Genomic DNA, 64,737 nt, shown 5'->3' with positions numbered 1-64,737 from the left:
AGCTGAGGCGTCTCAAACTGAGGACCATTATCAAACACCATAGACATGGGTACCCCGTACCGGGTGATAACGTTCTTCCAGATGAAGGAAATGACGTCTGAGGTCTTGATGTTTTTAACCGCCTCAGCCTCAACCCACTTGGTGAAATAATCCACAGCCACTAAGAAATAGCGCTTTCCGCCTGGAGCAGGCGTGTAGGGACCCAGAATGTCCATACCCCACTTTGCAAACGGGATTGGACTGTGGATGGCCGTCAGATCAGTAGCCGGACGATGAATAAGTTTTCCAAACTTTTGGCACTTGTCACTTTTTTTCACCAATTCCTTGGCGTCTGCCTCAAGAGTGGGCCAAAAGTAATGTCGTCTGGCTCTGACGGCTAGGGACCTGCCGCCTATGTGGGAGGCGCAGAATCCCGAGTGCAAGTCTTCGAGAACTTCTTTCCCTTTTTCTGGGGTGACACACTTCAACAAAGGCTTCAGAAACCCCGCCTTGAAGAGTTCTCCATTTTTCAACTCGAAGCTTGCAGCTCGCTTCTTCAGGACGGCTGCTTCCTGTGGCGAATCAGGAAGTGTGCCGTCTGAGAGATAAGCCCGGATGCCATCCATCCAGGTAGAGCTTCGGTCCAAAACTCCAATGGGATCTTCATTGATGCTTCTCTTTTCCAGAACTTCCCAAAAGACAAACCGAGGCGTATCATGGCAGGCGGAAGATGCCAGTTTTGACAACGCATCCGCCCGGTTATTTTCAGACCTAGGCACTTGGTTCAGCCGGAATTCCTCAAGTGCCCCGGCCTCCTCTTTGACTGCCTGAAGATATTTGATCATAGCCGGATGGGTAGCCTCATAACTTCCCTCATACTGGCTAACAACCAATTGAGAATCAGAGTAGGCGTCAATTTTCATGGCCCCCGCCGCCTTACACATACGCATGCCGGCTAGCAGGGCTTCATATTCCGCCTCATTGTTAGAGGCCTGAAACTTGAAGCGTAGTGCATACTCAAATCTGTCTCCTTCAGGAGACTCATAAATTACGCCTGCACCACAGCCGTTCTTTGTAGAGCTCCCGTCTACATACACTTTCCAAACCTGATCAAGATTATCCGGAGCCACCGGACGAGTCATTTCTACAATGAAGTCGGCAAACGCCTGACCCTTCACTGCCTTTCTTGGTTCGTAAGTGATTTCAAGACTTTGCATTTCAATAGCCCATTTCAACATTCTCCCGGATGAGTCCAAGGTAGACATTGGCCGCTTGAGTGGCTGGTCCGTGTAGATCACCACCGGATGTGCCAAAAAGTAAGGCTTTAATTTTTTAAATGCCATATACAAAGCAAGACCAAATTTTTCAACCATGGGGTACCGGAGTTCAGCATTTTTAAGAACATGGCTAATGAAGTAAACCGGGAGTTGCACGCCGTCTCGCTCAGCAAGGAGAACGGCACTAAGGGCATGGTCTGAGACGGCTAAGTACATGTACAACGTCTCCCTAGGCAAAGGACTGACCAACCTAGGCAGAGAGTGTAAATGCTCTTTCAGCCTCTGGAACACCGTCTCAGCATCATCCCCCCATTCAAATCTGGTCTTCTTCCTGATTGCTTGGAAGAAGTAGAGGCATTTGTCGCCTGACCGGCTGAGGAATCTTCCCAAGGCGGCCAGGCAACCGGTGAGTCTCTGGACTTCCTTGACAGAACGGGGTGACTTCATGTCAATCACCGCCTGTATCTTCTCAGGGTTAGCCTCTATCCCCCTTTGATCAATCAGGAATCCGAGAAACTTCCCAGACTCAACACCAAAGACGCATTTCTTAGGATTTAACATAACCTTATGCCGCCTGAGTGTGGTGAAGGTTTCTCGGAGATCAGCAAGGTGATCCGCCTGCTGCTTGGATTTGACTATCATGTCATCAATGTACGCCTCCACATTCCTCCCAATTTGATTAACAAAGACCGTATTAATCATCCGTTGGAAAGTGGCAGGCGCATTTTTCAAGCCAAACGGCATCACAGTATAACAGAATAACCCCTGATCAGTGACGAAGGCCGTCTTCTCTTGATTTTTTTTCCACAGGGGTATTTGATGGAAGCCGGAATAGGCATCCATAAAACTCATCAAGGCGTGGCCGGCTGTAGAGTCGACCAGACTGTCGATCTTTGGAAGCGGATAACTGTCCTTTGGACACGCCTTGTTGAGGTCTGTGTAATCAACACACATGCGCCAGGTCCCATTCGGTTTCTTAACAAGGACCACATTGGCCACCCAGTCGGGAAAATTACAAGGCCGAATGAACCTGGCGTCTAGCAGCTTTTTAACTTCGGCAGCTGCCACATGACTTCTTTCCTCGCCGTGGTTTCTTTTCTTTTGCCGGATGGGCTTCTTTTTGGGGTCCACGGCGAGTTTGTGGACAGCGAGATCCGGGCTGACGCCTGGCATCTCTTCCACTTCAAAGGCAAAAATGTCTTTGAATTCTTTCAGCAGAAGGTGCAAGCTTGCACCCAAAGTAGCATGAGCAACCGTCCCAACCTTACAGTACGTTCTGGACGGCTGTCATCCAGAACGAGATCAATGCATTCGCCAGCCGGTTGGGGACGGAGCTCATCTGACTGCTCACCGGTCAGTGATTGCTATTTTTTCTCCTTCTTCACCTCCACCAGCAGAGGTGCCTTTCTTTTCTTACCGGCTGCTGGTGGGGCGGGAGCTGGGTCGGCATCCTTGACATTGTCAAGGTCTATTGGTTCCTGACCACCTGGGGCCACGGTATCTCGAACGGCTGAGAGATAGCACTCTCGGGCCGTCTTCTGATCCCCATTTAAGGAACCAACAGAGCCGTCATCCCTCTCATACTTGATGAGCATGAGGGAAGGGATGATTACCGCCTTGGCTACGTTGAGGGTTGGCCTGCCAAGAATGATGTTATAGGCGGTCAACTCCTCAACGACCAAAAATCTGACGACAATGTGTCGTCCCTGGCCTTTCTCCCCCAGCCGGATGGGTAAGTCAATTCTCCCGGCTGGGTAGACCATCCCACCCCCAAAACCAACCAAGGGGTGGGTGACCGGATGCATGCTGCTGACATTGTATTTCAGCTTTTGCAGGCACCGGAGGCTGATGATGTCTGATGAGCTGCCGGTGTCTATAAGGATCCGTCCAACCAACTGGTTGACAACCTTACATTCAATGACCACCGGGTCATCATGCGGGCGGCGGACGCTGCCCCTGTCCTTCTCAGTGATCAGGACGTCTGGGAAGGAGGAGCTGGCTTCCGCCTGCTCATCATCATCTTTGTCCATCTTTCGAAGATGGCTCTTGGTGCCCCGGATGGTAGGGCCACCACATGAGAACCCGCCTGCTATAGTGTAGACCGGCTCCTTGTCGGTATCCGAACTACTAGCAGGATGGGGGGTAGTCTTGGAGGACTGACCCTTGTTTTTCTTTTTTGCCCCGGCTGGGGACTTAGAAATGTAAGACTTCAACAGCCCTTTGTCAGCCAAACGGTCCAAAGCACGCTGAAGACTGAAGCAGTCGTTGGTGTCATGGCCAACTTCCTCATGGAACTGACAGAATTTATTCTTGTTCCGTGACTGGACAGAACTCTTCATAGGATTCGGCTTCTCAATGGACAACCGGTCCTTTACCTCCATGAGGATGGAGTTGGAGTCTTTGTTAAACTCGTACTTAGGGACGTACGGTTTAAACTCTTTCTTTTTCTTCTGGGACGGCTGGTCAGAGTCAGTAACCGCCCAGACTTCTTTTCTCTTCTTGCTCTCTTCTTTCTTTTTTGCCGGCTGAGCAGACCTGTTGTCTTTCTGCTTGTCAGACTTCTTAGAGTCCGACTGGCTACCAGGCGAGCAGAGGTCGGTAGCTTGAATATAGCTTTCCGCCTCCCTCAGGGCCGCCTGTAAGGTGAAAGCCCCTTTTCTGACGAGGTCGAACTTAAAGGTCGACCCGTCTCTCAGACCCTTAAAAAATTCTGTAAAAGCTACCTCGTCAGACAGTCCTTGAATCTGGATTCTTATCAGATTGAACCGTCTGACATATGAGCGCAGCCCTTCTCTCTCTCCCTGCTTAACAGTGCTCAAATCAAGGCTCGTTTTCTTAGCAGGGATGTTCATTGAGAAGTTGGAAGCAAACAGGAAGGCGAACTTCCTGAAGCTATCGATGGATCCGGCTGGAAGATTGCCAAACCATTGTTGGGCAATGCCCTTCAATGTAGCCGGGAAACACCGACACCACGTGGCATCATCCAACCCCTGCAAATACATGAGGTTGGTGTAAGCCATGAGGTGGTCTTCCGGGTTGGAGGTACCGTCATAGGTACCAACCAACACATTCTTAACCTTGGCCGGCTGAGCCGCCTCGGTTATCTCCCGAGTGAACGCTGAAGGTTGTTCACCCAAGCGCAGCAGGCGAAGCTGCCAGTCCAATGGTTGGACGTTTGGGTATGCCGCCTGACCCCCAAAGAAGGCCGGCTGCATGAAGTGAGGAGGATACTGCCCGTAGGCCTGAGTAGGCACATACGGGACAGCTCCGATCATATGAGGGCCAGTATGGACGGTATTACCGCCCGTCTGACTCTCATGCAAGGAAGGTGCACTTCCTGCAGAAATGTTGTTGAAGCTGTCTGGGAAGTTCGACATTGAAGCCGACTCAGACAGCGATTGGTTTCTCTTCCGGTTAATAATTTCCCGGGCATCAAGAGGTGATTTTTTACTTCTCACCGGCTGCTGAGGCCGGCGAGTATTATTGGTGTTCCCCCCAGGAAGGAGAATTTTTTACCAATCAATGGTCCCGGCTGCCTTCTCCTTTGGATGGGGAGTGGGCTGCCGGTTTCTGACTGACTTCCCCTTCTCTGGAGGAGTCTTCTTCGCCGACTGACCTTTACTTGGGCCAGCCCTGCTTTTGGTGATCAGCTCTTTAATTTCACCCTTGAAACTCATCATGAACCTCATGAGTTCGTCTCGGGTGACAGGGGCTGATCCAGCTGCCGTTTGGGTTGCCCCTTCCGGCTGCCCAGGGGGTCTGCTCGGACCCGCATGGGAGGCGCCCCGCTCCAGAGTCTCTCTGGGCCGGATGCGTTTGACTCTAAGAGAGCCGTCTTCGGCTGTAGAGGTTTGGACCTGAGGATCCTCATCCTCCTCATGGTCTGTAAAAACTTCTGGGTCTTCACCCAGACGGTTAGGGGGTGGTATAGACTCTTGAACCATCTTCGAGGTACTATCCCCACAGACGGCGCCAAATGTTTTGGGTGTTTTTGTCCCTCGGGAGAGTTACAACACGAAGACTGATCCGGGATGAGCTGTACCTGCAAAACAAACGGAGACACCTGTTGGGTGGTGCTCCGCCTCCAACGATCAAGTTAGTAACTTGAAAAGGAATAAAGAGTACGGAAATTTAGGTGGGTATCTGCTCGGATTCCAAGCTCAGGTGTTTCCCTGATGTAAGAGAATGCAGGTGTAATAAAATGGTAAAACGTACCCTCGAAATGAGGGATATCTCCCTATTTATAGGGTCTTTGGGAATTGTGCCCCTAATTAGGTCGCTGAACCCTAATCATTGGTGGGCTGCGCCGTTTTGCGGCATTCTCGGGATTTGGGCCTGAAGGCCGTCTTTTCCCTTGATTTCTTGATTGACACGTGTCGAGCAGGGATTGGTCCATTTTGGACCAATTTGGGGCTGACACGTGTCACCCTCTGATTGGGCCACGTGGCAGAGTGAAATTACCCTAAACAAAAGGCATCCATGATTGAATTAATTTCTAATTTTCTAGCAATCTCTTTCTCAATATACACTAGCAAGCTAAGTAGTTGAAAAAAAAAGGTCATCTTCCGTCTAATTTTGAAGACTAGTTTTCACAAATTTCAGTGTTCTAAAAGCTCTTTTTTGTAGTTGTTGTATCAATTTGTCAACGAATGGTTAAACAATTGGCTTCCTAGTTTCCACAATACTTCTACACATGTCAGTAATGGTACTTGGTACTCAAGTTCGATTCTTTCATTTATGGGGTGCTTATGAACAAATATCTCAATAAAAATGTTCAAGCTATACTTTGTTAAGCCCAGGAACAATCCACATGTGAGCATTCTCTTGTCCTACACTAATTCACTAAAAAGGGAGAGTGTAGTGGTAATAGAATCCCACATTGAAAGAATTCAAGAGTTACCACCATAATATAAGGCTAATGGGCTACTCCTCTCATTGTCATATGGTCTTGAGGTGAAACTTCCTTGGTCTTGTAAAGTGGTGGACTTGTACTCTCCTGTGACGAATGCAGCCCAAACCCGTATTTAACATGGTATCAGAGTCAAGCCCACAATCTCACGATTAGGACCTTAATGGCTAAACAAGATTTTAGTATAATGTTTCTCTGCAAGGAGACAAATATTTTTTATATTGAAGTGATTATATCCATCGATAGGACTAAAAAATGCACTTAAAGTAAGTAACTTTGAAGTTCGTTCACTGGAACGACTATTTAGTTACTGCAAGTGATAATCTACGATTGCATTAAATACATCCACCCAACTACAATGAGATACTGTCATAATGCCTTTGTTGCATTGAACACATCCACCCAATAACAATGGTACACTCTCATGGTGCCTTTGCGTATCCCTTTTTTTTTAGTACCATGTTAAATGCAAAATGATTGTAATTTTTGTAAAACAGATTCCTAAAAATCATCTCTAAAATTTTGAATCAATGGCTTTGTACCAACAAATATAATGTCTTATGATCTATGCTACAAAATTCAAGAAGGACCATTTGTATATCCCATAAGATCTTTCATTAAGTGTTAATTTAAATAAATACGAAATCAAATGCTATCAACTTTTTAGAGCATATTTAGCATCTACACGTTGTGAATATGATTCTCGATGACCAATATCTATCTCCTCAACGACTAAGCAAATTGGATTAAACAATTACTGTAATTTATATTATAATGGGAGCTCCATCTAGGTATCGTAGGACGTTGCAACGTGTCAATTTGGTTCAATCATTTCCCTGTTTTAACCCCTTCCACGTCAATTAAATGCTTCATTTCAGTTACTTGGCTAGCTTGCAACTCATCATGACGCTTAGCAAAAGAACTAACAGTTATAACAATAAAAAATAATCTTTTAAAAATTCATGAACCTTAGCTACTTTTCCTTGATGTAGCAATTAGAGCTAGTTGTAACTAATGTGCTAGACAACATGCACAGCAAGTATAGCAATTTATTATATAAACAAAGTCCGTAAGCCATTTTATCATTCTCGCATATTATAAACGCCATCATAACCCAGACCTCTAACTGCTAAATGCTTAAATAAAAATAATTAAGGACAATCACTGGGTTTAATTAGGGATATTAAAATCAAGCACGTCATTAGAGAAGTGGAAAATGAATAAGAAGACCACCATTAGATTTACTCTTGATTTGTAATAAATAATGTTATGACCAAAAGATTTTGATTGTCCATTCAATAGGCATACTCTAGTTTTAAAAATATCAAACTTGTTTTTATTGCATGCATCTTCCATAGTATTTTAATAAATTTAATATTTTTTTTTTTCCCATAACATATGAACTACTCATACCCTACATCATACATGGTAATGCATACAGTTCAATTTAATTTTATTTTTATACAAAAGATAATAAAAAAAGAAACATTGTTATTATGCGAGATCGAGATGGCGTGATGTTCAATAGGTTTGTGTACTAAGGCCTTGTTTAGTTCAATTTATTTCAACTATTTTAGAAAAAGTAAGATTAGATTAGGAAAAAAAAAAAATCATATTAGACTATTATTTTATGTGCATTTTTTTATCACTAAATATCTTTTATTCCGTAATGAAAAATTTCATGAAAATTACATATTACTCTGTAATAAATGTATAACTAATACTAAAATAGCAACAGCTGATGTCATCTTTTCCAAAAGTTGTACACATGGCGCTACCTTATGAAAACTTTTTCCGCTCAAATGTTAAGCTCATCTATCTAATATCTATATACCTAAACTACATAAAAGTTTCTTTGGAGGGAATTTTCTCTCCTAAACTCTATTTTTTTTTTTCCGTTTAGATTTTAGAATTATTAATGTGTCTAAAAACTTTTTTACCATTTAATTATCTATTATGATGGACTTTTAGACCACATTTTTCATGAAACTTCTATATTTAATTTCAATTACCATTATTAAAACCGAGCGTAGCTCGAACATTATCTAGTACATATTAATAAAATACACATTATAACGAATTTGACCACACTTGATTTATTATCTTACCCACAAGGTCAAAGTTTGATCTAATCTTATAACAGATTGGATCATATCAGATCAGATTACACAAGTAAAGATAAGATAAACTAAATAAGCCATAATATGGAGTAAACACTAACAAGTCAAATCCAAAATATTCCGTGGGCATGTAGCTAGGGATGACAATTTAATTCGAGTTCGATTTGAATCTGATCCGATTCGAATCCGTTTAAAATTAGTTCGAATTCGAATCTGATAAAATATATCCGAATCCGAATAGGAGGTGGATCGGACTTGACTCCGCGCAAAGTCCGACGGAGTCCTATTTGAGTCCGAATTCGAGAGTATAAGCATATGCTCTATAACTTATTATTTGCTTGTTTTGTAGCAAAATTTTGTAATGTAACTTAGTTTATAATTTAAATATGGTATGTTTATACATTAATTGGTATGCCAATACAAGTAATTATAGGTATATGACATTAAAAAATAAATAAAAATAAAAAATATTCGGATCATTTCAGATAACACAGACCGGATTCGGATCCGAAAATTACGAGTCGGGTCGGATTCGGACTCGAATTCGGATCCGTGTACATAATCCGTTTACTAAACGGATCGGATTCGAATTTAGCCACATCTGACCCAAATCCGATCTGCGTAGCATAACAAAAGATTATCGAGTGGAGTTGAGTCGGGGAGAGCACGTGATATTAAAATCACGCAAATGTAATGTTTTCACTTTCTCTCTAGAACAAAAGGCGGGAGCACTACACTCGAACACTCCTCATTTTTCATTTTCCCCCTCACTCACTACTTTCTCTCTCCTGAATCACCATAACAAACTCTGCCAAAAACCCTTTACCCCCTTCTTCTTCTACTCTCAAACTTCACAGTTGGTTAACAATGGCGGAAAATCCAGAAAAAGTAATTTCCGATATCGGCAAAAAACTTGCTCAACAAACTCGTCTTTCTAAAGATTTTCTCATTAAATCACTTCGGGTAATCTTCACTGAAATTTCTCCCTCTTTTGATTTTTTTTTTGTTGTTCACAAAATTGTTTTCAGTTGTCTTATTTTTTCGATTTTTTCTTCCGCTGCAACCCTAGGTTTTGCGGCTTAGTGGGAATTTCTAGTTTATTGCATGAAGTTCTCAGTTATTAAGCTTTTTTTGCTACTTATTTTCCATGTTCAAGCTATTAATAGAGCTGTTATTGGTTGTGATATAGTTGTAGCTTGATGTTGAAAACCCTAATTTACGGGTGTACTCTTGGATAAAAGAATGGTTAGAATTGATGAAATGGGTTTGCGTTAAGATTAATATTGATGATTTTACTTGTGATTGGTGATATAACGAGAAGGAAGAGGAAGGAGGAGAATATTGAAGTGTGCTTGATTGGGTTTTTAAGTAGTCATGAAGTTGTATTTATTTATTTATTTTTTTATTGATGGAGATGAAAGTTACTTTTGAGTAATCCATGAGTTTTCCTTGATTTTATGGTAGTCTATTGCACTTGAATTTCTCTAGGAGTATGGGGATGAGGACTTGTTATAAGTGTCTGACGAAGGTATGATATGCTTTTATTACGATTTTCGAGTTTTTCGATGGAAGTCTGGAACTCACCCTAAGTGTTCATGCTTGTATGAGGTGTTTAATATACATTGGACACAGGTAAGTTACGGTAATTGGAGAATCGGAGTGATATACATGGTATTTGAGTTAGATTGTCTGTTTGTTACTAGATTACCTTTTAATCTTAAATTTAGGGAGAGGGATTGGGTATGTTATGGATGTGACTCATGTAAGTGACGAAAAAACTGGTTTTTATCTATTTTTATATGCTTGAATTGAAGTCTTTAAGTGTCATGTTGTGTCACTGTTCAATGATCTGATGAATTTTACTGCGTCTTTGAATTGAGTCCTACTGTCCAAGTAACATGAAACTTTTCCGATGTGCCAATTTTGGTGTTTTTTTTGCTGCTTTAGACCAAAATTAAAGTTTTGCTATATTCTTTACAGCAAGCTGCGAATGCTTTGCTGGACCTTGATCAGGTTCCCTCGCTTAAACCTTTCATAAGGCCATTCAGTCAGTCTCTTGTAAAGCATGGACTGGTTCATCATAAAGACAAAGATGTCCGGTTACTAGTTGCTGTTTGTTTCTGTGAAATTATTCGGGTCCTTGCGCCTGACCCTTCATTTGATGATAAAGTCTTTAAGGTATACTTTTGAGTTTTGACTCTGCTATCTTCTGTTTCTTAGTTGAGTGCCATACATCTGTTGATTATTTTGGATTTGCAGGATATTTTTGAGCTTTTTGTTAGTATGTTTATGGATCTTGCTGATACCACAAGCCCTTATTTTTCAAGAAGAGTTAAAATATTAGAGACCATTGCAACTCTGGAATGCTGTCGTCGGATGCTAGATCTGGACTGTGCTGATTTAATCTATAAAATGTTCAAAACATTCTTCTCTGTCGTAAGGTATCAACTCTTTTATCAGCTCAGAAACTAGAAAAGCTTTCGTTCCATCTTCCCCATGTATACTTTTTCCTCCCCTGCCTGCTAGTATTAAATTTAATTCCTAGCAAAACATTCTTGTAAAGATCTGAGATAAGGCTGTAACGTACTTGCTTAATTTGCTTACATTTTCTTTGGAAATGCTTAATTCTCAAGAAACTAAGTGACTCTTCTTGCTTGAGGCTTGTAGGTGACTTAAGGACATAATATTTTTTTGACTCTATTTACATCCTATTGGGCCCAATAAATATAGTGTGGATTTAATGTCTGTCTGTAGTCATCCTTTAGCACAGTCAAAATCTCTTGATTTATGTTTAATATTCCATATTATTCATCATCTTTTGTTTGCTGTGTGGTACTGTGACAATGTTTTCTAGGGAGGAGCACCCGCAGAGCTTGATTAGTGGTATGCTGTCCATCATGTCACTAATATTGAATGAAGAAGAGGCTCCTCAGCCTCTTCTGGAGCTGATTCTAAGGAATCTAAGAAACAAGGGAGAGGTAAATAATCAGTACTATACTCAATGGTGTTATGCAGCAAACTGATGTTAAGGAATTGGCAGAGGGGTACTTTTGGCATTATCTTTATAAGTTAGTTATGAGTAGCTTGGGAGTTGGGAGTTAAATCAAGAAATTCAATGTATAGAGAGGATTAGGAAGAGGGCAAGGATGTTAATTCTTGATGAGACTTTTGTTTATCATTAGGTTGCTATTGGGAGAGAATGAAACCTCTTGAAAGCTTGAATATCCTTCATATAGCTGCAATTCCAGTTTATTAATCAAATTGCCTTTTTTCTTCCGTTATTTTGACCTCTAAGGCTAAGCTATATGATTCATACCATGTTATACACAAGTAGCTATTATATATTAATTTCTGCTTAGTAAACTGCCCTGTGGCTCTGAGTGAAATTTATGATGATTTTATCAACTTCATAGGTCATTTGTCAAAAAGAGGGGGATCCTTTGCTTTTTTGAGTTGGTTTGATATTTGTGTTTTGACAAAGCCTGCTTTCCTGTTTTATGTTGATGAGAATTTATTCTAGGTTTCACTAAGGCTGTGCATTATTCTTGGTGCCTTTTCTCCTCTGTTTCAGGGTCCTGCTCCTGCTTCTTATCGTCTTGCCGTTGCTCTTATTCAAAATTGTGCAGAAGCTATCAAGCCTGCTGTCTGTGGACTTTTAATGTCTTGCATTTCAGATAGAGAGAGTGTGACAAGTGATCTGAAAGAATATTATCATGAAATGATATATGAAATCTTTCAGTGCACTCCACATATGCTTCTTGCAGTCATCCCAAATTTAGCTCAAGAATTAGTGGTGGGTTTACTGCCTATTTTTTGTCAGATTCAGAGGATCTTCTTTGTGTATTTTAGGTTACTTTTAACTGCCTTTTCTTATTTATGTAATATTCTGCAAGTAACTATCTGTCTCTAAGTGCAGACTGATCAAGTGGATGTCAGGATAAAATCTGTTAACTTAATTGGAAAACTTCTCGCACTGGTTGAAGATCATGGTATACAAGAACACCATTACCTATTTGTTGAACTTCTGAAAAGATTTTCTGACAAATCAGCTGAAGTCAGAATCAGTGCTCTACGCGCTGTTAAAACTTGCTACTTGGCTAACCCATCTGCAATCGAATCAGACAAAATTCTTTGTAAGTTTACAATTTTTACATTCTTCTGAATTCTTCTGCATTTGAAGATTTCTTCTTTTATGACAGTTCATCTGCTGTGTTGTTGTAGTCTTGATAGATGCATTCTTTAACAATATTTTTTTTATTATGAAGCTTCCCTTGAAGGCCGTCTGCTGGATTTTGATGCCAGTGTAAGGACAGAGGCAATAGCGATTGTTTGTGATTTGGCCAAGTTTAGCTTGAAAAACTTCCCGGAAGCTCTAATAGCTCGGGCTACTGACCGACTTCGTGACAAGATGGTGATTATTCTTTTCATATATATTGTCTCTCCTAGATTTCTTCACTCTGTTTATTATGCCCTCTTTAAACTTCTTTAAGCTCTTTGTGCTGCTAAACTATCCCTTTAACTTAAGCTTTGCCATCATCCTCTCGTTATATAGACCTCAGTTAGGAAGGAGGCCCTGAAGAAGTTGCTAGAAGTTTATCGTGAGTATTGCACCAAGTGTCATGCAGGGCAGATAGAACTTAATGAATCTTATGAGCGAATTCCCTGCAAAGTACTGGTGCTTTCTTTTGATAAAAATTTGAAGGAGTTCAGGTTAGTGTCCCCTTTGCTTAATCTGACCATATAATCTAACAAGTCATTATTTATTCAAATATCAACTTCTGCTGTGAAATTTGATAGGCCCCAAAACTTGGAGCTTCTTCTGGCAGTGGATTTCTTTCCAGCATCTCTTCCAGTGGATGATAAATTGAAACATTGGATCTACCTGTACTCAATTTTCACCTCTGCTCATGTTAATGCACTAAATCTGATATTATGTCAAAAAAGAAGGTACTGCTATTCACAATTTACTTTTTCTTCTGATTTAATTGGCCATCTCAGTTTTCATACTCACTATTGTGGTGAATTGGTTGATTATTGGGTTCCTAGTTTCTTTCTTTTACTAACTGTTTCCTCAAAAGTCAAGGAATAATATTTTTTACAATCACTTATATTTTGGATGGCATGCCTCTTGCTTGAAGTAGATGACTTATATTTGTTATATGAGTCTGTGTGGATGGGAAGGATCACAGATTTTGTATGCATGATTTTGTGAAGACATATACAATCAAATGAACAATACTTCTATTGGTCTTTTGAAACATTTCTTGTGCTAAGCTTTACTAGTTATGGTAATGTTGCTCAATGTTTGACCTTAACAATTCTTGCCAACTGTGGGATGAATACTTGTTCATGCTATTGATGCTGATACTTTATAGTGTGCTGGCAAACTTTATGACTTGGGAGATGTTAGTTTTTTTAACCTGTGGCTCAACAACTATTCACTGGTCCCTAATAATGTGAAATTTGGTCATTGTAAATTTGTAATGGCTGGTCTGGCCCTGATGATTTTATTTGACAATATTGGCTGATATTGTACATTAGTGAACAATGGGAGATGCAGAACTTTATTGATTTGAAGGAAGTATTTGTACATTTATAGTTAATTGGTGCCTTTTGAGATGTTTCTTGAAAGATGAAGGAGGATGTAATTCTATTCTCCTTTTATTTCTAGTGATTTTCCTTCTATTATCTGGTTTATTTGTTCTCTTACCCTCAAGCAAGAGTCATGACTGCATATTGAAATGGCTGATTTCTAAGGAAAGCCCTAGCATAATATGATTGCATCTTTGAAGCTCTTGTAAAAGGATAGAGATACTAATTCGATCTAAGAATCATCTTTCGTTCTTGGGAAGTGAGGGTTGTTACTTGTGCTTGCTTTGTGTTAATGAATTAAAGAATGATGTATGTTTTACCTTTTGTTGGTCTTCAGGTTTCAAACAGAGATGCAAAGCTATTTATCCCTTCGGTTAAATGCAGAGGTAAAAGGCTAATAGTTTCTGTAAATCACTACAAAAAAAATTATGTTGCTCTCTGCATATATAGCTCTTGTGTTTATCCTTTAGTTTGTTTATTATTCTGCTTCTACTTTGATAGTCTTAGATCTTTGTGGTTTGTAATAGTTCTAATGTATACATTATTGATTATTGAAGGATAATGTAAATTAACTGCGGAAATGTGATTATTAAATATTGATGCTACCCAAATACAGTCCTCAGCTTTTGTTGTTTATTAAGCTATTTCGATGCTGTAATTCAAACAGATATACAATGTTCCTTATTTTTTTTCATATCTCATGATAGAAATATTCTAGGGTGGAAAATGTTCTTTAACAACTTCTCTTGGTTTTTCTTTGTATTACTTTTGCATGTTTTCCTGTTCCATGGACTGTGTGTGTGTGTGTGTGTGGGTGGAAAAGGTTCTTTAATAACTTCTCTTGGTTTTTCTTTGTATTACTTTTGCATGTTTTCCTGTTCCATGGACTGTGTGTGTGTATGGGTGGAAAAGGTTCTTTAATAACTCCTCTTGGTTTTTCTTTGTATTACTTTTGCATGTTTTCCTGTTCCATGGACTCTCTGTGTGTGTGTGTGTGTGTGTGTGTGTGTGTGTGTGTGTGTGTGTGTGTTTGTGTGTGTTTGTGTGTGTGTGTGAGTGGGGGTCCTTCCTCATAAATATGGCTGATAGAAGCAACGGATGATGATTGTTTTTCTGTTGTCTGTTGCTTTTTTTATTTAACTTTGAATCATCTTCCTAATTTTATCTGGAATTGTTAAGTATTAACAATGATTTTGAAAAAATATTGACAATTAACTTCTGTAATTATATTCTAAACTTGTGTATGAGTCACTTCATAAAAATGGAAGAAATAATAGAGTCACTGAAATTAATCACTTACATGTCTCAGGCATCAAATGCTGTCCTCTTCTGTATGTCTTCCTTCATCCATAATCTAAAAGATGCCTGTTCCTATGTTTGGATTTTGCTTAGATGTTGGTACCTTGAATCATATATCTTTTTTTTATTTTTTTATTTTATTTTATTTTTATTTTTAATCTACTGCTAGGTTTAATCATTTGTCATCTTAGGTTCTATATGCTACAGTGTTTTTGTATAAGGGTTGAATGAGACTAGTAAGGCCTCTAAATTTGTTTATAATATTGTAGGGAAATGATACAAAAGAGGTGGATGCGAGAATAAAAAGTTCTTTCACACGAATGTCAGCAGCATGCCTTAATTCTGTCAAAGCAGAAGAATCATTTTCTAAGCTGAACCTACTGAAGGATGATAACCTTTTTTTTCATTTGTCCCGATTGTTGGAAGAACCAGAATTTTCAAGTGCAGAGGCTTTGAGGGTGTGTATCTTGAACTGCCTTATATATTTTGGATCCGATTGTGGTTATACAGTTTACATGGTTGACGTAGGACATATGTCTTTCTCTACGTCTTGTTCCTAGGCAATGTATAAATGGGCTGAAGGTGCATTAAGGTGATAGGGATCATTTTGTGCCCTTTTGTTCCTCATTGAAGTGAGGCGCACTTAATAAAATTATTCCCTCTGCTGTTAGTCCCATCTTCACTTTGTGCATAGACAATCATTCGTACGTGTCAGAGGTGTACTGTTTGCAGACAATACTTAATATCTACTGCAATGCACAGTAAAATACATCTGATAATGTTTTAACAAGCAATATGACGTTTGTTTTGTGATGTTAAGAACTCTGGTTCAAGTTAAGATCTCTTTAGTCATAGAAAAGTACAATCTTATTTTGTCTGTGTAATTATATATTAAAAGATAAATAATGGAATTTTAGGAAACTTTTCTCAAATATTAATCTCCAACCCATAGCACTCTCTCAATGCCTGTAGCCTAACACAACTCTCTTATCCTTTGTCCTGCTCTGAGTGTATTTCATTTGATAGCTTTTCCCCCCAAGTCACTCCCTGGCCCCTGCACATCTGTTTCTTGCAGATCCAAGGTTGTCAACCACTAACCAAAATTAGATAGATATAAGAACTTCTATTATTTACCACTTACCAGATTGAATCCTATTATGATTCATTTTTGTAGAATGGGGTGGTTATTTAATAAACTACTCGCGGTTGATGTCTTTTGATGGTGCTCCCTTGTCAGCTGCTAATACCCCCTTTATCTTTAAAGGAAAAAAAAAAATGTTACCCACTTGCCTGTTTCCTATACTAAACATCCTTGTGATATATCACAACTGGCTTTTAAATTTAGTAAATCTGGACAAATAAGTTGTTTTCCCTTCAATTCTCTTGCTATATGTCATACAATTCTATATTGATTATGAGTATCATTTTTTGTTCCGTGCAGGAGAATTTTTTGAAAAGCATTGGGGATAAGCATCCTCTTTTTGAATTTTTGGAACTGCTCTCTTTGAAATGTTCAAACAATATATTTTGTGCTGAGCATGTTCGATATATTTTGGATCATGTTTCTGGCAACAGATGCAGAGATAAACATCAGAAGGAATCTGCTTTTAACCTCCTGTCTGTAAGGCTCATTAATTTGAAATCCCCTCAGTGATGTGTGATTGGTGAACAAAAGAAACTCCTTAAATTTGATAAGATATAGTCATTACTCATTTTTTTTGTCTTACAATAACAAGTTTTGTTTGTTTTTATAGTTTGCATTCATGGTCATCTTTTTGAATCAGGATATTGTCAGAAACTTCCCAAAACTTATGAGAGGTTCAGAAGAACAATTTAAAATGCTGATACTAGAGGAGGATTCCTCATGGTGTGCGAGGTTACTTCAGATGTTAACAAAAGCTGGTCCATTTATAACCATGGAACTCAGGTTTGATCATTATAACACTTCCATATATTTAAAATTTTAGGTGGACAGTTTCTTAGAGAAATGCCTGTCAGTGACTATCATGAAGCAAGTTTATACTGAATTCATAACTCTTGCTCACAATGTGCAAATCGTTAACTCTTCCCCTGTCAGCCAATAAGCATATTATCTTTTGTTGCTCACTCCATGGCATCATTTTTTGTTATAAATTAATCTGTTCCCGGAACTTGAATCATGCACTTGAATTTTTGTGTTTTTCCCTAAAAGTGTGTTTTGAGAAACGGGCAGTGGTATGATGTGAGTATTCTTGTAAGGAGCAAGGTTGGCAACAAATCTACATGGAAGTTCAGTTTATCAGTTCATAATAGACGTTCTGATGAAAAACCTATAGCTCATGTAAAATTAAGGAAAATTTGTCAAGAATAAGCCAACCTTTACATGATTAACTCAAAATAAGTCAACTTTTCAATTAACTCAAAATAAGTCGATTTTCAAAGATATTTTCTTTTAATAGGTCCAATGACCAAAAACCTACTAAACAAGTCATTCTTTAACTAAAATACTTATTATTTTATTAAATGTAAAAATTACAATAATTTAAAAAAAAAAAAACCTCAGCAACCCCATCTCCACCAGCCCTCCTCTACCACCGTCAGCAATCCCCCGCCCCCCCTGCCGGCATGGTGCTTGTATCCCCTCCCTTTCCCCATCCATGTCAACACCCCACCTAAACCCAAACACCTATCCCTCCCAGCCTCCCTTTCCCCTTTCCTCTTTTCCCTTTCTCGCTTCCCCTACCGTGAGTTGACCCCCCTGCCCTTCTCCACCCCAAACCCTTAAACCAACCCCGAAACCAACCGTTGACCACGTTGAAGCAATAAAGAATTCGAAACCATTGGAATTGTACCAGAAAACAAATCGGCAGAAGAAATGTTAAGCTATTAGGCCTATTACCCACATTTTGTGCGGCGAATTTCTGGTGAACTACAGAGCGAAAGAAGAGTAGGTGTCGGGGTTTGGGTTTGAGTTTGGGTTTGGGTTTGGGGGAACGGGAAAGGGGTAACCGGGTAAGTAAGGCTGGGAGGGATATGTGTGTTCGTGGGTAGGGGTTGGTCGCGTGGGCCAGGGGAGGGGGTGACCGCCGTTCGGCGGCCGGTGGCAAGGGAGATGGTGGGGAGTGATGCTGGCAGTGGGTAAGTGGCTGAAATGTTTTTTAGTTTATTTTTTATTTGATATAATTGTTGATTGAACAAAAGGTTTTTTAACATAACTAATCAAAATTGAATGTTAATCAAATGTTTTTATATAAAAGGACCAATTACATAATGACATGTGGCATAATTAACCCAAACAACCGGTAATCTTAAAATTCAACAGGGTCATGACTTATTTTGAGAAGATACCCTATAAAGATCGACTTATTTTTAGTTAATCAAAAGGTTGACTTATTTTGAGTTAACCGGACAAAGGTTGGCTTATTCTTGACAAATTTTCCTAAAATTAATGGTCAAAGTAATGGTTAGGATGCTGACTTTCATTCACATTTCAACTTCATGTGAGTTTTGTACTCCCTTTTTTTTTTGTAAAGTTTTCTAATGCGGTTGTTTTTATTTAATAGTTACATTTCCTTTTTTTATTTTTTTTTTATTTTAATTTTTAATTTTTAATTTTGATATTATATCTTTCTCCTTTCATGATCCCCACATGTTATTTATCTTCTCTCACATCCCTTCTTTTCAATAAACTATTACCTCCACTATCTTTTCTTATAATTTTTAAAAAACCCAACTACCTTACAACATCAGAGTCCCTCCGTCCTTATTTTTTTGCCCAATTGTCAATATTTGGGTCAAACTTAAATAACTTAGACCTCACATTCCCATTAATCTTTAAGATATAATGTAGTTATGTGAGATCTTGTTGGATTTGCCACATTGTATATATTATTAAGATCAAGCTTTTCTAATTTTTATTCGTATAAAAAAAGAGATATATACATTTTAAGACGCGTATTGGGGTCGTGAAAAGTCAAATGGGGCAAAAAAAATAGGGACATAGGGGGTATTATATTAAAGTCAGTTAAATTACCTAAATGTATGTGTCGGTCAAAGTGTAACACTTAAAAAAAGGGGGTATTACCTTTTTCTCTTCTAGGCAATTTCCTCTCATCTGACATATTGGTGAGAGCATTGGTCTGTTCTTAATGTTTTTTGATGCTATTTGTATTGGTATGCTATATTCTGAAAGGAAAGAATGTTGACGCTATCTTATATTTTGCATGATTGTGTGTAGTGAAATCTACCCGCTGCTGGAGAGGTTATGCCTTGAGGGGACTCGTGCTCAGTCCAAGGCTGCTATATCAGTCGTTGCTGCATTACTTGATCCTTCTGAACAATATCTTTGGGCGGAGCTGTTCCAGGTATTACTTTCTTTATCTGTCTTTTAGTCAACATGTTTTCAGACTTTTATCTGTTTGCATCTAAACGTTTGTATCTGAAGCTGAGTCATTTTAAACCCGAGCTGTTACTTTTATTTCTTGTTTGATCAGATTTTAGTTACAAATTTAAATCAGATCTTTAATAAGTATTTTAGCTATTGAATCTCTTTATATTTGGTGCATTGTTGCCGTATATGTTTCTTACTGATGTCTTATCCAAATTGTACCATGTCATACATCCAAATTGTACTATTTCATGCATCCAAATTCATAATGCCCCTAAAGGTATAGAGATTTGGAGGCTGGGAAATATAGATTCTTTGATGATACATTTGATGGGTTGGTATATATGATCAGACACTCTTAGATTCTCAGCAATACTCTACTGATCTTGTTCTCCTGTGTATGCTTCCAGAAACTTGTGAAGTCACTTTATAGTGACTGTAACCTTCCCACTGTATTGCAGTCTCTGGGATGTCTATCACAACATGCTGTTGTGGTATTTCAGAAACAGGAAAATGAAATACTATCATACATACAGAAAAGAATTTTTGAGGCAAGTTATTTCCTTGATTGATCAGTTAGTGACTAGCTTTTTGTTCTTTTTCTTTTTCTTCTCTCTCTCTCTCTCCTGCTGAGATGATTCTGTGAATTTATGGTTATGCTTCATTTTTTTTCTCTCTAAGATATTGCGACTATATCTGTTGCAGAACAAAATGTATGGAGATGCTGTTGTGGTAGATGAGAAATCTGGAAGCAATGTCTCCTTCCATTGCATGTTGAAAGTAAGTTTCGTTATCTAAGTCCATCAGTGGAATGTTGATTGTCTTTTCTAAATATGAGTTCATGTTGTTCCTCCAAACTCACTTTTTTGTTTTATTAGGTATATACCATGGTTTTTGAGTCTTTAATTTTGATTCTATATATCGTGGTTTGGTTTTTGATTATTAAATTTAAACTGCAAGGTTGAAGGGTAAATAATTGTAATGAATTTTTACTACTACCTCCATTTCATATTATTTGCAATGATTAGACATTTTTCCTCTCTACTTTATGTCAAATCGTTGCAAATAATAAGAAACAGAGGTAGTATATCAATCCACTGCTTCTTGCTGCTTACCCCTCATGTTTATGCAAAACTAGGCAGATTTTACATTTCAAACGAAAAATGAAGGTTCTATGGCCATTGTGTTTGACTTGTACTTCAAGCCTCTTTCTTTTTCTTTCCTGGCTCCCGTTAACAGCTACTCCACCATATCTTCTCCACAACTACAACCCACAGCCACAATCCTAGAGGATATTTGCCTCTGTCATCTCTGTATCGAACTAATGGACATTTTGGACCCCAAATTCTTGCTGAATATATCAGAAGAAATAGGAGAATAAACAAGCTAATGCTAATTTGCCTGATCAATAAAGTTAGATGCACGAGAAGCTTAAATTATATAGCAGTGTTAATGTCGTGCATTGAAAATTGTTCATTAACAGGAGCTTTAAGTCCCCACATAACTTAAAGCTCCTGTTTGAGTTGGATTAATTTAGCAGTGAAATTCTTCATTGGGAGGAGCTTTTATGTTTCACAGCTGGGATAAGCAAGATGCTATGTGGACCCATGGTCCTAGGCTGCATCTATCTATCTATCTGATTGATGATTGTCCGCTAGTATGGAGGTAGGAATGTATGTATCGGCAAAGAATTAGGTGACTGATAAAGGTCTGCTGGGAGGAGAGAGAAACTGGTGTTGTTTGGGTGGACTGGTGGTGGTGGTTATTGCTTGGCAAGCTGAAATCAGGGTCAAAAATCATAATTTTATTCAACATAGAGGTTATTAATTGTTATTTATTGGCCCTGTTTGGTAGTTAGCTTATTGGGGGTACATTAGCTTATTTGACTAACTTTAGCTGATTGACTAGTCAAACAAGCTAATACAAGTGTTTGGTACTAAGCTTATTGAAAGAGCTTATTCCACTAAATAAGCTCTTTTTGAAAAAGCTCATTTTAGGAGCTTTTTCAATTAGCTTATTCATTAATTATTGTGAAATTACACTTATAACCTCATTTAATTTAAAATCCTATCTAAACTACCTACCCCACAATTAGCTTATTGGTCATTTCACATACTCAATCACCTTTAAGCTATCAGCTATTTACCAAACACTTTTATATAATCAGTTAATACAATAAGTTAGTCAAATCAGTTAATAAAATCAGCTAGTCAAAATCAGCTAACTCAATCAGCTTCAGCTTTCAGCTTTCTCCCAAACAGGGCCATTAATTTTAATATCAGTACACCTCACTCTCTCTCTTTCTCTCTGTTTTTTTTAAATTTTTTTTTTTATTTTTTTAAAAAACAATTATCTCAGCCAGATTTTCATAAGCTGGTAGTTTTGGAAGGGAAAACGACATGTGAACTATTATTTTAGTTATAACATGTGTGGATAATTGTTTTTTGATAACATGAGGTCATCTAATCATTTTTTAGATAACCAACTTAAGTCAATTAGGTGACAATTGCTTTTTATGATTTATCAAGACCAATGACATTGGCTAAATTTTATGCTCCCTGCCTCCCTCTGTCCCAAAATAATGGCAACACTTGCTTTTTCAAGGTCAAACCTCACAAACTTTGACCGTAAATTTTCACCAATATATACGAATTGGTGTCATGTGATTTTTTTCATCTCTATGCATTTTCAACATTGCCAACCTTAAAATTTGTATTTGTACATAACTATATGTATTAATAGTCAAAAACGTGTCTTGGAGACCTTGAAAAGGCTAGTGTTGTAACTATTTGGGACAAAGGGAGTATTTCTTTTAATTGGCTTAGCCAGAGAAGCTTGGTTTGCGTATGACCAGTTGCGGAGGATCTCTATTGGTCCCTATGACTATTTCATGATGATTACTTAGTGACATGGTCTTTTTATTTAAACATTTGGGGTTACATACTAGGCCAGGTCATTTGTACTTTGTTCATGTAGGCGTAAGCATGCATCTATTATAATGCTTTACTTATCAATAATGCTTTACTTATTATAAAAAAAATCATCAGTTATCACCAAAAAAATTTATAATGCTCTACTTATCAGTTGTCACCTTATGTGTAAAAATTTGTCTTCTGATTTTAACTTTGGTCAAATCACTTATGCTTCTTTAGTCATTTGTAGTTTGTTCATATTGGTCCTTTTACAACAACAATAAACAAATCCGTCAAGCGTATTGTTATTTTTTTGCTATTAAGGCTTGTAGGTCATAAAAGATAGCACAGTATTGAAAAAAACTTTTAAATCCAGCTAACCATTAGCATTAGCTGGAGTGATGGAGTTACTTTTAGACATAAAGACAATGTGAATGTGAGACTTAAGGGTTTGGAATCATTTCACTTTGCATTACTAATAAATTGGTTAGAGATAAGAACATATGAATTGTTGACATATGGATCTAGAATGAATGAGCACTAATTTTTTTATACATGTGAGAGAGATATGGACCCATGTATATTCTTCTAAGTCTCTTTTATGAAGTCAATCAAAATGATACCGGGCTGTATTATCCACTTTTCTCCTTATATCTCGAAATATTAATGCATCATGGTACTGTATGAGTTTTCTTAATGTTTATTTTGTCTTTGCTACATGCTGTTAAGCGTTACTATACAAGAATATCTAGTTCTAGACCCTCTTGACTATCCTGATTTTGTACTTATCTTCGCAGATTTATGGGCTAAAAACCCTAGTCAAGAGTGTCTTACCAAAGAAACAAAATTATGGGAAAGTACAAATAAGTAACTTGTTGGATATTTTGTCCAAAGTGCTACTAACAGATGATTTTGCTGATGCTGCAACAGTATGGTAATTTGTCTCCTCACTGCTACTTCATCTTGGCTTTACATGCGTATTGAGTATTTGCTGAGTTTCATGTTTGACATCATGCTATGTTTTATAACAGCATTGATGTATGTCTAAGCCAAAGAATAGCATGTTCTATTCAACCTTCTGAACAGCCTTCAACTACTAATACCCTTATGGTTTTTCTCAGAACAAGACTGCTTGCATTTGAAAATCAAGTGCCTTTCTTTACAATGTTTTACTCTGTGAACTTGTTTGTTTGTGTGTGGAAGGGTGGGGTTAGCACTTTCTCTATTTTGTAAATTGCTAAAATGATAGTAAAGGAAGACCGGAATAACTTGTTGGAGGCTACTTTGAAAGTTTTGTTTTCTTATGGGTATTTTTCAATGATGTGATGCGTGGTTGAATTGTTATATAAGGTATGGATCTCTGCTAGGGTACACCTTGCCCTCTTTTTAATGAATATTTCCTTTTTTTTTTTTTTTTCAAAAAAGTAATCTTTTCTAACAACAACAACAAAGCCTTAGTCCCATCTTCATAAGGAACCGTCTGACAAAGAAATATGACATAACAAGATAACTAGTTGAAAAAGCTAGATGAAAGGTGTGTAAAGTGAGAAAAAGAAAGAGCATCCAAGTAAAATTTAAGAGAGTTTTACAAGTGTATCAAGAATGAAATTTTAAAAAGTGTCTCAAAGATTCAAGTTTGGTACCAGGAAGCCTTTATGGAAATTATGATGCAAATTTGGGATGCGTTTATTTATCCCAAAGTTGAATTAAATGAGGAGTTTTAAATTTGGGTTTATTTTACATCGTATACTTTTGTAATATTGTCTGTCTGCCTAAGTTATAAATTTATAAATGCAGTGATAATGACATGGCTCACATTAGATTAGCAGCTGCTAAGGCTGTTCTGCGGCTTTCAAGACGGTGGGAGATACATATTTCACCCCAATTATTTCAGTCAACTATTCTGATGGCAAAGGTATGGAGGTTCTGATGTGCTGGTGTATACTGTTGGCATAGACTAGTGAACAATATCTTGTAAAATAGCTTCACTTATCTGACTATCTGATCAAAATCTTTCTCTTGTTCTGTTTACTATTCATAATAGTTTTTCTCCTTTTATGCCCTTGTTATCCAAGCCTTTGACTTCTTCAAGAGAATGTTTTAGATTATTTTTCATGTATTAATTCTACAGTAGAATAACTACAAATAGCTCTTCAGCCTTGTCATCCACTGCCCTTTTCTGATACTTGACAAAGAATTATACTTCTGAAAATAATACACATGTGCTAATCTTGAGATATCCTGAAATATTATTAGTATTCTTAAGATAAGGCATTAAATATCCAACACTTTGAAATGTTTTAGATTATTCTTCATGTATTGATCCTACATTAGCAAAACTAAAAAGATCTCTTCAGATTTTCCATCCACACCCCTTTTCTGATACTTAAATGAATTATACTTCTGAAAACAATACACATGTGCTATCTTGAGATGTCCTGAAAATAGTAACTTTTCTCAAGATAAAGTAAAGTTAGAGAATGATTAGGGAAAGATTATCCTTCAGACCTTTATTTAATTGATTAGGATATGGATAGTGCAAATACTATCAAGGGCGTAAAGGTGAAGTCTTATCAATTCCTTAGATTGAGGGGATGAAACAATGTAACTATAACTTTTTGACAGTGGGGATTATTCAAGGCATTCAAAATTTGCATCTTTATCCGAGGAAGGCAATTCATTACTCACTTGGGTGTAAATTTTATTCTGAAAATAAAAGTAACATATGGTAATATGAGGTTTCCTTTATTTTTTATTTTCCCCCGGGGGAGGAGGGGGGGGGGGGGGGGGGAGGTGGGGTGGCCTATTTTGGTTGAGGGTCTTGAGGAATTTTTTTTTTTTGCTACTCTTCATTGGATAATTAAATCCTAGGACCGGCAGATAGACTGAAAACATTTAGAGTCCTGCACTAATCATGTCCTCCTAAAACTTGACAAGATTGCAAATTTGTTGTTCTGAGAGAAGAATAATGAAGAATGCGTGAGATTAACAGTGTTTCTCTGCCTTTATGTTTTGGTTATTGACTTAAAAAAACCTATAGCTACTGTCTGTACATTGTGCTAGTGGTAACACCCCTAGTATTATTGCAGGACACTTCTTTTGTACGTGAAGCATTTCTTGATAAAACTCACAAGTTACTGAAAGGACGTGTTGCCTCAAGTAAATTTGCTTGTGCATTTCCTTTGGCTGCATCTGATTGTGTCAAAGATCTGCAAGATAAGGTTTACCATCAATTCGGCAATCCATTAGCTTATAATATTTTCATAAATTACAGCTAACTTAGTGTAATCTGCTTGTCAGTCATTAAATTATTTGATAGAGTTCATCAAGGAAAACAGCAAAGCTGCTCGCATTTGTTCTACTTTGGGAAAAGAAGGATCAATGACCGATAGCCCAGCTTACACAGTGGTGTTCTTGCTCCATGTTCTTGCTCATGATGCAGGATGTCCACCTGTAAACTCTCATAATGAAGAGCATACTGCTCAGTTTTGCAGGTAGTTGTATAATCTACGTTACATGAGGCAATTATATCACAATGCATGTACTTGAGCTAGTCTTTGTTGCAGGCCACTTCTTCTCCTTTTGCACCTGTTGGTTAACTCTCAATTTGTTGACGGGGACTTGGATCTTGCCAAAAAAAACTTTCTGTATTTGCGAAGTATTTTTCGGGCCATCAGAAGAGCCGAGGATGTTGTAGATCCTGAGAAAACACCTGTAAGTTTTTTGGATATAATTTTCACTTTTTTATTTTATTTTGTTGTATTACTGATAATTGATTTTTTTTTTTAATTTTTAATTATTTTTTTTATATGTTGCAGAAGCTGCATATGTTAGCAGAGATTGGACTGTCAGTTTTAAATTCTCTAAAACATACTTTCATTAATTTGTCCCGTGCCCCTGGACTAGTTCTTCTTCCATCATCGCTGTATAGAACTAATGAGGCAAGATTTCCAACTGCCGTGTGATAACCTTAGAATATGTTTATAATTGATCATTGCTGATTCCCTTCCTACTATATTTTTCCAGGATAATTGCTTTTCAGTAGAATTCCAGGTCAATGAAAATTTTCTGAAAAAGCTTGTTCAAGTCTTTGAATGTGATTTTACTCAGGTATGTCATATTGGTATTTTGTTTTTAATTTGTTTTTGTGACTAAAGGAAAGCTCATGATCTCATTGCATTTTGTTGCGCAGTTGTCTAGCTCAACTGTTAAGCGTAGTCGCAAATACCTGAAAGACGGTTTGCAAGGTCAGAATGCCCTTGAGTTACCCATGTCTAAGCAAGTTGAACTGTCAAAAAATAGGACAGCAGACAAAAAGGTTCCCGAGATAGAGATGGCCTCAAATTGTGTACTTGAAGCATGCCCCAAGGGAAGACAACAAAGTGCAGTAGATAACACTTCCGCTGGAGAACTACAATTGCAAGTTGGTTCATCAGTTATTGAAGAGGTTGAGGCAAATATTTCTGCAGATATTGTACATGTACCTGCAAAAGAGCATCAAATCGATTCTGAGTCTGCAACTTTGGAACTCTTTGAAATTGAATCAGATATTTCTACTCAAGAGGTTGATGTCTCGTTGAAAAATTCACCTCAGAATGAGAGGAAAAGGAAAAAATTCTGTGATTTTACAGAAAATCTGGGTCACTGTGAAACAAATGTCAGACAAAATTGCAGCTCAGGCGTAAGGATTTATTCAGACTTGATAAATTTCATTTTTCTGCTGAACATATTTTTGTGCCTTGCTAAAGTTGGTGTGCATTAAAAGTTGCTAATTGTGAAGTAGGCTTATAATTCTGAATGCTATTAGTTTGTAGTAGAATTCTTCTTTTTACTGATTGGCAATATTGCACTTCTTAAGTTCTTAATAGTGGTTATTGCCTTTTTTTTTCCAAAGAATTGTACAAACTCCTTTACTCAAGAAGCTGAATGATGAAGGACCTTGTCATGAAAATGGGGAATATTTTCTTCTCTAAATTTTGACTACTTTGACTATATTCTCTTTCCTATATTAAGTATCTAAAGTGAAACATATTCTTGAATAAAAAGATTATGTACGCAGATAATTTTCCTGGCATGCAATGACTTTGGTTCTATGACCCTTTTACTCTCTTGATTTTATTTTTTTTTAATTTTATTTTTATTTTTAAAGTTTACATTTTTAGACTGATTTTTGGATAATATCATACCACTTCCTGCAAAGAAATGATTCGTAAAACTGCCCATCTAGCTACCAATAGGTTGGCTCGGCTTATTTGTATCTGATTTGGTATGGGGGCATATTAATTGGCTTTAATTTTGATTTCATAATTCATTTTTGATTGCATGTCATGATCTTTTGTTTCATTGTGATTAAAATTTTAATTGCTTTCTCTGTATGCAATACTGGAATCCTTGATCAATTTTATCGTCACCTGATTGTGAAGTTTTTTTTTTTCCCTTTTTAACAGGGGTCAACTGTTTCCCTTCTCCGGCAGCGGTAAGTTGTCAAATTCTATATGCTATGGGTGGTTTTGACATGGTTAAATACATGTCTCTCTTCCTTTATCTCTCTGGTTCTATTAAGATTTTTTTTAGTGTGGTTGCTTTCAGTATGCTGTTGTTTGCGAGCATCTGATGCTACTCATTGTTCTGTTTGGACTTGGATCACATAGTTGAATTAATTACAGATTATATCAACTTAAAAGTAAAAATATGGAATAAGATGCAAAGCTGAAGGTCATTCAAAAATGACTAATTCTTGTTTATTGATTGTCTTTGATCTGTGACTGAATTTTCCTTATGACTATTACGTATCTCTGAGCATTAGACACTCAGAGAACGTCTGGGGGACTTTTTACATTCATCATCTAGAAGATGTGTTGAATGCTTTACTCCCTCTTTTTATTCTGGTGACACTTCATGTGCTTTTACAGAAGTTGGGGCTGTCTTCAGTGGTACACAGCACATTCCTGAACATGATCAGGTCAAATGTGTGCTACTTTTAATCAGTTTTTAAAAAATTTATTATTTTCATACTAGGACTTGCAAAAAATAGAAGTACTTAAAATTTTAGCTGTGAAGAAGTACCTGAAACTGAAAGGTATATCAGGAATACTCCATTCATGTCACCAAAGACCTCTCTTTTTGGTATACAGATGTATTGAAAGTTTCTACTTTGCTTCACTAAATGTTGGCGTTTTCTGTTGTGAGAGGATACTTGTCCTCTGTCATGCATAGTTGTGTCTCTTCTTCTGAAACTTGTATATTCCTGTAATGTTTAGTCAGTGTGGTGTTTATAGGTTGGACACTTAGTAGTTGTGACGAGTTCCTTGGATAGCTAAATCTGGTCTGTCTGAGATGGCGTTATGTTGAACTTGCCAAAATATGCATATTATATGCACCACTTAGTTTTTGAGAAGTTTATCTATTTATTTTATGAATCATTTCCTCAGTTAGTGCCTTATCAATTGATCAATCAATCACTTCCTCAGTTAGTGCCTTAGTGTTATATTTTTCTCTTTGAGAAACTCGTTAGTGGTTATAGAGTGAATATGTACAGATTACTAACATATTCAAGATATCATTTGTGCAGCGGTCCCAAAAAACAGTGTTCTAATGACATTGGAAGTAGAATTACCACTGTTTCAAGAGCAGGCGGTGCTAAATCACAAGGATCAGGAACAAGTCAGCGGAATATTCTGTTAGATAGAACAAACTCATTGTCAGGTATATATATCTCCTACATATAGTTATACTGATTTGGAGATGTTGGCTAACTTGTTTAGATTTGAAATGCAAGCAGCTGCTTCTGAGTTGATGTGATTTTGTTTATTCTTTTTAGTCCATTGCTTCTGTGCACCTTGTAATCTAACTCTTAATTTCTCAATTCTAAAGTGAATGTCTTGGATCTAAATCTAGAGCAAAGACAAGTATGGTGTAGATTACTAGACTGAATAAGTTAAAAGTGATGATAAATTTCAATTCTCCATAGCTTAATTTGATTTTAATCTTTGATTAATATTAGATTAAAAACATCCCCAATTTTATGCAAACATATATAGCTTGGTAATGTCCTTGGTGGCATGCTGTGTAGGCATGTTTGAAGTATGAATATTACTATTGGCTTTTACTTTTGTTGGCTTTACTGTGCTACCTTCTGCTCTAAACTCAGCGACTATTGTTGCTGATATTTGGTGAGTAGTAAGCATAATGACCATTAAATGAATATGTTTTCTACACTTCTTTTTCTTGATTGATTGCCTAATTGCCTTACTTTTTTCCCCCTGTAATTTGCTTTTATACGGTTATACCCTCAATATATTGAAGTGCTGTAAAAAGTGATTTTCTTCCACTTTCAATGTTATCTTAGCTTCTATGTATTGTATAATTTTGTATATATATATATGTATGTATGATAAGTCATTCTCTCACGCAGTGAATGGCTTGTCGAAACATTCTCAGCCTAAGAAGAGTTGTCTGGGACTCAAAATATCTACAGACACATCAGAGTCCGATGTTTCTCATGAGAACCGGGATGCAGTAAGTCCTACTCGGCTTTCCCATACTTTTTAAAATTGTGTTGCTGAAGCTTACCAAGGGTGAGCTATCTACTTAATTATTATACACTTTGTGAATTTATTTGTGGGAGATTGTGGGGAGACAGAAGTGCACAAAGCTTTTGCCTTGGGTTTAGTTTTGCTTGTTCGGTTTCTGAAGCTATTTTTATGTGATGGTATAACCATGAACACACCTTTTCATTGCTTTGGTTATGTATTGAAGTTAAGATAGTTTTACGCTTATCCATTTGAATCTTTGGCTAATTTTTGTCAATCTTAGGCAGGTTTGCATTCACAACCTTACCGTACTTTTGTGTTCATTGCAGATTGCCTTCAGAACTCGGAGACGGAAAGTTTAACTTGTTAACTTATGTTTGCTACATACTACTATACTAGTATCAGACACGTGTATTCCTGAGTGCAGTGCATAATTATTGACATGTAAGCTTCTGTAAAGCTAATAGCTTTTTATATATATAGGGTGCTTCTGTAAATGTCCTGTAATCAGCATCTGCTGTAATATCCTTACTAAAGTTTATAGAAAGGACCGATTTTGGAGCTATCTTGCCGTGTAAATACAACATTTTGTTAGTCCAAAGACATTGAGAGCATCTTGTATCGTGCTCTCAAACGCTACATAATTCTAACTTTTACTAGGGAAGAGCTGGAAGCTTTTGATGTTCGACAAGTCTCAGTAAAAATTGATAATATAAGTATTAACAGTGTGAAGACTCAACTACTGAGCTATAGCTATGTAGTAGTATGTTGAGTAATTAATTACCATTTGTTGTTATAAAAGAATTCTTTCTTCTATTTAATTTGTATAAGATTATGATGGTAATGATCCGTAGAGGAATTGTTAAATTGCTTGGAGGAGAGCTAAACTGTCAATTTGTGGTCTCATTATTTAAGTTATTACAATTTTTAATTCGAATTTTTTGAATTAGAGCAATGGCATTATTTGCCAAGTTAATAATTAAGCATGTAGTTATCTAGCCATTGGAAGCAAAAGATAAAGAGTGTTGCAAGATAAAGATCCTTCTGCTGCATGTTTGAAGCAAACCTAAAGACTTAAATGCCAAGCTTGATGCCTTAAATTGCAAACATAGTTTCAGCAGAAGGCTATAAGAAAACTCTAATGCAATGACTTGCCAAAAACTTTGTTTCGATTATAAATTTATGACAACCTTGTTACGAGTCTCTTATATGTTATTCTCTCACATTTTTCTACTACCTTGCTTCTTATTCATGACTATGCATCGTGTGAATATATGGCTACCAGCCTATGGCTATGCATAATTAATGTAATAATTGAAGTTGGTGGAATTCAAACGTTACTCCCTCCGTTTTTAAATACTTGCTCCATTTCTCCATGCGCGGAGTTTTAGGAAAAATTGGAGAAAGTAATAAAATATGGAGGTAATGGGGTAATTGAGAAAATAAAAAATGTAAAAAGCAAAAGTAATGGAAGAATAGGAGGAGAGAGAGAATTATGTTGGGTCCACTAAGTGTGAAAATAGAATTTAATATTGTAAAAGCTTTCTAAAAAAAGGAAATGGAGCAAGTATTTAAAAACGGTCGAAAAAGAAAAGTGGAGCAAGTATTTAAAAACGGAGGGAGTACAAAGTACTTCAAATTCAGTTTCATCCGTTTTAACCAAGCACCTTTAAAAACTGAATATTGCAGAGTAGAAGAAAAGGAAGAGAAGAGAAAGATGATAGTTTTCACTCCCCTTTAATAAAATTAAAAAAAAAATGTAAAGGAAGTGAAGGGATAGAAAAATTCTTTACCCACCTAAAATTTTCCAATTTAAGTAGAAAATGCAAGTGATTTTTTTTTTTTTTTTTTGGGAAATGTCTTGATTATTACCTTATAATTTCTTTCTATTCTTATCAAATCCAATATTATTTTTCCAAAACCATACAAATACATAGATAATATTTGCGTTTATGTTTTGGTCGCGGTGGGACTGACAGCTTTGGGCCTCGTCTAGGCCGATGGTAGGGGCGGGTAGGTGGTTGTCACCGCGGTGGGGCTAGGATTTTTTTTGCTTTTATATTTTGTGTTTTAAGAGTTAAAAAAATAGTTAATTATTAATAAAAATTAAAATTAAAACTTATTTTTTTTACCAATCACGTGGCGACATGGGTAAATTAAGCTTATTAAAAGAAAATTACCTATTCTACCACTTAGAACCTTTTAAGCGAATTGAACATAAAGGTCGGATTATTAAAAAATAATTAGATTATGGGGTTTTTTGGGCGGAGAAGTCTTGTATGTGGCTAGCCACACGGTGCGCCACATTAGTTTATAGGAGTAATCTTCATTTATATTTACGAGTAACCTCTATTTTTCATAAGAGTAACCTCATATTGTTCATAAAAGTAACCCAAATTCATTACACGAGTGAATTCAACTAATTTATAAATAAGTAACTTCATTTGTTCATTCGAGTAAACTCTATTCTTTTGTTTTAAAAAATGAAAGAATAATTCTACTTATTAGAGAGAGTAACCCCTAATTCTCATTGAAGTAACCTATAAACACATTAAGGTAACGTCATTTGCTTATAACCGTAACCCCCCTATTACTTAATTAATTTTTTTATATGTGATTATGTGTAATGGCCACACCAATAAGATTTTTTTTTTTTTTTGTTTTTTTGTTTTTTGAAACAAGCCACATATAAGACTTTGTATATATATGTGGAATGATAATATTTTTTGTGAGTGTTAATTCAACTAGCAAAGACAGAGAGAATTGACATTTTTTTTTTCAAAAAAAAGAAAACCTTTGATGCAAATATTATGAACGTAATTCATGATAATTTTTCATAAAAATTTCATTATTATTAAAATACAAGTAGTCGAAGTAGTACATGTATTATTATTAAACTTGCATTTTCTCGTTGATTAAAATTAAAGTTTCGATTTTTAAGAAGCAGCCTACTTTTGCAATCCAATCTCTCTTAAATTTTCCGACAATTAATCAATCATCATCAACCCACTTCTCCAGTCTTCCCCATCATGGCGAATTTGAGGACTGATGCTCCCATCTCTCGCCGTATTACCCGTGCTTTCTTGGATTTTCTCGATTCTGGTATACTTCTCTTTCTCTCTTTGTCTTTGTTTTGATTACGCTTTTTCCAATTTTAGAGATTAATGTTGTTTTATAATTCATTGCTTCATTCATTATTGTTACATGTCATTGAGTTTTCCTAGGTTGTTGATGTATTTTCTGCTGTGAATCTGTTGTTGATTTTCATTGTTGTTGGATTATGAATAAAAATCAGTACTTGGGTTTTGAAAATATGCATTTGAATCTTGCAATCACTCTCTATTGCTATAATTTTCTGGGAAGGGGGGGGGGGGGGGTGTGACCTTTTTAACAATATGACTGTATTTAAGATGTTCTTCACCCGGCGCCTCGGCGGGTTTTTGAAAAGCTAGCCATGGCTGGGGGTTAGTATAGAGTGAGGTTTGCCACTGATCTTATTGAGAGTTTTCAGGAAAGATAGTTGGAATTAAAGGTAGGTTTTTTGTAGGTTAAGAGTTGGGGTAAGGCCTTACTACAGTACTACAGATAGGTATAATTGAGTATCAGTTTATGGGTTCAAGAGTTCAAATACCCAAATGGAGCTGAGTGCTGGGCTGAAGATAGTGATGGGTGGCAATGGAGGTCAGCTAGACAGGTGGTGGTTTGGTTGGTGGGGATGGTGATTAATGGACAGGGGCGAGGCGGTGCCAGGGGGGTGATAGGCAATTGTAAAGATTGGAGATGTTGAAGGGTTTTTTTTTTTTTATTTTTTTTATTTGTTAATTCTTGTTGTATTTGTTAAATCTAGCTATAGCCCTGTTGTTTGTTGAATTTAGCACCGTAAATATGTCAATACTCTCTTAAGTGTACCCCTCTTGAATTTTGATTATCCTCTTCCTAGTCTTGGAAGGGGAGGGGTTGAAAAAGCCTTTTTACAAGATTTTTCCATACATCCTTGTAGAGTATTGGGTATAAATCATTTGTCTTTACATTTCCTTGCCAGGAAAAAGGTAATTAAATGTTTTGATTACTTAATGGCATCACAGCTTGAATCAAAATATCTTTTCTTTTAAATCAATTATGCTTTTATAGGAGTTGGTGACAAGTTTCTATGCTACATACTGTTATACACTCTGTGCCGTAATCCTTTGACATGCTTGCTTCAAATTTATTTATGTATTTGTGTGGAGATTGAGGGTGGCTTGACTTAGGGGTTCCTGAAAGCCCTTGAATGAGTATACTCTTTTGGGTCTTTAATGATTAACAGACAAGCGCCTGCTGCAGAAGAATATTATCAAACATATATCATATTTGACTTGTATATAATTAATTATCCTATCATCCAGGCACATTGATATGTTGATATAAAATTACTAGTCTCAAACCCTTCTGCCTGTACTCCTGGTGTGAAATTCATGTAATTATCAATAACTTATTAAATTTTTATAAATCTTTTGACAGTTGAACCTGCCCCTGGAGTTGATCTTGAAGGTCTTGAAGTTGCCAAAGATTGCTTGACAGAAGTATTCAGACTTCATCAACTGCCTGAGAGTGAGCAACCAGAACCTAATTTATTGTTAAACATTTTCAGTTCTCGGGAAAGAGATACTGAAAGTGAAGTCAGAATCAGCCGTAGCGAGGAGGCCCAACCTGGACCATCTGCGGAAAATCATGCTACGGGTGATGTTTCAGGAACATCCAAAAATCAGGTTTCTGCTCATTCATTACTTCTAGAAAATAACAATTCCTTGTCCGTTCAGTCATGTTCTACTATGGTTGATTTTAGGATTTGTTTGATATCCCCCCCCTCCCCAACCCTCCCCTTTTTTTTGGTGAGAAAAATGATATTATCTATTTTGTTTTCTATATAAGTTAACCTTGAGATTTCATTTTTGTCTTGGTAGGGTAATGTTGAAGTGAGGGAAAGCAGTGATACAGGTATATATTTTATAGCCTCTGTAATATTCTGTCATGGTGTTTTTGTTTCTTTAGGATATTAATTCTGTCTTTCCCTGACAAAGCTATGTGGGTAACTGGGTATGTAGTCATTGTAATGCAATCCCTATTATTTAAGGAGAATTTCCATAATGGGTATATGAGGTTTTTGCAAAATTCCATTTTTGGTACCTTTGTTTTGGATTCCTATAATCCTACTTTTTGTATCTTGTGTTCAAAATTTAGTTCCGCTTTTTAAAGTTTTTGATACACTTTTAGTTGCTACTTGGGGAGGGTTTGATTCCTAGATTATATGGGCTACAGATTTCTGTGCATTTCATTCTGCATATAAGTGTGATATGGTAAGAGACTTGCAACCTTTTCTGTTATGATATATCTAGTTAGGATATGATTAGGACTTGTTCCTCTATCTTTCTGACATGTCTTATATATGTATGAAGGAATCTTGCATCTGTGTCCCCTCTTTAATAAAGTTTCTTATTATTTCGTTAATAACTAGTTTATTGGGCCTTGGCAATGCTCTGTGTTATCACATGAATAACATTTATACTCTAATGCATGAATGACATGATATATTATTATTTTTATTTCATTTATCTATCATTCATTTTGAAAGGATGACTTGCAATATGGTTTAGTCTAGTGGTCAAGACTTTATTGTTTAAACTTTAGATTGTGGTTTTGAATCTTGCATGTTGTAAAGTTATATATTTTATAAACATAAACTTGGTTAGGAACAATTGTTTACATATAGTATAGAAGATTACGTAAATTGAAAGACTCGTTGAATCAAAGTTTATGAATATATCAACATACGTAAGAAAGTTGTTTTATAGTGTAGATTACATGAAATGATAGATCCTTTGAATGAAAGAGTGCCACATGGCACATAAAATTGTATAGGAACGCCTTTTAGAAAGGAAAAAGTAAGATAATAATACATTGAAGCCTTTTATTTTATATAGAGAAAACTTTGATTAATTATGAAATGCCCCTCAACATGTGAATGTGAACATATTGACTGCAGTTGTTTCCTCGACAATGTAATTATGCTGTACTTTTCTCTATGCCGCCAAACTCCACTTCTTTTGAGTTTGACAAGTTCCCAAATATTCTAGGTTAATTTATCACTGTTGTTTTGATAGATATTTGCCTTTGCAGGGGTATCTAAAGATGAACTTTTTGGGCAATTTTTTGATGCTTTAGAAAAAATCCGATTCTTCAGGACAACAGCAAATGGAGATGATGATCATGTATTGCTAGATAGAGCTACAAGCATGTTTCACGATGCTGTCAATGTATGCAACTTTTGTCAAGTTTTAAATTTATAGGCCATTTTCTTATCAGAAGAGTAAGCATCAATATGCGTGCATGTCTTTTGGAGAATGTTATAAGCCACTGATTTTTGCACCATGAAAGGTGGCATTTTGGGGGTTTGATGGGTCACTTCGGGTGTTGCTCAATGTTCATGCATTTATTTGCATCTATCCATTTAAGAACTGAATCAAATTCGTTGACCAAATATTGTGTGGAAAAAGGCGGGTGGGTGTAAGAAAAAGGTGATCACTGATTAAAGGGCTATTAATATATTATTTGAATTATATATTGCATGTCCTAACATCTATATACTGAATGCTTTCGGCGTATTTTAAGTTTGATTGTCAAAGCACCTGGGTGTTTAGAAAAGATAGTTTTGTTGTAGGTACTTCTTTAATCATTGCTTTGGTCTTTATTAAGGTGGGAGTAACTGAGTAAGGGTGCTTATTATATAAAAAATTATGTCAACGTGTGTGGATCCAAGGTTATATGTATGAGGTAGTCAGAGTTTGCTTTGCGTGTAGACCTGTCCCAGTAAAGTGCTGGAAGATTAAAAAATAATTATAAAAAAAAAAAAATTGAACAGAAGTACAAATAACAAGCTGTTTTCAGGTTAGAATTTGACATAATGACATTTAAACATTTTTTTTGGTTAGATCCTTCCGTGGTGTGCTTTTATAACAGTGTGGTTGTAAACTATGCATACGCTATTTACTTAACACAATTGTTCAGATTATATTATTGGAGATCTTTGCTTGACGTAGGAAGTTTCACTGTATGCAGGAGATGGAAAGATCTGGGTGTAAGATATTTGATCGTAAAAACTTGGCTGATGCTCTGAAAACATTAGGTAATCCTCAGTAATCGTTTCAATCATTGGACTTATTGCCATCTATAAGGCACGGTGTTACATTCCAGGATTTTATGTGCTTGTACATGCACCTTTCTATTCTCAATTTAATTATTTTGCACATTTCACTATCAATCTCTCTCTCTCTCTCTCTCACATACATTGCATGTCTTACTCTGTGTTAGGTAACAAAGCTGTGCAATCTAATGAATACTCAGATGCTATTGAGCGGTATACTTGTGCTATTGCTCTTTGTGAAAATGCAGTGTACTACTGTAACAGGTAAATTTCACAGAATTCTACAAGTGTTTTTTCCCTCCATGTTATCATCTCAGTTTTGCTTTTAATTTAAGGCTTCTTCAGTTTTTAACTTGATGTGATGTTCCATAGTTTTATCCATGTTTAGAAATAGCAACTGAGTTGTCTCTCTATCTGTTGCTTGGGTGAACCAAATCTGTGACCATGCCTCCCAAACTTCCATTTTAACCATTTTTTCTACTGTTGCTGTGTGTCGAACCTTGTACCTATCAGTTAGCTTTCTGCTATACATGTATCCTTTAACTTCTTCCAGTAGTAACTGTAAAAAGGACTAGCCTTTCTTGTCGCTTATGAGTTATGATGATCCTTCTGTATCAGCATACCTAGCCGTCTTGGTGCAAATGTGCTGCCCGATGCCTTAAACACTAGAGCTGAGAACTTTGGTGGGGGTTAGGTTGGGACATTGGAATTGGAAACTTGATGTTTTTTGCTTTGATACAATATCTATTGCTACTTTGACCGATAAATTTGTATATGAGTTGCTGATTCACGGACAATAGCCTTAGAAACTAACCTCTCCATCACCATCAACCATTGATTAGATATTACTTATTGATTTATTGGAAGCAGCACGTGCACTAACCACAGTGCTGGGATCTGGTTAAGTCCTGTGGTTAGGGAATATTACCAAAAATGAAGTTATCCAGACCACCTTTCTTTTCTTTCTTATTGGTATTAACTCAAGTAAGAAAGGTGGTCTGGATAACTTCATTTTTTTTTACCTTTTCTTTTGCATTAATTGCTTCTATTTGGCACTATAAATTTGATAAAACAAGAAAAGAAAGAAAAGCTTCTACTTGGCCACTTATTTGATTGAAAATATGACACAGTAAGTATGGTGATTGTTGGATACTGAGTTGCATCATTTATCATATGGTGAGGCTTTTTGTTTTGTTTTTTGTTTTTTTTTTTGCAAATGTCAAATCCTTTTCTCATTCCAGATGTTGTTTTATGTTTCATTTATTTAATCAATTGAAATTGTCTATGTTATAGTGTTTGGTGATTATATTTGGTTAACTTCACCCCAAGTAATTTGTTTTATGCACTTTATCCTTTTTTTATTCACCCAGAGCAGCTGCTTATACTCAGATGCACAAATATAACGAAGCTGTTAAAGATTGCCTCAAATCCATTGAAATTGACCCAAATTATAGTAAGGCATACAGTCGGTTGGGTCTTGCGTATTATGCACAAGGAAAATATAGTGATGCAATCAATAGAGGCTACAAAAGAGGTCAGTATGGTAGCTGTCTCTTGTTGTTTACTCAAATTTCATGATCAAGGAACTGTATGCTTTCAGTGTGTCTAAGGATGATGCTGTCAATAATGGTTTTGGAAAAGGTCTGTAATGCTAACTCAGAATATCAGGACCCAGAATTTGTGTACTTTCAGTTTTAAAGATTTCTGCGTGATCTTAGTTGAGTTATGCAAAATACAAATATTACGGTCATAAGTTATTAACCCTTTACCTCTGTTTCTGCAAGAAGCATTGTCAAACTTATCCCTTGGCAAAGAAATATGTAGAGTTGCCTGCCACCATAGCCCTCCCCATCTGACTAGGCATCCTAAAGTAAAAACAGATATAGAAAAAGAAAAGGAAATCGAAAGATGATCAGCTTGTCTTTCTACATTTATTAAAAGAGTTAATGCTATTGATAGTTTGATGTTATGGACTGACTTAGTATTTTCTGATTTAAAGACTAATTAAGAGATAAAAACTTGATAATTTAGATTAATAGTGGCAGAATTTGGGTACAAAAGGATAGATTAATAGCTTAAGGTTATCACTCTCTTGATAACTTTAGGTTATCACTCTCCTAGTAACCTGAGGTTACTACCCTCAACATTTGTCCTCATAATTTACATGCCATCCTACTGCATATATTATCCCTATCTATACTAAGGTCAAGTGACTACTAACCTAAAAGTACTAAGTTTCCCAAATTGTCCTCCCTAATGTTAATCTATTACATTTGATCTTACTTTTTCCATCTTCTCACCATTGCAGCATTGGAATTGGATCCAAATAATGATGCTGTCAAAGAAAATCTTCGGGTTTGTACATAGATAATTACTTTCTCTCTTAGTGCCGCACTTGTTCCAGTTTCTGAATTTGTCATTGTTGTTTGTAGGTGGCTGAGCAGAAATTGAATGAAGAACAGGAGCAAAGACGTCGTTATCAGGTAATTCTCTAGCTTTTCCAATATCAAGTAATTTATAGTGCAGAGGCGTGGCGACTAACATGATTTCATCATCCTCTCTTTCCCCTTTCTCCTATAAAAGGCAACCATTGTCTGTATTTTCCAGAGTCTGAGTTACAGTGGTGACAAAGTAGAGAGTAATTTAAAAATTGAGAGAAACTGCCTTTCTAGTTTCTTCTCTGCATTTATTAAAGTTTTTATGTTGACTTTTAATGAACCAATCCCTCTAAATTGTTATTTGCCTTGGAAGCATGAGTGGAGGAAACCAAATCTTTAGCAAACATGGCTTAAAATTGTTATCATCTTGTATTACCATAAGCTTTTACATTCTTCGATGTAGACTATAGCTATAGAATTTGACAGGGTCTTAATTTGATCTATGATTTACAAGTAATAGTTGACATGTGGCATTAGTAATGCTCTCATTCTTCCCAGGATTCAAGGAACCATTCTACTGGAGCATCAGGAAACCAAGCTGTCCCACCACCCTTTGCATCCGTTTCATTTGATGCTGGTACTATTCCTGGTAATTTTGCGAGCATGTTCACTAATATTGCTGGAAATGCATCTCACAACCAGAATGGGCAAGGCAGGCCCGCGGAAGTTCATCATGAGACACAATTTCCATTTGCATCAACAAACTTTGATAGCAATGCTATTCCCTCAGATATTGCTAGCATGTTCATGAATATGGCTGGGGGTACATTTCAGGGGCAGGAATCTCAGAGCAGGTCTGCTGAGCAAAACCATGACAGCGGACCTACTAATCCGCTCTCTAATTTTGCTAGTATGTTCATGAATATGGCTGGACAAGGTTCTCATGGACAAGGCTCTCAAGACCAACCACAAGGAGGTAACAATGCTGGTGTTGATGGCCCAGAAATAAATGCTGGAAGCGCAAGCTTCAGCTTCAACTTTAATGAGCAAACACCCGAGGATTTAAATAGGACTCTTCGATCAATGATGGGAATGTTCTCGGGGGGACCTCAAGGAGATCAACAGAGTGATGATGATGGAAGACCTGCCTCGTGATAACTGCAACAAGCCAATAAATATGATCACTAATTCACTAGTCTGTCGTTCCTGTTATCTTCATGATATTTATATGATATTCACTGAGATCGATGATGGGAAAGTTCTCGGGAATCCTCAAGAAAAATTCAGAGTGATGAAGACCTGCCTTGAGATAACTGCAATGAGCCAATAGATGTGATTATTATTAATCTGTCATCTTAATGATAATTCTCATTTTCTCTTGCTATGTTTTTTTTCTAGTACAGATGGTGCAGGCTTCATCCAGTTTTAGTTTTAAGTTTGCACAATTGGTATGCATTAACTCCAATCTTTTCAATAATTTGTACATATATCTTTAATTGCATATTAGTAAAATAATTAAATGTTAATTAACTACTCATTGACACAAATCAAACATGATTGACTATATAAGGATAATATATTAAGAGTAACTAGCCTTCTGTCCCGTGCAATGCACGGGTTGTTCATAGATAATTGTATTGAGAGATGAGTGATGAAATATCAATAAATTAGTATGGGTGTAATGTGTAACAAAAACCATGATTAAAGAAATTTATCTTTTTAGACTTTGATTCAAAATGAAGCTTTGTGAAAAAGAAGGTGAGGGGAACTAAAATTAAATAAGAAAAGGAAAAGGTTGAATTGAAGAGGGGAGATGAAGATGAAGGGTTTAATGAAAGAGTGAAGAAAGATATTGTAATAAAAAAAATTAAACATATAAGATGACATGTGGCACATTGGCTTGAAAAAGAAGATGGAGAAGTGTAATAGGATGAGGACACATGTCTTTTTGGTTTGAGTTTTTAAATACTAATACTAAAGTATAGATTTAGAAGATTTTCGAGCCTAATACATAGTGCTATATTCCTAATAAGAAAATCATTATGAAACGGAAGGGGCAATATTCAATTCAGGACAAAAGGAGTAATCGATAAACAAATTGTACAAGAAGGGTCAACAATCAAATCTCTTACCAAGATTCCATACACTTGTAGGGAATCCCAGCCCAAAGCAAGCTTTGGAGATAAACTCCACTCCACAAGTATGAGCTTTAATTTCGTTTTCGTTGGGAAGGAGTGGATAAGGCGTACGAATATTATGGACGGAGGAGGAGTGATCAATGTGACTTTGATTGACTCACCATCCTTTCCACTTTACCGTGGAACAAGCTGACACATACCAAACACTGATTAAGTACATCCTAATTAAATCGAGTAATTTCTAAATGACCGAATAATCTTTAACTGAGTAACCACGACTACATTTTGTGACCAATCATATATAAAAAATTGTGACACTTTTCAACAATTTCATACACAAATACTAGAGGGTGTCAATTTGTATGATCGGATTAGATCAGATAAATTTTTAAAATTAAGTCATACTAAATTGTTATGTCCGAGTCTAAATATAAATCGGATATTTTTCGAATTGGATCGAATGTGCTTTTGACAGCTTTAACAAACACCCCCACTAAATTTGTTGGCATTCATTCCTTCACACGATTCAATCATGCGTTAGTTGCATTTTGGGGGAGATATTTTGAGGTGGGGCCCAAGTTCATTGACTAATTTCTTTTGTGAATTTTATGCTAACAACTTTACATTTTGTTACAATTTTGTGATTTACAATGCATGCAACCTATTATTATTATTATTACTCCTCATTATTTTGGTGTTTACAAAGTCATAAGGACTAGGATGAAATTCATCTCTTGAAATCGAGAGTAAAACTCTAACCATTTTCCTATTGTGAAAATCTATTCATTATCCACTATTCAAGAGGGGATGAGTGGATGACTACTTTGTTTGCCTCGTTTTTTCTACGCTACAATAGAATCACATACTCCTACTTGGCAAAGGATAGACGATCATGTCAAGTCTTATTAAAGTCAGTTTTAAATTTTAGTTTTGTCATTAATAAAAATGAATAACTACAGCCTCTATATATCTAATTGTTGCAAATAATATATAACGGATATAGTATTAGTATAGCGAAAAACCAAAGCTGTACAAAGTGTTGCCATTTTAAATAATGGAAGTAAAATAAGCAAGCATAGGATCACAAATTTGAAATATATGAACACCAACAAACAAGATCACAAAGTATTTTAAAACAAACACAATATTATCATTAGTCCAACCGGTATAAAATAAAGTAAACATCACATACAACACGATATATCATATCATATCATACGGCTGCGATAATACGATTATTCTAAGCCTAATTAAGAGTTTGGCTTATAAACCACAATAATAATAATCCCACAAACATAACACAGAAACATTAATTAGTTTAATTATATCTTCATCTTAATTAATTAAGATTAAGATGGTATTCATTTGCCACAGTTGCATGGATCGCATTGGCAGTTGGCACCACACTTGCACCCATTCTCCGCAGCTACTCCACTCTCTGCTCCTTCAGAGTACCTGTTTTCATTTGTTAAACATAATTTCCATGAATATCAATAACATAATTAGTAAAAATTAAGAAAATTAAAAAATAAAAAAAAAAACTTACGAGATTTTGGGGGCAACACCGGAGACGAGAACGGTGGGGTTAGAGCTGTTCTCCACGAAATCAGGGAACATCTTGCATCTGAATCAACATATATAATTGAAACACCATTAATCCAAATTCACACTAAAATAAAGGATCTCGCTAACGAACGCCCTCGAACACTGGTTTTTGTATAAATTTGAAAAAGCATGACAAAATCACGACGCGTCGATCGGTGTAATTAATGTTCATTTTTATTTAATCTTTTTACTTTTAAAAAGCTTATCCAACGTCTCGGGACTTTCGTTAGCTTTTGTTTAAAATAAAACCCTTTTAAATTTCATAAAACCCTTTCACATGATAAAAATAAAGGGTAAAATTTCATAAACCCTTTCACATAATAAAACAAAGGGTAAAATTTAACACTGAATTTATGATGATCAAAATCGTTCTATAAATAAAGGCGGGGCCGACTAACATGAATCGTCATAAAAAACCGTGCGTAAACGAACAAAGCAATAATAAAAAAGGATGAAAATGAATTACCCTCCGCAGCCACTGCCGCAACCGCAGTTAGATCCGCAACCGCAGTTACCACCACAGCAAGACATTTTCAAGAGTGATTGAGAGTTGATGATGATTGATCCTATAAAAAAACAGAATGGAGCGAATAGATAGATACTAGATAGAGATAAGAAGGAGAGTAAGGGGTGGCTTTACTTATAATAGTGTAAAGTGAGGACTTAGGAGGGACAGTATTATTATTAGACGTACACTTGTCATCATCGTATAACACCATGGTTTTAGACCGTCTAATGTTGGCAATTGGCATCGAGATTCGGGGAACACCTCTATCCTCCACGTATTGTTTGCATCGGGACTCGTTGAGTTGGACTAGAGGTGTCGATTCGGATATTTGGATCTATATCATTAGGCAAAAGCTAATATGCGCCCTCGGGATGTTAGATAAGATAATTAAAAGTGGACATCTTAGAGTGAAACTAATATTAATTATGCCGAACGATGCGTGATTTTGTTATGCCTTCCTAACTTAACTATTTCAACCAATATAATTATTTTTTATCTAACGCACTAGGCGCTCGTTAGCAATATTCATATCATTTAATACCAAATGTCATAATCTGAATGTTTTGACACCGGGTTATATGGCACTCTCTTGCCTTTTTAGCGACAAAAACACAAGTCTAGTCGGAACTGTGGTATGTGAGCATAAAGCAACACAATTGAGCAAAAATATCTCAAGGAAGCACGCTTCTATTGATAACGAGTGTAGATTCAGGGCTTGTGTTGGTTAATATTCAAAGCGGGCACAAATAACTCCGACAATGAAAGAGGGTTTCTTGATTTGAGGGGATACTTCAAGTCTTTAAAACAAGGCAAACACTAAGGTTTAAAAACTTAAACAATATGCAACCGAGTAAGGAGCGAACAATTACATCGGGTGTATTTTTAAACTTAAGTTATGCTAAATTATGATGTCTATAAAGTTGAAATTTTTAAATGTTTTGTAAGTTGGTTTTGAATTGGGTTGGATCAAGTCGGGTGTGGTTGAACCCATCAATAAAAACCCAAAAATTGCTACTGGTATTAGTTATTTCGATGGGCCCCCGTATCAATAAATTTACAGATTGCAAAAGCTGGTACCCTTTATACAAAGTTTGTTCTTTGTTCACCAAAAATTGAGAAAAAAAAAAAAAAAAACCATAATAAAAACAAAGAAGCAATTTCCTCGATTTCTCAGTCACCTGCATTATTTTCACCCAAATTCAAAAATAATAAATTAAAATCTAGTGTGCCGCATAATACAATCACAAATTTGGAGAGATAGATAGAGAAACAGCCACTTCAGTTCATCTTCTACCTCTACTTACTCAGGTTTTTTCTGTCTTTCTTCAGAACTTAAGATTAATCAGAATTTCACTTGATATTTCATGTATATGGAAATGCTGGGATTATTGGATTATAATAGTAAAGAAAAAATCATTGATTTTGATGGAAGGAATTGAACTGAATATCTTATTTTTTATGTAATTTGTCGATTAAGAAGCATTAAATTTAAGGATATCTCAAAGAAGCCATTTTTTGTGCTGTTTTTGTTTTTATGATCTGCCCAACTCAATTCTAGGTAATTTAAGCATTATGGGTGACAATAAAGTTTGAAACTTTTGTAGAATTAGTGTATTATCAACCTTTAATTTGAAAGCTCAAGTGGTGGGAATGGGACCCATCAATGGTGGTTCTTGATGACTTACTTTTACCCTTTTTAATTTTGGACTGGGTCTTTTTTTTATTTGTTCTATTACTATTTCCTGTTTAATGTTGCTAGAAGTTCCTAAATAACTTAAGAATTAAGTAGTTACTAAGGTTTAGGAAACCAACAATTTGAGGGTTGAGCTTTAGAGGATTGGCCTAATTATATGATAGGATTATTCTAAATTGAACTATAGTGGTAAAGCTTTTAGTTTGATGTGGAATACTGGCTTGCTACATTCGCTGCGCTTGTTTGAGACCTTGATTGTTCTCTTTACATCAGAGCTGGCATATATCGAAGCCAATGCTGATTGAATTTTTGTTAATGGAAGGTGTTTATAGAGAAGTGGATTTTGTCAATATGTGATATTAAGGGTTATGCCTTTTTATTTTTTCTAGGTGTACACTTAGGAGATGACTCCCTATGTAGTTGGAGTCCTTGTTCCTCTTGTGTTTACTCTTATAATTCGTAATACTAAGCGTGGGAAAAAAAGAGGATTGCCTATTGATGTTGCTGGGGAACCTGGATATGCAATCAGGAATGCTCGGTTTACTTCCCCCGTAACAACAGCATGGGAGGGCGTCTCAACTCTCGCTGAGCTTTTTGAGAGGTCATGTGAAAATTATAGAGATGAACCCCTTCTTGGAACCAGAAAGCTGATTGCCAAGGAGACTGAAGTGACAGCAGATGGGAAATCCTTTGAGAAACTTCACTTGGGAGAGTATGAATGGCTTACTTATGGAAAAACCTTTGAATCTGTCTGTAGTTTTGCTTCTGGTTTGGCACAACTTGGACATTCGAGGAATGAACGTGCTGCAATCTTTGCTGATACACGAGAGGAATGGTACATCGCAATGCAGGTACTTGGTAAATCTTTTTGTTTTTCATTAATTAGAATTATAAAAAAGGGAATTGAAAAACTTGCAGATTAGGCATATGCTTATCTTGGAAGAAACTTTTGTGCAGTAGGACTTACTTTTGTGTATTTGAACATCATATCACAAGAGTTTGGATTTATAGTATTAGTATTAGTTATTGATTTTTCCGCATTCTGCTCCCAAAGTCCCAATGGGTTTGGTAGTCTTGCAGTACTTCCCCGGTCCCCCCCCCCCCCTTTGCTTAAGTAGTCCTTGAATGAAACATAACATTGGTGTTCTTCGGCAGGCTTGTTTCAGGCGCAACATAACTATTGTGACAATATATTCTTCTCTTGGAGAGGAAGCTCTATCTCATTCATTGAATCAGGTTCTCTCTCTCTCTCTTTCTTTCTCTGCTTCTTCTTTAATTTCTTTCCCCAACATTTATTGTTGCAGGCACTCACAGTGGGTTTTCCCCTTCTTCATTCTTATATTTGTTTCTTATTACTGTGATTTTTCTATGCTTTGCCTTCAGAACCTTTCAATGGCTCGAACATTCTTTAAGTATACCGACAAAGAATTGATTCCTAGCAAAAGTAGAAATGGTGCAAAGTCCTTCCACATAAAATTGTGCTGAATGTTGTCCGTTTGTAATTATAGTGTTAGGATTTGTGGTTAATTTTCAGTTATGGCTTATGAAGTTATGATGCACTTGACTTTTTTGAGCATTATGATCCATGGACTATAGAGCCGTGCATAAATGCAGGGTGTTACCTGTCTAATTTCAAAATTTTCAATGCCTGTTCAATCACAACTTGCATGCTTTAATCACTCTTGTACCTTCCCTTCTGTTGACTAGAGATAACTAGGTATTTAAGATAAGTAGGAGGAGTGTAGGAATATGTTCTACTGTGTGCTTTTCTTGATGTTAATGATATAGTTTTCTGAAAAATTCCCGTTAGTCTTGAAGGCTTAACAGTAACAGGGGTACAATTTTTGGGAAAACCAAGGGGCTAGCTATGAGGGATAGGGCTGTAAACCATTTAACAGAAAAGCTATAAGCCTGATTTTTTTTTTTCTATGATCATATAACTTTTTGGTAGGAAATTTTTCTAGAGAGAAACTGCCAAGCGTATAGTTTGGCAATTACTTAGTCTATTGTATATAGATCCCTGTTACTTGCACTTCTCTAAGCAGCTTTTCTTTTCTTTTATTTTTATTTTTTATTTTTATTTTTTTTTGCAGACAGAGGTCACAACTGTAATTTGTGGGCAGAAAGAAATGAAAAAGCTTGTGGACATAAGTGGACAGCTTGACACTGTAAAGAGGATTATATGTATGGATGATGATTTCTCATCTAATGCCTCTTTGGTGGAGGAAAAATGGACTGTCAAATCATTTGCTGCTGTGGAAAAGCTTGGACGAGAAAATCCTGTTGATGCTGATTTACCCCTAGCAGCTGATGTTGCTGTGATAATGTATACCAGTGGAAGTACAGGCTTGCCAAAAGTGAGTAGGCTACTAGAATCATTTAATTTTTTAAATTTAGATTTAGAATGTCTGTTCTTCCCTCATTTCTCCTCTACTGCTCTGAACCTGACCCACAGCTACAGCTTAGCTCCTTTTGAGTTATCGACATTTTATGATTCTTTCATGATCTTTTGATGTTTATAGGTAATTGATTGATTACATAGAATTTGTAGATTTTCATTAAGTGATACCAATATACTATGATACCTTCTACTGATAAACCCATGAAACATAATCTTTACCGGCTGAGCTTTATAATTTCTCTAGCCTTTCAGTTTCTGTCGATAGATGCTTTTATATTGCTTGATAGACAGAGATGATAGTTTCATGTGCACCATACCATCACCCCAATGTATCTAATTAAGCTTCCCTGCCTAAGGCTAGTTAGGATTTTCAGCCTTTCAGGTGCGAGGCTTCTCACTTCTTCTATTCCAAAGAGGCTCTTTTGGCCTTAATTTTGTTTCCTTCAGGGCTCCTGATCCCGGAGCAACTGACTAACTTACTATTTGCTTATGAAAAAGTAAAATGTAACTAGACATCTCATTTAGTCCATTGTAATTTAAAGTTGAATAATTGCCCCTCATAAGCTCATTCAACTTTCTTCTGAATGGACATTTTTGTTTGTCTGATTTATTATTGACTGATTAAATAGCAAGACAAAGATGCTGTTTCTTTGCCTCTATAGATTTAAAATGCAGTCACTGCAGCAATAAATTTTTGGTATTTGTCTGGAAAAAGAAACAAAACTCAATTTAAGTGGTGCGTTGATTGACTATCCACTTTGCAAATTCTGGGCTCTCTAGGACTCTGCCACTCTGGGTAGGTATTCGATGTCTTTCAAAAAAAAAGGGTAGGTATTCAATAAATATGAGGGTTCTAGGTACATCAGATAACATTCAGGGCTTTTCATTATGTAAGCCCACTGTTGTGCAGTACTATCAATGATCGTGATTTGTGATTCTGTTGGGATTTGCTTTAAAGTTGTTGGATTGTGATTGCTTGTTAAACTTAGTTTGATGAAGGATGGGGAGAAAAATTAGTGCCCGGTAAGGATTGTACTGAAAGTTGATGCTATTTGATGCTTTCAACATGAAATAAAGTGGGAAGTTTTAATGAATATCTACTGAAGTATGGGTGATTCAACAAAAATATACTAGAAAATTACACAAAATATGCTCGACTATTAACTATCAGAACAAAAAAGCATTAAAAGATATCAAAGGTGCAATTTCCGGACTATATTATTAGGACATACAGAAAAAAAAAAATACTAGAATGGACTTTTATTTAAGACTTATTCCATACCTCTTTCCAGTCAGATTTAATGTCTTGCATCACGTGGTAGCAAATTTTACCTCTAATATCATTTAATGTGGTTTTGTTCATATAATTGACTGTTGGCTACATTGATATATATTTTTTGTTTTCTAATTTGTTTGTTGGGTATATTTTTGTTGGACCGCTTATAATTTGGTACATCTATGTTTAATCTTCCAATTAAGTGCAGCTAAATTTTGTTGCTTGTTAAATTTAGTATCTGCTACTTTGGATTTTGAAGAAGCAAATTAGTAGTTTAGAAGTTGTAGCTAGTCTGCAATATAGTTGTAGCTAGTCTGCATCCAAATGTACTGTATATTTGGACTTCATCATCTCTTATGCCTGGAGAAGTAGGGTTAATAATTGAACTGTTAGGAACTTCATATTGGCAATGACTTGCTATTAATCTATAGAGATTTAGGAAAGGGCCTGAAGTACACTCTATAAGTTAGTAAGATCTCCATCCCTCAATCTCGAGAGTCCCTTCTTTAGTAAGAAGAATCATTGGTTTATATTTCTTCATAAACACAACACTCGGAAAATGTTGAGATTTGAGTATGGTATTTTGGAGATGCTCAACAGCATGGGGGACCCTAGAGACAGAGACTGAAAGCATCCTTTCCCATCTCTGCAAATTTCTATACTTATGTGTGTATTTTGTGCTGTAATAGAAGATGAGTAGTGTCTTTTTGTAGAAGAATCTTATAGTTTGCTGGTGCAGAGGATGCTGTGTCTGCCTTTTTATTTTTAATACGTTTGCTAATTGGCTTTATAGGTTTGCTACTTTGCAAAGAATAGGAATTTGTTTCGGTGGCTGGAAAGAAATGAGTGAATTTGGATTTGGTTTTCTATTCGTGAACTTGCAGAATAGAGCAGTTCTCCTTGCATTGCTTTGTTGTTTATCTGTGGGGGTTTCCTTTATTTTCTAATGGAGATGCAGTCTGGCTGGCAAATAATTTTCCCATTGTTTTTTATTCCAAAAATTTATGCATGGGGAGGAGATTTCTTGCTTTCTTGTAGTTGACAATTTGACATATTCTATATAAGTATGAGAAACAGAGAAAGTGCTATAGTATGTTTATTCTGATGGATAAGATTTCTGCAGAGAGTTCTTCTCATAATCCCCCACTCCCTTCTTCCATAGAGTTTATAAGCTGTATGTAAATTGATTTCAACTTTCAGGGGGTGATGATGACGCATGGTAATGTACTTGCTACGGTTTCTGCTGTCATGACTCTAGTTCCCGGACTTGGCAAAAAAGACGTTTATTTAGCATATTTACCTCTAGCTCACATCCTGGAATTAGCTGCTGAGGTATGATCTATGTTGAATTTGTACCATAGGATTCCTTGCTGCCTAGGCGCCTAGCTGGCCAATAAATTTATCAAATTATCAACACATGCTCAATTCTCATTCTATAAATTCATATCTTTTCTACTGCAGAACATAGCAGCTGCAATCGGAGGGAGAATAGGATATGGATCCCCACTTACATTGACAGATACTTCAAACAAGATTAAAAAGGGTACAAAGGGTGATGCCTCTGTGTTGGCACCTACACTGATGGCTGCTGTACCAGCAATTCTGGACCGTGTTCGAGAAGGTGTACGCAAAAAGGTTGGTAAGAATAGTCTTTTTTTTTTGGGTGATATCTTGCTCTTTCTCACAAGTTTGGAGTATTTGTTAAAAGGGGTAAAAAAAAACCAAATGAAAGAAAACATATTATTCCTAGTGGGAATGGAAGTAGTGGTTGATAAAGGCCTATCTACTTTAACTCTTTAAGAGAGGCTCCATCCTTTCTGTCTCACAGCAAAATACATTTTGACGATCAACTTCCTTCATTTCAGACCTAGGAATCTGAGATTAGCCTCATGAACATTCTGTAACGTGATATATTGTACACAGTTTCAAAAATATTAATGCATTTATATTTGAGTCTTTCTCTGGTCCTTATATACATCTCTCTGTGCCCTAAAACTTCAAGGCTCTAGCTTTAAAGATGTATACAGGAACCTACACACATAAGAAAGTCTGTTCATTGTTGGACGCCCCAATTCAGTTAAGAACCTTCTGTTTATTGAGCGAAAAATAAACTTCTGAACTAATCTAGACTCTGCTATATATGGCTGATACAATGCTCCATGCTTGTGCAAAAATGAGCACAGTAAAAATTGCTTTGTCGTAGATGATGTGCTCCTTTAAGTTCGCAATTGCGCAATTCATTACTGCAGACTACAGTTGTGTAGCTAGTCTTTTATATCTCTCATAGTCCAAGTTTATAGTTCCAGCTTCAGGAATTACAACCATTAAACTTATATCGTCCTTGCCTATTTACTAAACTCATGCACCTATCAAACTAGCAGAAATTTGCTTTCCTTACATTGTTCTATTTTGTTTCATTTTTATTGGCATCCAAGGGAACTTTAGTAGAACCATGAAGATAGAACATGATAGTGTGATTTTTCTCCTTCCTCTTCATGATTGTAAAATTTGAAGATTTTAATGTTGGATTATTCTGCGGTTTAGGTTGATGCAAAGGGTGGATTGTCCAAAAGATTATTTGATTTTGCGTACAATCGCCGCTTATCTGCAATGAATGGTAACTGGTGTGGTGCAAGGGGTCCAGAGAGAATTCTTTGGGATTTACTAGTGTTTAAAAAGGTCCGAGCAGTGTTGGGAGGTCGTATACGTTTTATTCTTTCTGGAGGTGCACCTCTTTCTGGTGATACACAAAGATTCATCAATATTTGTATTGGGTTAGTATGTTCATCGTTGTTTTTCATTTCCTAATTGATCTGTTGTTCTGTCACGAGCATCTACATCTGCATTTTAACAAAAAGCTAAATAGGTTACATACAAAATGTGGGGAGAAGTGGTGTTGGTTGTTATCCGTATATGTCTCATATTTTCCCACTTAAGTGCTCTTATGGGTTTTCATTTGGACTGTGAATACTTGATATTGATATCTTTGTATTAACCTCTTTCTGCCAAAGCTCTTAAGTGAGAAGCTATTGGGGTTTTTTTATATTAGTATATGCTCCCTGTTTAACTTCTTTATAAAATATTATTAAAAATATACTGTCTTTATCTCTTGCTCATTGTGTATTTAATAAGCAATTTGCACCTTGTTGACCTAACAAGAGTGCTGTGTGCTTTTTTTGTGAATCTGTTTACAATCCTTGATAAAAATTGAAATTCTCTTAGATTGTGGACAGTTGGATTACATAATCCTTCAAAGTATTTCCTTTCACATAGACCTGCCACGTCTTTAGTCTATTTAAAGCCTAGCATCTATGAATATATTCCATGTTGTATTTCCTTTCAGTTGGTATAGGGTATAGCTCCATGCCTCCATGGCAAGTGTTTGTGGAGAAGGGAATCTCGTATCATTGTCGAATTGGTGTTGATTTTTTACAATTAAGTAGTATGTCTTTTAAAATTTCGCTGTAGATAAAAGAAGCTCATGTCATAGTCAAGTTGGTGTTGATTTATTGTAATTACTTAAATATCAAATTGGTGTTTCATTGCAACTATCTCTGGAAAGTAATCTATACTAGCTCAAATATTTTTATAACCTTCAAGTTGTACATGTATGGAATTTTTTTGCTTAACATGTTCAAGTCAAAACAAGTTTTGTTTTCTTATTCTGGAAGTCTGCCTATAGTTGACCAAAGTGTTTCTTTGCATATATTGCAAACCAATGTGTCTCTTGCAAAATTTAACATCTTGGTCACATTCAGTGCTCCTATAGGTCAAGGTTATGGGCTTACTGAGACTTGTGCTGGTGGAACATTTACCGAGTATGATGATACTACCGTTGGTCGTGTTGGACCTCCTGTTCCTTGCTCATATATTAAGGTGAAGTATATTGTTTTTTTAAAATATATTTCAAATTGCTACCACAAAAAAAGAAATATTGTAGGCTTTTTTGTGAATTCACATTTATTACCGTTGCTGTGATTAGGGAAAACACTTAACCTTTTAATGTAGTACTTTATCAAGAAGCTTTGTTTTAAGCACGTCTATTACATGCTTTGTCAATTGAAATTATTTCTACTTGAAAGCGAGGACGATTTATAGTTTTTCACTGGACCAAGATGCAGGACCATGGTCTGAATACTTAGTCTTTTACATGTCTTGCTGCAACATCTATAATTGCTGTAATACGATGGTTGTTTGTATTTCACATGTAATTAGTTTTAGTCTCTGTATTGAAACATGTGTAGCATATCATGTTGCAGTTAATAGATTGGCCTGAAGGAGGATATCTTATCAGTGATAAACCTATGCCTCGGGGGGAAATTGTTATTGGTGGTCCAAATGTCACACTTGGATATTTCAAAGATGAAGACAAGACCAATGAAGTGTACAAGGTTATCTTTCATCTTCTGCTGGTTATCCTGTCATGCTTTGTGAAAACCATGGCTTTATGCATTCAATTTTAACTTCATTACTTTGTAATTGGAAGGTTGATGAGAGAGGGATGAGGTGGTTCTATACTGGTGACATAGGACAGTTTCATGCTGATGGTTGCCTTGAAATAGTTGACCGTAAAAAGGACATTGTTAAGCTTCAGCATGGGGAATACGTTTCTCTGGGAAAGGTATTGCTTTACACATAAATTTAAATCTTTACTACGAAGTATATCAGTTCCAAAACCTGATGTCTTTTTTTTTACCTGTAGGTTGAGGCAGCTCTGATTACAAGTCCCTATGTCGAGAACATCATGCTGCATTGTGATCCTAATTATAGCTACTGTGTGGCTGTCGTGGTAGCCTCAGAATCTTCTGTACGAGATTGGGCAGTCAAGCAAGGAATTAGTTTCACCGACTTTTCTGACTTGTGCCAGAAAGAAGAAACTGTTAAAGAAGTTCTTGGATCACTAGTAAAGGTTAGTCTACTACAGAATTTCTTTACAGAATTTGATTGGAAAGAGGAAACTCTTTTGAGTTAGCATGCGTCTAGTCTAGTTATGTCTATTATGATTAATACTTCTTCAAATGCTTCTCACCCTCATGAGGCCTCATCCTTCCAAAACAATTTGGAAAAAGAATGCTCTTCGTAACACGCAATTGAATATAAATAATAGTTACTATAAATTCTTGGGATTATGTATGTTTGGCTGTTTCGTTAGAGATATTTAAGTATAAATAAGTCGAAAGACTTGAAACAGTAGGATTTTTGTTTTTAACAAAAAAGCAAGAGATTTGAAGTAATGGATAGCATTTGCTGATTGATTACTTATGCTATTATGTAGGAAGCCAAAAAGGCTCGCTTGGAAAAGTTTGAGATACCTGCAAGAATCAAATTGCTTTCAGAACCGTGGACACCAGAGTCAGGATTAGTAACAGCTGCTCTGAAGCTCAAGAGAGAAGTTGTCAAGAAGACATTCTCAGATGAGCTCGCAAAATTATACTCTACATAATACACTCTGCAGAATTTGCTGCTGTATGATAGATATGTCGCACAGTAAGGTACTTTCACCTGTTTAATTCCTTTTGCTTTATCTTTTGTAACATAATTCCTGTCGACACAAGCCTCGTTTTTTAAGGGGGGAAGGGGGGGGGGGGGGGGGGGGGGGGGTTACATAAAATACCTATCTACTTCATCTGCTTTCTCAGTTTATTCTTTCATTTCTTGATGTTCAATATGAGCACATTGAATTTATTTATTTTTTGGTTCTCTTTGTGATAATGTCACAAGACAATTTACAGAAATCCCAAAGAATGAACCAAATCCATTGGATACTTTATTAAACATGCTGCTATTAATGTTGTTTTCGGAAATTTTGATCCCACTGTCATTTTCTGAGCTAGATTTATTCTTCGAGGTCGTTGTAACCATTTATGCAACCACTAGTTAGTGTGGGAAACTTTGAACTCGTAGGATAGTGAAGCCTACCTACCACGGAGTATTTATCAGTTGGCTAACTCTACTTCAATTTGGACTTGTGTGGTGAATTGATGATGCAATATCAATTACAGCGTAAAATGGATAGGCATGATTATTGCCTTCACGATGTTAGGTTTAAAAATAATGTTCCGTTCTTGACAAGTATGTATGTAGCGGGTAAATGTCATTAAATATTTACATTAGGAATCTCGTGCATGAATAGGGCTTCCTAATGTGATAGTTTGATAGCTATTAATAGACGACGGGAGTTTATACTAAGACCGCTTAATCGTGACTAAGAAAGCATTTGCGTAAGCTTGTGAAGCTCCCATACTTCTGAAAGACTATGCCCATGTTTTTTATGTACTAATGTTGGCATCACTTTTTGCCCAGGAATCTGCTGTAGTTCGTTTACTCGGTGGCTAACTCTTAGGAATCCTTGGTATCTTTTGATGAAAATTTAACCATTTTAATGTCGAACAAGTTATGTTTACTTTCTAATGGATCGGATCGTTGATAGATAAGGACAATTTTTTTTTTTAAGGCATCGGCTGCATTGGGTAATCGGGTATATGTTCCTTTCCAACGATGGTCCTCGGGACATAAGTACGCCCACTTTGCCTAAACTTTAATGTGCAAGAACTATCACCGTGTTTCAAAATTCAAACTTCTTTGAGGAAAAATTTTAAAAATTGAGAAAGGTAAGCAAAGATATTCAATCATCATCCAAGTGATTTTTAGTATGCATAACTACTAGACATGTCAATTCCTGACCTGGCCCGATTCTAAACTTGAGTTACTAAGAGATAACTTGAACCTGACTCGACCCAAAGGACTTGAAATCCACCCAATTTGACCTGTTTATCATATTTTGTAATGATCCAAATCACTTGAACCAAACGACTCATACGCCCTGTAATTAACCTGAATTCGACCCAAGTCTAATATTAACAGCATAGGAGTGAATTAACTTAAATCATACGCGTTTAAACTCTTATTCACTCCAAATGGACGTATGATGTAAATCAAAGCAATACCCGATTCTATTTTCATTCGTTTTGAGTTTTCCTATACCTTCTAAAATGATACTCCTTATGAAACTTTCGATTCTAAACCAATGATGTTTTACTTAGTTTTGTAAAATTTTCAACTTTTTTTGTTGCAAAAGTTTAGAATTGTTATTATTGCCTTTCATTTGATCTCTCTTTTAGGGGTGGTTGATGTCCATGCTGTCCTTTTACGTAGCTTATTACCAACCTCAACTCCCTTAAAGAAGCAACTAAAAGTACGTGTATTTTTTTAAAACCTTTCACAAGCCAGTTATGTATCTACATACTTCTTAATCATCACCTTACTTATACGTCTACATTCCACTAGATCCAATTGACATAATTCCACGTAACCCTATTAATCAACTATCGACTTTGACATCTTGTAACGCTTTATATGGCTCCTTGCACTTTTACTCTTCGCCCTAAAATATGAAATAACCCTACTTGAATTTGACTAGCTTGATTGTTTCGACCAACTCTAAATCAAACTTAACCCCTTCATAGCGATAGATGGCTACTCCATTCACTAAACTCTACGTGTTTTACTAAACGTCACAGTGAATCAATCCCACCCGAGTTTATTCATTGGTACGACCCGAGACATCTAATACACTCATACTAGAGTCTTGCTTAATAAGTAGCAAAGTATATCTAATGATATAGATAGAGTCAAAGAAGCAAAGACATAAACAAAAGGGAGCCTAAGATGTGAAATTGGAAACTGAAATGAAAGCTACCTTAATCAAAATGGGAACAACTTAGACTTTTCTTCCATGTGACCCCATACCTTGTTCTTTCACCTTTTTTATTTTTTTTCCTTTGTTTTCTTTATTTTTGATATACTTTTTATTTATCTTTTCTTGCTTTTATAAAATTGTTTCGTCATTTATATATTCTTGCTTAATTCCATTTTCTCTTCCAGCCTAGCTTGCATACTTGCATGTTTATTTCCTTTTGCTTTTCATTCATATCAAATTTATTGATCTTGTACTACGTGTAAAGATCTAATAGGATAAGTGAGAGCGGAAAAAAAATCATAATATTATTATGGGTAAGTGTGAAACCCGACTCAAAAGAAGGAAGGAAATGAATAAATAGAACACCTTAACTTAAAATGGGTCAAGTAAATTGAGACTGATGGTATAATTTAAGTAGTGTTTTTCCGTTGAAGTTTAAGCTTGTTTTATTGGTAGGCCATGAATTACATATCATAGAGCTCGCTCTATGCTTTATTAACAAGTTCTTGATTTTCTATTTTATGACGTTTGGGAAAAGGGGGAAAAAGAGAAAAGGAAGAATTTCTTTTTTCTAAAGCTTTTACATTCTTTTCGTTCTTTGCCCTTTAAAAAGCAAAATTGACTTTGTAAAATTGAATTTTTGAAAAAACAATGATAATTATTTTGTGGTACATTATACTACCGGAGTATACAATAATAATGATCTATTACACTCCCCCCTCACATGTAAGGTCCCTTTTAACTTTGTCTCATGTGATTTTTCGGGCTAAAGTGTTTCTTCACTCCCCCTCACACGTACCTACTCTTGGCCCAGTGAACTTTAGCCATTTAAGGTCCCATATCGTGGGCCTAACTCTGATGCCATGTCAAATGCGGGTATGGGCCGCACCCGCAAACCAAGAGAGAGAGTCCACTTCACGAGTCTAAGGAGGTTCCATCCCAAAACCATATGGCAATAGGAGGAGTAGCCCCTTAACCTTATAAAGTGTTTAACTCTCTCTTTTTCAACCAATGTGGGATACTTACATGTGGTGACACTTAAGAGGTTTATTCTTCAACATATAGAATTTGAAACACACAAACTTTATTTTGAAACGTAGAAAATTTTTACCTATAGCGTGTATGTAGTATGAACCACCACTTTCTAATACGTTATAGTACAACATCATAAATTCACATTACAACTCGCAAAGAAAACTCTAGACTTTGACCTTAGTAGTAACTAATAAGAAATTATGTCCTTAATGATGGTTTTTTGGGGCAAAGTGGAGGTGAGATGCATTAATTATCTTAATCTAAGAAGGTTGTCAAGAACAAAATTAACAAATTCCAAGCCTTAATTTTTTATAATATCAAGATTTGACCATTAGCCAGATGCAAGACTCACCCCAACTCTAAAGCAATAGTTTTTGCGAAACAATGTTGCGTAACAAGTGGAAAGACAGCCGACCAACTCTCTCTTTTTTCACTATTGGGATTATTCACAAGAATTGAAGTTTGCTCTAAGAAATGTTGGAAGATACAAAATATCTTTTGTATTAATAGAAAATTGATTCTCCTAATTATAAACAAAGTAAGGGTTTGTTGTGATTTACTGAATTGAGCTGTACTGAAATAAACTGATTAGAGCTGAATTGAACTAAACTGTTTATGAGATAAGGAAATTAGGAATTGAACTGATTAGAGTTGAACTGAATGAAATAGACGTATTAATAGTGTTATGCAACATTGTATGTCTTTTTACACTTTTATAATGAATAATACACGTTTCCATTTCGCTTAAAGCCGAAATTACTATTTACTGATCTATGTTAATTTGGACTTCTTTGCAATTCTATTTAGTTTAGGTCATTTTAGTTTTAAACAATAAGGTCTAAAGTGAATATTGATGGACTAAAACATGGTAACTTGTTTTTATGGACCTAACTTTAATTTGTTTATTTTTTTTAGAATGGACCTAACTTAAGTAATTTATTACAAGTATAATTTTCCTGACTCAACATGAGTTTTACAAAACTTGGTTTGACAAGTTAAGGGAAGGTGAATTGAAGGAAGGGATCATAATTGTATCCTATTGATGCACAAACTACTAACCTCCTTGTAGAGAATTTATGAAGCTAGATCGGTTATTATCTTAATATAGTCTCGTTGTTTTCATGTCCAAATTCTTATACCTAATATGAATATTGTTTATGTTAGGATTTTTTTACTTATAACAAAAAAAAAAAAAAAAAAAAAAAAAAGTATTTTACCATCAAAACTTTTAAAAATTTTATTTTACCACCAAATTTTAAAATTGTTTTTTTTACCATCTACCGTTAAATCTAACGGTTATAAAAAATTTCTTCGATTTTTGTGCAAAAATATGTTCTTCTTAGGTTCATGGGGTATTTTGGTCCTATTAATCCAATTTGAGGTCAAAATTGGCAAAACAAATGATCAAAAATGCCTCATTTTGCGTGTTTTACGAAAATTGAGGTAAATGATACATTTTTTTTTTATCATTTTTTGTTAATTTTAACCTCAAATTCAATTCAAAGGAAAACCCCTAAAGATTATGTGTTTGGCATGAAAATCAAAGAATTTAACATCTAATATGAGATACTAATGCCAACTTTGTTGCTCAAAACTTGAAATTGATTTCCAAAAATATAGAAAATAATTACAAGTATTTTATTTATTTATGTATTTTTTTTTTTTTTTTGAAGACTATTACAAGTAATTAATACTGAGTAAATTTTCTTTAAAATTAAAGATAAATAGAGTACTCACCTAACAACTGTGGACGCAACAACAATACTACAACTAATTCAAGGTGGTAAACTGATTTATTGTAGTGTCAGTTTGACAATAATATACAGTATCCGAAAGTATAATAATGAGAGAAAAAAAAATAGCAGATCAAAAAGGTAAGTACATAAGTTAAATGTAGAATATGGGTGTAATAAAATTACCACAAATCCTAAAAAAAAAAATAACGGGTGTACGTTAATTTATTATAAAACGGGTTAAATTTATCTTTAAAGCAGTTAAAGTTGCCTTTTAAAACGAATTGAACTGAACTGAACTGAACTGATTAGAGCTGAAATGAAGCCGAAGAGAATAGGCCCTTACTTTTAAGTTGATCGTCAAACAATAAATTAACTTACATCCGTTTTACATACTCATAATAATTACAGCATGTTGGCATGAAGCAGAGAAAGAACGTGGGTTGAAGTGAAAATGAATTTGGGGATTAATAATGAGTACAAAATTGATGAAATATTCTTAAATACTACTCGTATTTACTAGTCGTGGTAGTTTGAATGGTCTAATATCAGTAGTACTATAGTGTAGAATGAGGTGAAGCAGAAGATAGAGGTAAAGTTTGACCAATGTTCATTGTTTGAAGCAACAGTAAACAAAAGTACTCTGTAATCTGCATTCCATGCTGCAACCAAATGATCAAACATCTTCCACCTTTTTCGTGCTCTTTTGACCTTCTTTTCTTTTTCTTTCCAATACATACTTTCTTTTATACGGAGTAGAGATACACTCTCTCCTTATTTCAAAATACCATGTATAATGCATGTATTCTACAAGTATGACAAGCTAAGATCAGTCTAGTGGAAAAAATTACACCATTTAACTTAGAGGTAATTTAAGTATAGGATTCTTTGCTCTTGTTCACTCTCAAATTAAATGTCTAAGGGCCTGTTCTCTTACGTTGAAATTCAGTTTAGTTCAGTTCAGTTCAGCTCAGCTCAGTTCAGTTCAGTTCAGCTCAGCTCCTAATTTTCTTCTCTTATAAAATATTCATTTCAGTTCAGTTCAGTTCAGTTCAGTTTAGTTCAGTTCAATTCAACTCAGTTCTGTTCAGTTCAGCTCAGTTCAGTCAATGAGAACAGACCCTAATCAGAATACCGAAATAAATTAACTTTGAAGGTTTAGATCTAGATATTTTTATTTATTTATTATTTTTTTATTCTATGAGTATTTTGGATGTTCTAATGTGATGTACATATTTCTAATCTATGATTGTAAATTTCAATTAAAAATTTACAAACTATTTTGAATTATACATTTTCAATTAATAATATAGTTTTATGAGAAATTTATTGAAACTTTGTGATAAGAAATTATTTGTCCAAAACTTATTTATTTTTCCTTAACTTATTTTATCTTAATTTATACTCTGTTCGAACTTAAATTATTATTTTTAAACAGGATAAAATAATACCATGTGATGGAAATAATAGAGGCAAAATTTTATCCGTTTTAATTTGACATTGCATAATTGCATTACCAAGTACCAAATAATCCGTAACAAACTTCAATTTATTACTGCACAATTTTTTTGGACAAAGGGGTAAATTGTTAGAGATTTGACATATAAAGGAATTAGGAAGATATATTCTTTGTGATTTATTTCTATTAATATTAGATTATTAGGATATAATTAATGCACTACTAGTATGATTCAGTGTATAGTATACAATGGCTAATAAAACAAAATCACATTAATAAATATAAAAGAACTAATAACGTTTAAAACAAATGAACATTAACTCCAACCACTAGACTATTGGCCTGTTCTATTCAACTTAATTTCAATTCAGTCTAATTCAATTCAGCTCCAATCAGTTTAGTTTAGTTCAGCTCAACTTAGCTCAATTAAGTTCTTAATTTCCTTCTATTACAAACAATTCATTCTAGCTCTATTCAATTTAGTTCAGCTCAATTTTATTGTTTTCAGAAAATCGAAACAAGCTCTAACTTTGATTCTCGAACAATACACAGAAATACAGAATCAACGGTATAGTATCGAATAAAGTACAAGTATATAATAACGTATATATACGTTAGTACAAAAATGAACATATTAGCCAACATTGGCTATACACAACACTTTATGCTCCTTTTAAGCTCATCATCTTTTCTCACACATTTATTATTATTCTCCTTATTCCTTCCTCCATACCATATCATATCATCTTCTCTTTTTTTTTTTTCTCTCTCCTTTACCCAAATTCCACCAATTCATCACCAACCAAACACTCCCTTATTCTCTCTCCTCCTCCTTCAAACCCCAAAATATGAATGAAACAACTTACAAAGAACATGGTTTATTATCTTGTTATTTCCACCCTAAAGAAATTATCTTAGGAGTTTGTCATCTTTGTCTTAATGAAAGACTCCTCATTTTGGCAGCCAAACAAGGTGCTAATAAATCTAATAAGTCCTCCAAATATGATTATGATTATTTTAAGAGTAGTAATAACTCTTTTAATAATAAAAATTATGATAATAATTCTTATTATCATAATAATAAGGCTAAATCTTATGTTAGCCTTCCTAAAATATTTGCCATTGCTTCCTTTTTTAACACTAAAGATAGTTTCCGCCACCGCTGCCGCCGTAGCCGCCACCGTGAGTCTCACCGGCAGGATGTGTTTGATGATGTTGATGCTACTTCCACAAGTTTAGAAGGTATATAATCTTCTTATTTATTTCATTATATTTTTTTATATATATATAAATAAATATTTTAACAACTACTATCATGTGATTTTTTTATTTTTTATTTTTCAAATAATTGATTTTATTTAGGAAAGGGTGCCTGAGTAGATAATATTTTTTTTATTAAATGTATGTTAATTCTGAAAAAGAAATTGTCATTTTCTTTTGCTGGTTGAAAATGTCATTTTTCAAATCGGTGGAGTCGTCCCGAATAATTTATCATGTAGACAGAATTTAATCTCGTGTTTTGAATATTATTGTGTCCTTGATATTTAACTAAGAACTAAACCAGCTGACATTTCGAAAGTCATGAATATCTTAAATGTCTAATCTCGTGTTTAAAAGTATTATTGCATATTTGCATTAGTCATGTAAAGTACACTAATATGACGGTTATGAAGTAAAATTCTAAATTAACATTATTGTTAGGAGTAGTATTAAAATCTTAAAATGACAAGAATTATATGAAAGAAAAAAAACATGAATTAAAGTGACAAGTTTAATGAAATGGAGAAAATATATGAAGTATTTGCTTTCATGATCTATCTCGTAATTTGTTCGCTCGACAACATCCCAATAACAAGTCTTGCACCGGATTTTCGCTTCTTTTTTAAAATACAGTAGATTTTTTTGGCTTTTGATAACGTGGCTAGAGTTTTAAAAGTACAACCGGTTATACTATGCACATAATATGTATAAGTCGTACAACCTTGTTAATAATTTTTTTAAGCCAAGTATTCCTTAGCAAATGTGTTAAAATTAGTCTTAGTTGTACCATACATCCGATTATCTAGTTGTACAGTATAAATATAATTGGATGATAAATGGAAATTAAGGTGCCAAATATAAATTGATGTAACGACAGCAAAAAAATGTCACACCTAACCACAATAAAGAGGTAGTAGTGGTTATGGTTGATTGTTGAGGATCTATTCCTAATTTCTGGTATAATACATGATTGGCTATAATATAACTGCCTTAAACCTAATTTCAACCAGAGTCAATGATGCCTAATTATTTATCGAATCATGAATTCTGCTAGTTAATTAGTATTATACAATGATGATTATTTACTTCTTGGGTACAAGTATACAATAGAAGCATTGTGTAGTAGAATCATACATTTTTTTGCTTTGAAGTTACTCAATTTTGTACGTATTGATGAAATTTAAAAAAAGTCGATCATATTTTCAAAGCAAATAGCGCTCATCAATTAAAATTGCGCGAATATACTACTCCGTATATTTTATATACAATATATCGTATTAAATTAAAATACTTTATTTTCTACTCTTTACCCTTTAAAATGTTACAATATTTATTACACAAAGTTACGAGTATAATTTAAAATGTTACAATATTTATGACACCTTTATCAAATTTAGGATCACTTTTGCAATTTTTTGGTCAACTTTTTTATTAACAAAGTATAGATACTTTGTAAATTTTATTTATGTCAGGGTAACTTTTATTTATATTAGGATAATTTTGCTCATTTTAGGGTAATTTTATAACGAATTTATATTATTTTATTGTACATCCGATTTATTTAAAAGTTTGTCTAATTTATTTATTTATTTTTGTAGAAAAAGTACAATTTATATTATACTCAATCGGCATTTATTAAATAATTAATGTATTTTCCTACCTTTTTTTTGACCAATAGAGGATGATTCATTTATATCAATCAAGTTTGGGGACAATGGAGTAGCATCATGGGACAAGACTAGCAGTAGTGTGACAAAGGTGTCACTAGAGCAACATTGCAGCTTGTCTTGGGGTGGTCAAACCACAGTCAAAGATGCTACCATCAAGGGTACTGATTGTAATAATAGCAACAAAAGTGTGGTGGAGCATGCCAAGCCTCGAGGGGCGGTGTCGATGAGGTGGCGGAAGCGGATCGGGCAGTTATTGCAAGTAATAAGATGGAAGAAATCTAGCAATGCCACCAATGTTGGAGGAGGGAATAATGTTAATAAGGTGGTGGAAGGTGTGAAGGTAGTGAGGAATAATAAAGGTTGGATTAGGACATTAAAGAGCAAGACCAAGGAATGAAATAATTATACTACATAAATAGATAAATATAGTTTTGGAATTAATTTTTCTTATCTTTTGGTGTGATTTTTGGGATTAATGTGATATTGTGATTATAAAAGATCAATAATGAAATTGAAAGGATATGGTATAGTTTTATACTATGATTTTGATGTACTCTTTTAAGTTTTATTAATGTCATGAATCATGATTTCATAATAAACTATAATGTGATGTCACATTTTATTCTGTATATCTTACTTAGTAGTCACTACTCACTAGTCAATATACAAGAATACAAGTTTTATTTATTTAACTACTAATCTACTGACATTATACA

General features: G+C 35.5%; 4 protein-coding genes and 1 long non-coding RNA gene across 5 annotated transcripts; 4 read left to right on the top strand and 1 right to left on the bottom strand.

The window, feature by feature from the left end:
* The first annotated feature begins 9,045 nt into the window (after window positions 1–9,045).
* Window positions 9,046–30,782, top strand: LOC145585401 (sister chromatid cohesion protein PDS5 homolog B-like). The gene is made up of 28 exons (XM_081642104.1): window positions 9,046–9,248; window positions 10,266–10,463; window positions 10,545–10,726; window positions 11,140–11,263; window positions 11,857–12,078; window positions 12,202–12,418; window positions 12,551–12,696; window positions 12,838–12,995; window positions 13,083–13,232; window positions 14,215–14,263; window positions 15,446–15,634; window positions 16,618–16,797; window positions 16,961–17,103; window positions 19,393–19,519; window positions 19,953–20,093; window positions 20,248–20,322; window positions 23,252–23,388; window positions 24,252–24,369; window positions 25,544–25,675; window positions 25,755–25,948; window positions 26,021–26,168; window positions 26,273–26,395; window positions 26,481–26,564; window positions 26,647–27,135; window positions 27,902–27,930; window positions 29,026–29,159; window positions 29,869–29,972; window positions 30,316–30,782. Exons 1-28 carry the CDS (start codon window positions 9,153–9,155, stop codon window positions 30,346–30,348), a joined length of 4,122 nt encoding a protein of 1,373 aa, XP_081498230.1. The 5' UTR covers window positions 9,046–9,152; the 3' UTR covers window positions 30,349–30,782.
* A 1,945-nt stretch (window positions 30,783–32,727) lies between these two features.
* Window positions 32,728–41,074, top strand: LOC145586571 (uncharacterized). The gene is made up of 10 exons (XM_081643439.1): window positions 32,728–33,088; window positions 34,487–34,734; window positions 34,930–34,963; window positions 36,143–36,279; window positions 37,082–37,148; window positions 37,334–37,430; window positions 38,537–38,700; window positions 39,475–39,521; window positions 39,599–39,649; window positions 40,103–41,074. The coding sequence occupies exons 1-10, from the start codon at window positions 33,016–33,018 to the stop codon at window positions 40,697–40,699; spliced, it is 1,515 nt and encodes a 504-aa protein (XP_081499565.1). The 5' UTR covers window positions 32,728–33,015; the 3' UTR covers window positions 40,700–41,074.
* On the bottom strand, window positions 39,951–43,047 carry LOC145586572 (uncharacterized). Its single transcript, XR_014100984.1, has 2 exons — window positions 41,677–43,047; window positions 39,951–40,857 (listed from the first exon to the last, which is right to left on the bottom strand). It is a non-coding gene; the product is annotated as an uncharacterized LOC145586572 (long non-coding RNA).
* Window positions 43,048–44,903: 1,856 nt separating this feature from the next.
* On the top strand, window positions 44,904–54,734 carry LOC145586570 (long chain acyl-CoA synthetase 9, chloroplastic-like). The gene is made up of 12 exons (XM_081643438.1): window positions 44,904–45,103; window positions 45,878–46,339; window positions 46,644–46,724; window positions 47,582–47,845; window positions 50,366–50,497; window positions 50,627–50,800; window positions 51,710–51,939; window positions 52,924–53,041; window positions 53,425–53,556; window positions 53,652–53,786; window positions 53,868–54,074; window positions 54,441–54,734. The coding sequence occupies exons 2-12, from the start codon at window positions 45,893–45,895 to the stop codon at window positions 54,606–54,608; spliced, it is 2,088 nt and encodes a 695-aa protein (XP_081499564.1). The 5' UTR covers window positions 44,904–45,103; window positions 45,878–45,892; the 3' UTR covers window positions 54,609–54,734.
* Window positions 54,735–61,733: 6,999 nt separating this feature from the next.
* LOC145585399 (uncharacterized) lies at window positions 61,734–64,526 on the top strand. The gene is made up of 2 exons (XM_081642103.1): window positions 61,734–62,333; window positions 64,030–64,526. The coding sequence occupies exons 1-2, from the start codon at window positions 61,940–61,942 to the stop codon at window positions 64,416–64,418; spliced, it is 783 nt and encodes a 260-aa protein (XP_081498229.1). The 5' UTR covers window positions 61,734–61,939; the 3' UTR covers window positions 64,419–64,526.
* Window positions 64,527–64,737: the final 211 nt, after the last annotated feature.

The sequence above is a fragment of the Chenopodium album genome, chromosome 16, assembly GCF_948465745.1.
Source record: "Chenopodium album chromosome 16, dcCheAlbu1.1, whole genome shotgun sequence".
Classification (NCBI taxonomy): Eukaryota; Viridiplantae; Streptophyta; class Magnoliopsida; order Caryophyllales; family Amaranthaceae; genus Chenopodium; species Chenopodium album.
This window is presented reverse-complemented; position numbering and strand designations above follow the sequence as displayed.

Bases quoted from the DNA above. Each gene is read 5' to 3' on its own strand.
- LOC145585401 (XM_081642104.1), top strand. From the start codon at position 9,153: ATGGCGGAAAATCCAGAAAAAGTAATTTCCGATATCGGCAAAAAACTT. The intron at 13,233-14,214 runs GTACTGCTATTC...GTTGGTCTTCAG, and splicing joins ATATTATGTCAAAAAAGAAG to GTTTCAAACAGAGATGCAAA. The intron at 26,169-26,272 runs GTAAGTTTTTTG...TATATGTTGCAG, and splicing joins TAGATCCTGAGAAAACACCT to AAGCTGCATATGTTAGCAGA.
- LOC145586571 (XM_081643439.1), top strand. From the start codon at position 33,016: ATGGCGAATTTGAGGACTGATGCTCCCATCTCTCGCCGTATTACCCGT. The intron at 36,280-37,081 runs GTATGCAACTTT...CACTGTATGCAG, and splicing joins TGTTTCACGATGCTGTCAAT to GAGATGGAAAGATCTGGGTG. The intron at 38,701-39,474 runs GTCAGTATGGTA...TCACCATTGCAG, and splicing joins CAATAGAGGCTACAAAAGAG to CATTGGAATTGGATCCAAAT.
- LOC145586570 (XM_081643438.1), top strand. From the start codon at position 45,893: ATGACTCCCTATGTAGTTGGAGTCCTTGTTCCTCTTGTGTTTACTCTT. The intron at 47,846-50,365 runs GTGAGTAGGCTA...TTCAACTTTCAG, and splicing joins GAAGTACAGGCTTGCCAAAA to GGGGTGATGATGACGCATGG. The intron at 50,801-51,709 runs GTTGGTAAGAAT...TCTGCGGTTTAG, and splicing joins GAGAAGGTGTACGCAAAAAG to GTTGATGCAAAGGGTGGATT.
- LOC145585399 (XM_081642103.1), top strand. From the start codon at position 61,940: ATGAATGAAACAACTTACAAAGAACATGGTTTATTATCTTGTTATTTC. The intron at 62,334-64,029 runs GTATATAATCTT...TTTGACCAATAG, and splicing joins TACTTCCACAAGTTTAGAAG to AGGATGATTCATTTATATCA.